This window comes from Taudactylus pleione, unplaced genomic scaffold (assembly GCF_031769625.1).
Source record: "Taudactylus pleione unplaced genomic scaffold, aTauple2 ptg000061l, whole genome shotgun sequence".
In the NCBI taxonomy this organism is placed as follows: domain Eukaryota; kingdom Metazoa; phylum Chordata; class Amphibia; order Anura; family Myobatrachidae; genus Taudactylus; species Taudactylus pleione.
In genome coordinates, this window is record NW_028284463.1 from 15,852,755 (window position 1) to 15,921,643 (window position 68,889).

Genomic DNA, 68,889 nt, shown 5'->3' on the forward strand with positions numbered 1-68,889 from the left:
GTTCCTGCTTGTTCTTGGGGCATTTTCCCTTCAGTTTTGTCTTCATCAAGTGAAATGCATGCTCAATTGGATTCAGGCCAGGGGATTGACTTGGCCATTGCATAAGATTCCACTTTTTAGCCTTAAAAAACTCTTTGGTTGCTTTTGCAGTATGCTTCGAGTCATTGTCCATCTGCACTGTGAGGCACCGTCCAATGAGTTCTGAAGCATTTGACTGAATATTAGCATATAATATTGCCCGAAACACTTCAGCATTCATTCTGCTGCTTTTGTCAGCAGTCACATCATCAATACATACAAGGGAACCAGTTCCATTGGCAGCCATACATGCTCACGCCATGACACTACCAACACCACCATGCTTCACTGATGAGGTGGTATGTTTTGGATCATGAGCAGTTCCTTTCCTTCTCCATACTCTACTCTTCCCATCACTCTGGTACAAGTTGATCTTTGTCTCATCTGTCCATAGGATGTTGTTCCAGAACTGTAATGGCTTTTTTAGATGTTGTTTGGCAAACTCTAATCTGGTCTTCCTGTTTTTGTGGCTCACCAATGATTTACATCTTGTGGTGAAGCCTCTTGTGAAGTCTCCTCTTGATTGTTGACTTTGACACATATACACCTACCTCCTGGAGAGTGTTCTTGATTTGGCCAACTGTTGTGAAGGGGTTTTTCTTCACCAGGGAAATAATTCTTCTGTCATCCACCACAGTTGTTTTCATTGGTCTTCCAGGTCTTTTGGTGTTGCTGAGCTCTCCGGTGCATTCTTTCTTTTTAAGAATGTTCCAAACAGTTGATTTGGCCACGCCTAATGTTTTTGCTCTCTCTCTGATGGGTTTGTTTTGAGTTTTCAGCCTAATGATGGCTTGCTTCACTGATAGTGACAGCTCTTTGGATCTCATATTGAGAGTCGACAGCAAATGATTCTAAATGCGAATGTCACACCCAGAAACCACTTTAGAACTTTTACCTGCTTAATTGATAATGAAATAATGAGGGACTAGCCCACACCTGTCCATGAAATAGCTTTTGAGTTGATAGTCCCATTACTTTTGGCCCCTTAAAAAGTGGGAGGCACATATAGAAACCATTGTAATTCCTACACCGTTCACCTGATTTGGATGTAATTACCCTCAAATGTAATCTGAAAGTCTGCAGTTAAAGCACATCTTGTTTGTTTCATTTCAGAGCCATTGTGGTGGTGAATAGAGGCCAAAATATGAAAATTATGTCAATGTCCCAATATTTATGCAACTGATTATATCTCATATCATCTATCTATCTCATATCTATCTATCTAATATCTATCTATCTCTCATATCATCTATCTCATATCATTTTTATTTATTTATTATTTATTTATTAACAGTTTCTTATATAGCGCAGCATATTCCGTTGCGCTTTACAATTGGAAACATTGATAGAACAAAACAGGGTAATAACAGACAGACATAGAGGTAAGAGGGCCCTGCTTGCAAGCTTACAATCTATCTATCTAATATCTATCTATCTATCTATCTATCTCTCATATCATCTACCTATCTCATATCATCTATCTCTCTGTCATATCATCTATATATCTATCTATCTCTCATATCATCTATATATCTATCTCATATCATGTATCCATCCCATGCTTAAGGGGTGTGGACAGCCACCAGAGGGGTGTGGTCAGCCACTCAGACACTTGACTAACCCATGTTGATCAGTGGTACTACTCCACCAGGTAACTGACCATCTAAAATAGTGACAATGTATGATTTGAGGTCTGGAACCTGACACATACAGGAGGGGCTGGGCCCTTAGGCAGTAGGACCCACCGGGGATTTCCCCTGTACCCCTGTGGGCCAGTCCAACCCTCTATCTATCTATCTCTCATATCATCTATCTCATATCTATCTTTCATATCTATCTATCTCTCATATCATCTATCTCATATCCATCTATCTCATATCGATCTCTCATATCATCTATCTCATAACTATCTATCTTTCATATCATCTATCTGTCTCATATCTATCTATCTCATATGAGAGATAGATAATCTATCTAATATCTATCTCATAACATCTATCTATCTCATATCTATCGATCTCTCATATCATCTATTTATCTCATATCATCTATCTCATATATATCTATCTAATATTCTATCTATCTATCTATCTATCATATCATCTATCTCATATCATCTATATATCTATCTATCTATCTATCTATCTCATATCATCTATATATCCATCCCATGCTTAAGGGGTGTGGCCAGCCACTCAGACACTTGGCTAACCCATGTTGATCAGTGGTACTACTCCACCAGGTAACTGACCATCTAAAATAGTGACAATGTATGATTTGAGGTCTGGAATCTGACACATAGAGGAGGGGCTGGGCCCTTAGGCAGTAGGGCCCACCGGGGATTTCCCCTGTACCCCTGTGGGCCAGTCCAACCCTCTATCTATCTATCTCATATCTATCTACAGTCAGGTGCATAAATATTGGGATATTGACAGAATTTTCATATTTTGGACTCTATTCACCACCACATTGGCTTTAAAATTAAACAAGATGTGCTTTAACTGCAGACTTTCAGATTTAATTTGAGGGTAATTACATCCAAATCAGGTGAACGGTGTAGGAATTACAACGGTTTCTATATGTGCCTCCCACTTTTTAAGGGGCCAAAAGTAATGGGACAAACTAAGCAATCCTAAATCTAACTTTCACTTTTTAATACTTTGTTGCAAATCCTTTGCAGGCAATTACAGCCTGAAGTCTGGAACGCATAGACATCACCAGACGCTGGGTTTCATCCCTGGTGATGCTCTGCCAGGCCTCTACTGCAAATGTCTTCAGTTCCTGCTTGTTCTTGGGGCATTTTCCCTTCAGTTTTGTCTTCATCAAGTGAAATGCATGCTCAATCGGATTCAGGTCAGGGGATTGACTTGGTCATTGCATAACATTCCACTTTTTAACCTTAAAAACCTCTTTGGTTGCTTTTACAGTATGCTTCGGGTCATTGTCCATCTGCACTGTGAAGCGCCGTCCAAACAGTTCTGAAGCATTTGACTGAATATGAGCATATAATATTGCCCGAAACACTTCAGAATTCATTCTGCTGCTTTTGTCAGCAGTCACATCATCAATAAATACAAGGTAACCAGTTCCATTGACAGCCATACATGCTCATTCCATGACACTACCATCACCATGCTTCACTGATAAGGTGGTATGTTTTGGATAATGAGCAGTTCCTTTCCTTCTCCATACTCTACTCTTCCCATCACTCTGGTACAAGTTGATCTTTGTCTCATCTGTCCATAGGATGTTGTTCCAGAACTGTAATGGCTTTTTTAGATGTTGTTTGGCAAACTCTAATCTGGTTTTACTGGTTTTGTGGCTCACCAATGGTTTACATCTTGTGGTGAACCCTCTATATTCACTCTTGTGGTCTTCTCTTGATTGTTGACTTTGACACATATACACCTACCTCCTGGAGAGTGTTCTTGATTTGGCCAACTGTTGTGAAGGGGTTTTTCTTCGCCAGGGAAATAATTCTTCTGTCATCCACCACAGTTGTTTTCCGTGGTCTTCCGGGTCTTTTGGTGTTGCTGAGCTCTCCGGTGCGTTCTTTGGTTTTTTTTTTTGGTTTTTTTTTACATTTTTCTTTATTAAAACACCATAAAATCACATCATACAAAATTGTCAGTTGTCATATAATGATTGAACATTAGATGAAATAAACATTTACGTCATTTTACTTATTTCGTCTGTGTCTAATTATATAACTGATTATTTTAAATGTAAATTCAAATATTACAATAAAACAGATCAATCTCTATTATATGCAAAATCATCTGAATATACAATTATAATATTTATTGCACTTATATTACATTTTTCCCTCTTGAGTCTCTAAGCTGTTCCATGAGCCCAAGCTATAAAGGAGTGCAACCACAGGGTTAAGAACCCAAAGAGGGGGAGGGGGGGGGGTGGCGAAGACAAAAATTAAAAACACACTGTGTTAGAGGAGGCTGTGGTCCTTGGGATTAAAATCAAATACTCTACTAATTCAACCTATTCGGAGGATCCCCTGAGGTCAATGGCAGGCAATACCAAGTGGTAAATTTCAATGAATCATGGATTCTATGCCTCTGCACGAAGGTCAGAGTATCAATATAGCTCTCCCAGGTTTGGAAAAGTTTTTTAGCTCGTTTCTCTTTCTCCAACATAGTCTCAATCCAGTCCATATTGAATACATGGAAAAGCTTTTCTTTAAAAAGTCGCAGTGTTGGTGGAGAAGTGTCAATCCATGTCTGAAGTATAGCCTTACGGGCCACCGCACTAATGATAAGGAGGAGTCGCCCACAACCCCTCGCTGACCCTCCGGAAGTATGCCAAATATAGCCCACACATCAGTAAATGGCACATAATTCACTAGGTGTTCAAGGGCATATTTTCTCACTTTCAACCAAAAGGTTCTCAGAAGGAGACAAGACCAGAAGTAGTGGTACAAATTAGCAGTATCAGACCGACAGCGAGGGCAGGAGTCCGAGGAAGACATACCCGCTAAATATTGCCTATGTGGGGAGAAATATACTTTATGAAAAATATTCATAAACATTTCCTGATATTGGATAGCTGGCAGTACATTACGTGATAAGAGAAGAGATTTTATCAGAATCTCACATGACACAGAGGGAAGCACCTGCGTCCACCTGCTCATCCCAGTGTGCACCACCTCATGTTGAATTGGTATTCGTAAAAAGGAATAGTGAATAGATATCGCCTTTTTAGTTGCCAGTTCCGAGAGGAGCAAAGTATTAAATACATTATCCCAATCTAAATCTGAGAAACATCTAATAACTGAAGTCACATAATGTTTAGCTTGCATAAAATTAAGAGGATGGTTACAAAAAGAGGGAAATTTTTCCAGTGCCTCCCGATATTTAAGTGTGCGTTTTAATGTCAGGTTGAGAAGGGAACCAATATTTTTCAATCCCTCTTTATTCAACCTGGTAAAGGGATATGATGCTCTACCCCCCTGAAATTCTGAATTTCCTATAAAAGGTAGAAATACCGACTTATAAGAGTTCATCTGACCACGGTGGCGCAGGATATGCCACACCTTACGAGTGGACCATAAGAGAGGGTTGTCCCGTATATGGTTTGGGATTTCTGCATCCTGCATATGCAAAAAACTTATCAAGTTACTATCTTCCAAAAATTGGCCTTCTATTGAGGTATTTGCATAAAGATCTTGGTCATGCATCCAATCTCGAAGACACCTTAAAATTGCTGCATGATTATAGTTTGCGTTCTTTCTTTTTAAGAATGTTCCAAACATCGATGGAGAGGCCCCTCAGATCGGAGTACCAAGGATGTCTGGGCCACGCCGGAGCCACCAGCACGAGCATGCCGCCGTCCTGCTTGAATTTCTGCAGGACCCGAGGCAGCAGGGATATCGGAGGAAAGAGATATGCCAGTTGAAATGTCAATTTCACCGACAGCGTGTCCACCAGACTTGCACCTGCGTCTCTTGTCCTTGACCCGTACACGGGCAACTTGTGATTGTGACGGGAGGCCATCAAGTCCAGCTCCGGCAGTCCCCATCTGTCCACGAGTAGTTGAAATACCTCTGGGTGAAGCGACCATTCCCCGGGATGCACGTCATGACGGCTGAGGAAGTCCGCCTCCCAATTGAGGACTCCGGGGATGAAGACCGCCGAGATTGCTGGAATGTGGCACTCCGCCCAAGCAAGGATGCAAGACACCTCCAACATCGCAGCCCGACTGCGAGTTCCTCCCTGGTGGTTGATGTATGCCACCGAGGTGGCGTTGTCTGATTGAACTTGAACCACCCTTCCTTGAAGAGCGGTGTGCCGGACGACTGCAGGGCTCTGTATACGGCCCGCAGTTCCAGAATGTTGATGGGGAGAAGTGCTTCTTCCGCAGTCCAACGTCCCTGAAGTGACAACAAGCCTGTCACTGCCCCCCAGCCCCGGAGACTGACATCTGTTGTGAGCAGCACCCAGATCGGGATCCAAAAGAGGCGCCCCTTGACTAGATGAGCTGTCTGAAGCCACCAAGCTAAAGACTGCCGAACCTCCGGGGACAACACCAGCATCTGAGACTGGATTCGGTGAGGTAACCCGTTCCATTCCGATAGAATTAGCCCCTGCAGGAGCCTGGAATGGAACTGGGCAAACTCAACCATGTTGAATGCCGACAACATGGACCCCAGAACTCTCATTGCCGAATGGACCGACAGTCGGCAACTGCTTAGGCAACTGTGTATCCGCAGCTGTAGGGAGGAGACCTGCTCCGGAGTCAGGAAGATCCTTTGCTGACGAGAATCTAGCAGGGCTCCCAAATGTACCATCTGCTGTGATGGAATCAGGGAGGACTTTCTCCAATTTATCAACCACCCTTGCGCTTGCAGACAAGCGATCGTCAGGTGGAGATGTTGAAGCAGTACCTCCGGAGAGCTCGCCAGCAAAAGGAGGTAGTCTAGATGCGGTAGCAGCCGTACATTCTGGCTTCGAAGATGGGCGGCTATGATTGCCATCACTTTGGTGAATACCCTTTGTGCCGTGGAGAGGCCAAAAGGTAGCGCCCGAAACTGGTAGTGATGTTGTAGGATAGCGAACCTCAGATACCGCTGGTGTGAAGGTGCTATCGGAACATGGAGGTAGGCGTCCTGGATATCCAGGGAGACCATGTAATCCCCAGGTTCCATCGCCAGAATGATGGAACATAACATTTCCATCCTGAACTTGGGAACTCTGAGGAATTTGTTCAGAGACTTCAAATTGAGGATAGGGCGATGAGAACCATTTGATTTCTGCACCAGAAACAGAGTAGAGTAGTACCCCGTCCCCCGTTGTGACTGAGGAACGGGAACAATGACCCTTGCTTTCAGCAAGGACTCTATAGCTTCCTGAATCTGCAAAGCTTTGGTTTTGTCCTGAGAAGGACTCGTGCAGAAAAACTGGTGGGGCGGTCTGTGCCGAAAAGACAGGGTGTACCCCTAGGAGACCACTTCTTGAACCCAGGCATCCGTGGTGGTATTGTGCCGGCACTGGGCAAATTGAAGAAGTCGGCCTCCCACTCTGGGGTCCCTCAGATGGAGGCCCGCCCCATCAGGCAGAAGGTTTATCTTCCTGCTTGGAAGAAGGGCGCCTAGCACTCCATGCCTGCTTCTTGGGCTTAGAAGCGGCCTTGGTCGCCGACTGCCTCGGGAAGGACTGACCTTTGACCTTACCCTGAACCCGAAAGGGCCGAAAGGCAGAGCTCCTCACCTTAGCAGGTGCTGAAGCCGAGGGGAGGAAGGCTGATTTGTATTTAGCCAGAGTATCCACTATTTTGTCCAAGTCTGGACCAAATAGCAACTCCCCAATAAAAGGTAAGGCCTCCAGGCCCTTTTTAGAGTCTGCATCTGCTCTCCAGGACCTCAGCCACAAAGACCGACGATTAGACACAGCTGCAGCCGAAACCCTAGAAGTCAGCAGTCTGGCATCTAATGACGCTTCCCCAATATAGGAAGTCACATTTCTCATCTGTCCTATTAATGCTCTCTGGATATCTGGAGCATCATCTGAAAAGGTATCCTCTAATGCGTTGGCCCAGCTCTCAACGGCTTTAGCCACCCAGGAGATGGCCATGGACGGCCGGGCCACTGCCCCTGAGAGAGTAGATAGACTTTAAACAAGTCTCCACCTTCCTGTCCGTGGGATCCTTCAGAGAGGAGATAAGACGGTAATGGCAGTGTAGCACTTTTAATTAAGCGGGTGACATGGGAATCCACCGCCGGTGGGGTTTCCCATTTCCTGCAATGAGCCTCAGGAAAAGGATAATTGGATGCCAACCGTTCGAAGTTACCTTAGCCTTTTTAAAATTGGGATACTTTGAACTAGGAGCCGGCGCATCATCCTCTATGTGAAGGATGGCCCGCACCGCCCTAACCAATGCTGGCACATAAATGGAGGACTTAGTCTCCACCTCCTGGGCCATGGCATATGCGTCAGTGTCCTCATGTACTTCTCCGTCATCTGAAGACACATCCGTGTCCATTAACTGCGCAGCCAGTGAAGCCATAACGGGGCGCTTGGACACCTTCGGGGGCATGTCACTTTGGAACATCAACTGAAAAGCCTACAGTGTGGGAATGGTGTCAACGTCTTCACTTCTACATGACAATGGATGATATGCTCTACTCAGCCCCTGAGAAACACTCTGAGCTTACTGCTCTTTGGTTCCATTGGATTGATTTTAAATTCTCTGCCTCATATGCAGCCCTCATTCCACATTCTTAATTTCTAGATATCTGTTTTGTTTTAGCTATCGGTGCACAGTGTCTATTTACATCTTATACATCCTATCTTTCCCCTTAACTTCCACTTTCTGTTATTTCTCTTTCTAAGGCTCCTAAAAGCTCCCTCCACAAACTTTTCACATGAAAACTTGTAATAAATAAAATAAACAATAACATTGCTGTGTAGTATCAAGAACATGTTCCCATCCAGGGCACAAATGGTCATCTATTTTTTTTCCCCCACTCTTGAGTTCCGTTAAATAGATTTCCTATTGGATGTTAAGCTAAGGTGCGACGTAGAGGAGGGGAGGAGTTTTGTACAAACCATTCCATTTTAAATACCTCACCCCAAGATAATCATGTCCTCCACCAGTGTTTATCAGGGCTGCATACAGCAACCCTCCCCAGGCATATATACCAAGTACTCTGGCTGGCTGTGACTGGGAGGAGAAGCACCATGGTCACTGTATCTTTGGCTTGGGGGAGAGGGATCTGCAGGAACGTCATGTAACCTCTTCTGCATAATACAGGGAGGTCAGAGTCAGTGCTGAAGCAGCTGTGCTCTAGTGAGTGGGGGTGGGTGTGTGATGTCCCACTCCCACCTCTCTTGGGCTCCACACTTAAAAGTAGTAAATTAGGACATATAGGTAATATAAGGGTCTTCTGGAAGAATATGATGGCACATAAAGGCATGTAGAGGAGTATGATGGCATATAAGGTGCATGTGGAGAGGTAGGATGGCATATAAGGTGCCTGTGGAGGGGTAGGGTGGCATACTGTGTAAGGGGCAAGTGAAAGGGTAGGATGGCATATAAGGTGCATGTGGAGGGGTAGGATGGCATATAAGGTGTATGTGGAGGGGTAAGGTGGCATACTGTATAAGGTGCCAGTTCGAGGGGTAGGATGGCATATAAGGTGCATGTCGAGGGGTAGGATGGCATATAAGGTGCATGTGGAAGGGTAGGGTGGCATACTGTATAAGGTGCATGTCGAGGGGAAGGATGGCATATAAGGTGCATGTGGAAGGGTAGGGTGGCATACTGTATAAGGTGCATGTCGAGGGGTAGGTTGGCATATAAGGTGCATGTGGAAGGGTAGGGTGGCATACTGTATAAGGTGCATGTGGAGGGGTAGGATGGTATATAAGGGGCATGCAGAGGGGCACATGCAACCATGTGGAGTATAGTAGACACAAGAGGAGTGCAGGCACTGCAAATTTGAAACTCATGTCCATAGCACCCCCTTCCCCCAGCAGACCTGCAGGTATCACTTTAGTTATTAGGGAACATTGCAAATAGAGAGCCAGATTCAGAGTTGGGAATAGAGTAAGATAGAGCCAGGAACTGTGAAGCTCATTCAGACCCCGACGCTAAGCTGCGCTCTCTTGCAGCAGTCAGGGGGCGGATATGCAAATTCCACGAACGCGCGGCCAGGCTAAAGGACGCCCTCTATGTCTTAGAGTGAGCGCACGCCAGTATAAAGACGCCCACCTTTCTTTCTTAGCTCACGTCATCTCCAGGAAGTGTGTGATTAAATCAGTAGCCATTGGAGCTGCTCACAGCACTTGAGGTAGACCCTACCCCGCCGCAAGCACTGCGATCACTGCAGGCTGAAATACAACCAGGTGACGTGTACAATGACGCTTCCATGCTAATTATGCACACTCAGAGAACGGCGTTTTGACGCTCTGACGCACCTGCGTTCGCACAACCACTCCTGTTTTCCTAGACCTTCCCCTGTTACCACCCACAAACGGCACCGTCTGTCACTCAAAGTAGTGCTGTCTGGGGGCTACGAGCATTAATTTTCTGATCACGCAGACTGGTTTGCGCAGGTGTATTTTGCAGCATACGCAGATGGGCGACAATCGCGGCTTAGTGAGCGGGTATGAATCAGGTCCTGTGTACTTGGACAATGTTGCAATGCAAAGGGTGCAAATAATTGATTTTTTTTTTGCATGTGGGGTAAACACTGGCTGCGTTTAGATGTAGCCCACAAATGCTGGACAGCTTTATTTTTACACTGCAATTTAAATTTCAGTTTGGACACACCCCTCCCAAATCTACATCTCTCGGCACATTTTACATCCCCCCCCTTGCAGTGCAGCATTGTTTTATCAAAATGCAGTTATTTTCTATTCAGTATGTTAAGCCAGGTACACCTGTGGATCTTTTAAAATGTGTCAGTGAGTAATGAGTACACCTGTGCAGCTGCTGGACGACCTGGAAATTGTAAACTGTGTGGGGGGAGGACTCACCCGGTGGGGGGAGGACTCACCCGGTGAGTGCGGCCGCACCAGTGATATCACGGGACACCATCATCCTCTTTCACCTCTGGATTGCCAGTGTCAGAGCACGGGGTTGATTGAAGACATCGACGGGTAAGCCTCACACGCGGGACGCCGCGGCTACACAGGCACACCCCCCATCAGCCTATTTCACAGCAATACCATTTAGGAACGTATGGGTTACATACGGAGAGGCACCTACTAATTAAGGTCTCCTCACATCCCTACCCACAGCGGGGTGACAATTATCGGGATTCATAGGAGGTGACAGATACAGAATATCCACAAGGGTACACCCCTGATCCCATTTTTTATCCTTATCATTTGATGATTATACATTACTACAGGGTGACGTAGTAAAATACGGAAGGTTACCCCCTCAAAGGGCACACCTATTACCCATATCTCATTGCCGGACTGTTTTGTTATAGAGGAGACGTAGTTTGTTCTTGAGGGACACTACGGGTAGAGACACCCTAAAGGAGTCTCTAATTTCCCCAATAACCATCTACATTCAGAACTTTTACAAGTACTATAGACAATATAACATTGTGTCTCCCAATAAGTTAGATTATAAATAAATATATACAGTTCTTTTTCTTTTTTCACTACTTTAACACATTCTATTCTCTATAGATAGGTGAGCGCATAATACAACACTTTTCTTATATATACTATTTTTGGAGATAGGACGTCTCCAGTATTAAGCTGCTCCCTTACTACCTATGTATACGTTCCTCTGAGCGCTGTTCACAAAATATATCTATATATGTAATGTATTAGGTGAAGAAGACAGAATGGACGTCATCACACGGGTATAAAAGTGAAGTGCAAATTTATTAAAATATATAAAGCTCATACAGTTAGTGCGGATCCCCTCCCACGGGTGCAGATGTATCTGCTTCCCTCCTGAACTGTTACAAGTGATCAGTGAGCAGCTGGTCCCCCGGTGAGTGTCTCTTGCTATAGTGCAGCACCATACAAGCAAGTTATGGAAAGAGCACCGTGCCTATAAATACCGGTCACCTGGCCAGATCCCATAGGTCACACAACTCTATGGTCTTCTCCTGGAAGCTCGGGGAAAATAAATGCTATGTGCTTCCACCAGCTGGACAGTCTACTGCTAGACACTCTCGTCTCCTTCAGGATAAGGAACCAATCTCTTTACCTCACTAACAGCTGTAGAATACCTCTCGGTCACTGTGGAATCACTTTGCCATCTTATATAGGGAACACGCTAGAAGTAAGGCCCAGTTGGATAACCGTTGATCAGGTGCTCCCACATGACAAGCACCTGTACCGCAGAAATCCCATGTTATGTTCTGCAATGTATCTACATCATGGGGTACAGACCTTACTACAGAATGTTTAGACACTAATTATCCTTTACTCTCATCACTTGCCATAATTAGACACTAAGGGCGACATTCAATTGTTTTTGCGGCCCGGATCTCCCTTCTAAAGTGACGGGAGATCACGGGGCGCTATTTTATTGTTACTGCTTTTCGCGCTGATCGCTCCCAAAGTGGTCAGGTTTAGCCACATAAATCGGCTTCCCACGACCACAGTGCTGGGCGCGATCGCGAAAAGTGCCGTTTGGGAGCCCAAACAGGTCACTTTTTTCGCCCCCCATTTCAGCTCGCACCCCTCCGGGGCTGCGAGCTGAAGTGGAGCACTGGCAGCTGATCGTGCCCGACAGGAACGACAATTGAATAGCTAAGTCGGGTGCGAAGGGGGCTGGAAACAATTGAATTGCGCCCTAAGCATGGGAAGAAAATCCCAGCTCCAAGACCACATAAGTGTGCTATACAAGCATGTTAATGAGTGTCTACTCCCTATCCACAGCACGGGCAGACAGTTTTAGGCATCAACCAATTTTACAGAGACTGCAGCCTCTAAAGTCACTAGGAACATCACTGAGACACCAACCTATCAAGTCACTAGGAAGTAGTGACATCACTGACAAGACAACCTATCTAGCTGATAGGAAGCAGTGACATTGTTGAGAAAGCCTCTATACCTGCACCTAGCAACCAGCGACATCATTACTTTAGTGAACTAATAGGCAGCAATCCAGCCTACTGGTTCTAATGCAGCCTCCTCTTCGGGAGCACAGGGGTGGGGAGTGGTGATGGTGCAGTGGAACCAGCTGGAGGTTACAGTTTAGGAAGTGTCACCTTTTTCTTGCTTCCCCCTTAAGTGTGCAACCCCCCCCCCCCCTTTCCTCTCAATATTAACCCTTAACACTGCAGAAACAGTGCAATAGAAGACACTAAGCGAGCAGGAGTGCAGTCACTGCGGCCGTCTCTCAATGTTGTACAGCAGATAAAATCTCGTCTGTTCGTCATGAAGAATTAAATATATTAACATCCTCTGTGTGAGCGCTACATCGCGCCTAAAGGGTAAGCAGCCAGCGTGCCCCGGGTACGAGATCTCGGAGGTGCGGGCCTAAGCCGGGGGCTTGCGGAAGGCTCCCCATCCGTGGAAGCAGCGGGTGAAGGCGTGGGGTTCATTCCCCTTCCGCACCAGGCGCAGTTTGCGCGGGTGCTGACTGTCCTTGGCTCTCATGTGCTGGATATAAACCTACAGAGAGAAGAACAATAAAATGTTATTTCTATACACACACCTACAGTCTCCCTAATCAGATTATGAAGCGCCAGCTTCTGTAGTACTAGAAGTTTCAGCATGCCCTCCCGGCCAATGCCTGCTCTAGCACTTATGCCCAAGCACTGAGTATTTAATAAGCTATAAAAAGTTTTTTATATTAAAAAAAAAATAAAAAAATAAACTTAATAGTTTTGGGTGGTAAGGTGGTATTCTCCTCTACAGGAGTACCAGCAAAAATGGAATCGGGCCGGGTGAGGGATACGACACAGCGGGCAGAGGGAGTCCCTGCTTACCTGGCATGCCTTCAAGCTCAGCTTAATCTCCACCTGGCTGGTCTGAGTCCCCACCCACATGTACACCTGGAAGGGAGGAGACGGTTAGAGCCCATCTTCTGTACCTGGCTCACAACCACTTACCCTCTATGGGCACTCACCTCCTGGCCGTTGTCTAGAAGCATAATATCGTCATCAGCGAGGTCGTCCTGGCAGAAGTCCGAGCACTTTTCCGACACAGAGAAGTAGCCCTTCTCATTGGAGCACCTAGAGGAACAGAAACAAATAAAAGCATAGGACATGATCCATTATCACAGATAAAGATATTACAGGGCCGGACCTGTCTGCCCGGCAAAGGGGAAACGATTTACACAATATTTGTTCCTCTAACCCCGACTACAGAACGATTCGCTATACTGAAGCACCTTCTGCCGCTGGTCGTGTCCATGTATACACTGAGGCTTGCATTTGGTAATGAACCTACTGCGCTTATATCAGCTGGTAACTTTCCTTTGCAAAAACGCCAGGTCCAGCGCAGTGAAACGCAGGACCAAGCGCCACTTCCTCTTTTGAATAAGCCCCGTGGATTTGTACTGGTCCTTTATTATCTGGAGGCCTCCTGCTCATTCCTGATACCAGACATGAAGAGTCCGGACAAGCTCTGGCCTACGCATGCCAACAGCTTCAGCAGCAGCTGTGAATATTAATGCCAACTGTATTGGCCAAATGCGGGTTCCCCTGCGGTGCCCCATATACAGCGCAGGTTAGTGGAGCCCAGAATGGCATTATATGGCACTGCCACCCAATGTAAACAGCTTGAGCGCGGTCTGAAGACCAGAATTGTCCTGGGAATTGTAGTTCCACAACCGTTAGATGCACAGACAGGCTAAGCTTGCGCCTAGCGCTCTTTATCACATATAAAGTTATCTAGTGTTGCTCCCCCGTCTCTAGTACAGATTATAGGACCTAGGTCACAGCAGGATTAATGCCCCGTGTTTTGCTGCCCCTCACCTGAACAGACGAGAATACTTCATATACTCTGCGTCCTCATCATAGGGCTTGTGGCCCCCGATGCCCACCCAGAAGAAGTTCTCCGGCTCCTCCCCTTCATTAATCACCTGATAATCAGAAAGCGTCAGGACGTGCAGAGACAGACAGAGCAAAGTGTAACTGATGTATCAATGTGATCAACAACCCCGACATTCCGACTGGCTTAGCAATGGTACCCCTGCAGTCACCAGAGATAGCCGCCCCCCCCCCCCCCCGCACCTGTTTACTGTAGGTGTCATCGAACATGTGGTTCATAATCTCTTCCGATAGTTTGGCCTCATCGGGGTCAGCCGCTCTTCCTACCCAGGTGTACACGATTCCCTGATTATCAATACTCTCAAACGGGACCTGGAAAGGGTCAAGGGGGAGCAGCTGATGAGAATGGGTAATAAACTATACTGTAATAATGATCCTGGGGTTTCGGCCGCAGCGCAGGCCATGGCCGCCGCTCACTACTCACCTTCAGGATGTAGCAGAACTCTGAATTCAACAAGCTGCAGTCTGTGTTGATCTGGATACACCTGTGAATGGGAGGAGAGAAGGTTTTCCCCAATCAGTAACGTCCCACTGGTGTGATAGAAAGTAGCTAATATCACACAGAGGGGTGGTCTCTGTACATAGCCCTGAATGTCCAGCTCAGGAAGACGGACTTGCTGATATCCCATCTATCTGCACAGTCTGTAGGTATCCCAGCCATAATACACCTGAATTACTAGACACACGGTACCCAGGTGCCACTGTAACACCTCCAATGTACCTGGTACATAGCTTTATCTGTATAAATACCACGTCAACCCTACTTGTACAAAGTTACCAGATACAAGGTCTCCCAATGCCTAGCAACAATGCTTGGCACAGTGGCCCTGATTCAGAGCCGGACGCTCTGACAGAGCGCTCGTTCTGAATCAGGGCCGGGCTATTTTTTTTTTTAAGAAAGGCCTCCTGGCCGCTCGCATAGCTGTGGGTGACCACCCACAGCTATAGCGAGCGGCCAGGAAGATGGTCGCCATGGTCAAGACCATGGCGACCATCGGGCTTGCGACGAGACCCTTGTGGTAGGGTCTCACTGCCGCAAGCCCCAGAGAGATTTCAGCTCTAACAGAGCCGAAATCTCTCCCACTGACATCACTCGTGATGTCAGTGGGGCCACCCCCAAAACGTAGGCGTTCACATGGGAACGCCTCCGTTTGGGCAGCCACTCCCCCGGCCCGCCCACCAAAGGGGGCGTGTTATCATTCAACAACGACAGCATGCCCCCTTTGGTACGAGACCCGGAGCGACGGATTGCCCGGCTCCATCGTGTGCATGCGCTCTGGGCCACCATCGACCGGGTCTGAATCAGGCCCAGAGCTCCTACTAGTATATATACACATCACATTGCCCACCTGGTGCACAGTGAACTTCCGTTGGTTCTCACGTGGTACAAGCTCGGCTGGAGCCCCACGTCCCTCATCTTCCTTTTCCCTTTGTGGATGATGAACTTTCTCTTAAAATGAGAGAGGAACTTGGCATTTTCCTGTTGTTGTGTCATCCTGACCACCTACAAGAGTGGAAGACACAGTGGTCTGAGATTTCGCAAAGCAGCATGGGAAATGTAGTCCTTTTGCCTGCCCAGCGCTGTGGATATCAAGACCCTGAGTGTACATATATAAAATAGCTCACCTCAAGCTTTCCCGGGAACAGGCTCTCAAACTTCTTCTGCAGACTGAAGGTGAAGGTGAGCCAGCCCATGTTGGAGGCTTCCCTGCCCTGCCAGAAATACACCACACACTGGAAGTCCTCTTCTGGCTGCTTCTCATCCTCCTCGTCTTCCTCTTCCTCCTCATCGTCTTCATTGACCTTCCTTTTCTTTCTATGCTGCTGCTCCTCCTCGTCATCATGTTCTATCGGCACCCAGTACCTGAAGGAACAACTCGATATTACTGCCCGTGCACTGGTGTAAGCCCCATCACCACCTGTGGTAGAAAGATGGACCTCCGAGTAGATACCATATGCCGATTTTAACTGTACTATTCAATTCGGTATGGAATGTACATGCAGAAGACAGAGGGTAGTAAAGATACATTGGATACTAGTTACCTGCACAGAAATACATAGCAATCCTCTGTGTGAAAGTGGCCAAACTCCTCTTCTGGAAGACGGGCAAACTTCTTCCCCTCCAGTACGAATCCCTCCATCCCATCCAGGTCTTCGTTCCACTCCTCGGTGAGCTGCTCAGCCTGCCGGTGAAACGTAAGCAACACAAGTTCACTAGACTGAGCCTTACTTACCGTAATACATATAAACCTGAATAGACACAACGAGGGATTAGAATCTCTCTTTAAACACAAGAAAATACCCCAAGATGTCAACAATAACTATTGTGCTGGCTGGGTCTACCTCGGAGGCCAGCATTGGTGGCTGTCGTGGGAGGAAGAGTGCGGTGAGGTCGGCTTTGATCTGGTCCTTCTTCTCTGCATCTTTCTTCACTTTGCCCACCAGCCCACCTGTCTGCACCACGCTCTCTGCGTTCCTAGTGTAGTCCACCTTCAGGACGTCATCCCAGTTCCTAAACTTGGACTTGAATACCTAGTAACATAAAGCCAGAGTTTTACAGACTGCTCAGACTAGCGCAATCTGGAATTACTGGCACCAGTCTGGAACAGTTGGCAATCATACCTGGCACTCTGTGCCCTCCAGGTTCCGGATGACCATGGCATGTTTCGGTCTGTGCAGCATTCCACACAGTTCCTGTCCCAGCTTCAGGGCCGCTGCTCGAACCAAGCGGGAGGACTTCCGTCCAATCCAGATGAAGACGTCGGTGTGGCAGTCCAGAATGTACACTGACTTCGTGTCCAGAAGACTTTGTAGCTGGAGAACATGATACAAGATGGTGTTTATAGAACGCTTCCTTTGCTACTGGGTCAACACTCCCATTCCACTGCCAAACAACATATATTATTATCACAGCACTGAGGTCATGAGCTCAATCACGGCCCAGCTCTGCGGTCAGGTCAGACTGCCTATCAAACGGCATTAAGTTCGTCCCACACGTCAATGACACTCTCGTCCGTGTACACAATCAAACAAGCTGTATCTTCTGTGTTCATTTTTTTTTTGCCTCAACAACGGACAAGAGAAAGTAAGATTGAAGAATCCCTGCAGCTGCTTAACACAAGAAATCGTATATTACTGCAACAATCCACAGGAGGTTCTCACCAGCCTCATCTCAGGCATAAGGTCTATCTTTGGTCTCTTCTTGTGTTCCACACAAATCTTGTAGTTAACCTGTGGTAGCTCCAGATAGCCCAGACCCAGCCCGACCTACAGGAGAAAAAAAAGAGATCAGGTGATTCCGATATGGGACAAACTGCTCAAATGGCAAAGCATAGCATGTCAGTTATTCATACTCTTTGATCCCTAGCCAATCACTGCAGATCATAACTGCTACCTAGAAGACTGCAAGCCAATCAGACAGATATGAATGTCTGCCTTGCCCATTCTGATGGAAGACAAGAGACTCTCCACCCATCTGAAGAGGTCTTTCCATGAATGGCACGATAGCTTACATACTGGACAGATTGGTTAAGTATAAATACAGCAGTTGTTTTCAATAGTGGCTTTTCTTGCTCTTAACATACTTTATATAATTTAGGGCGTGGTGGTTGGAAGTCATCAGGGACACACGGTTTGATCTCATCCGGCTGTCCTCCCAATACCTCCCAGAATTCGGGGGTCTCCTGCTCCTCTGTAAGCAATGTGATTTCAGCCTTCCCTTTCCTCTCATTCTTGTTAATCTTCTCAGCAAAGAGTCTGAAAAAGGGATCGGTGTGAGAAGGGGTCAAGCCCGGAACTGATGCTTTGTGTCTCGTTCACACTGTTCTCCAGTTATAAACATGAAATAACCCAGGACACACAAAGAACCTGACTGAGCAGCCTTTAGCCACAGCACAGCTGAGTGCACCATAGCTAAACTATCTTATTAAAAGGTATTGCTTAAAAGCAACACTACTAAAACATTTTTATTGTGGACAAAGCGCCTGATTCAGAGATGGACGCAGATCGCACAGCCGCGGCTTCCTTGTACGCAGAGGCTACGCTATTATATGCTTCTGGGACGCTGCCCGCCGCCGCCCCAAATGCCAGTAACATGTGGATGATGATGCAGCTTTTGGGGCTCTGGGAGCGTCATCGCAGCCCCAGGCCCGCGCAGTGCAGATCTAGAAACATCGGAGATGTACTTACATATCAGGGTTTATGTACATCTCTGAATCGGTCTTAAAGACTCACTTTATTACTGGTGCTATAGCGCCATCTTGTGGCAAGAACCAAACCTACAATCAATAAACATCAGATTACACTTTCCAGCACAATAAATTATGTGCACTGTTAACAGATTAAGGGAAAAGGGAACTTATCTATCAAGTAAATGAGCGTGAAGACCCCAATTCCTCTGGCACACCCTGGACAACCCCCTCTTTCCCATGAGTATGGTGGGAGCGGTTACCTGGCTTTGGTAGTGTTACTCAATGTGGCCCGCGATCCTCTCCAGATATAAATTTCCAGCCCATGGTCCAGGAGATACACGTACCTGAAACACACCATCACAACTCAATGAGATCCCATTTGCAACAGTGCAAAAGGTTCCCAAAATCAGAACGAGATAGAGGCACAAACCGAGGATCCAGAGAGGAGCCCTTCAGCGGCATAGGCTCCAGGCGGATATTCTTCTTGCCATAGATCCGGTACAGCCTGAGTGGAAGAAAGTACATACACGAGTTGATGACAGGTGCACAAGGGAACCACGCTGCCACCTGGTCAGCAGGTGGTTATAGCTGAAATTATTCTGTGTCATTAACCCCTCCCCCTTACATGCACCCGAGATGGACCAATACATCGATTTTAGCAACTACCATTCTAGGATGCTATGAGAGGCATGGATAGGATCAGTAGTTCGGAGGGAATGCTGATCCCTGTAGTGCCATATTGCAGGGATCCTGGGGTTTCTCCAGGTGAGTTGTCCCCCAATTGAGAATACATAAATGTATGAACCAAAGAGTGCTATCATCATGTAGTGTAGGACCATCGGAGCAAAGACGCCTTGCCGTGGCTGGCGGCTTATCATATATCTGCAAATGTGTGTAACGGAGATTACTATTTTTACATCTAGGATGTAGGTGTCTTTTGCTGGTCCTTTGTGGTGTGCTGGGGGAAAGAGGCTGTTTTTTCTAGCGCTGTGTCATGAAGCAGGGAAATAAGTCACACACACATATAAAAGCACAAATCGCGCTTTACATCACGGATATGCAGCGTGTAGTTTCCGTCCGTTTTACCACTAAATTTCTGGAAAACTTCTCTAACCAATCGACGTGAAAGACACAGAGCTGGGGAGAAGCCGTAAGCTCTCTACTGCCCTCACCTGGTGATGTACTGCGAATCCTCCACTGTATAAAACCCACTGGCAGAACCTCCTTCTATGTAGGAAATCTCATTGTCAAATACCTGAAGGAAGAGCACAATAGTCCTGGTAAGGTAATATAACATATATTACACTACTGAAAGGACAGGACATCCAATGTCTAATCCCGCCTCACCTGACTGAACTCCTCGCTCTCGTCTCCCATCTCCTCCCGGATGGAGCGGCACTCGGCGCCCAGGTAGTTTCGCAGATTGACGGCATGAATGGCCGAGCAAGCCTTCTTATCCAGTGTGGCCTCCTGCCCGATCCAGTAATAGATCTCCCAGTGTAGACCGCCGTTGTCGTCCATGGAGGTCTGCGGCGGAGATCCAGGATGATAAACAATTCTCATTCTATTTATCACCTCACTCTGCTGCTTTAACAAAGCTATTCCCACAGTGGGCTGAAGTGGCGTTGAGAACTTTTCTAAATTAAAACGACTGTAGCGCAGTGTCTCCAACACAATCTATAGGTAGTAATATATTGAAGACTGTAATAATATATAGCGCCATCTGCTGGCAGGACTCAGAATGATCGAAGGCAAGGCTCATCTATGCCCAGGGTCAGATATCGTCGGAGAATGGACAATGGCTAAGGCACCGGAGGGGCGTCACTAACGGTGGGAGTTCTAGATCCTTATCTCTATGCTAGTTTGGGGGGAGAGGCTGCAATTTACACCAACTAATTATCACATCTGATCAGAGTTTTGTTTTACAAAGGTTAATCTGGCAAAATCCCAATATTATCCAGCATCGTGTCTCACAGGACAGCTTAGTGCATAAGAAATGGTGATAACTAAATGATGAGTTGGGAGGGGCTTTTAATCCCTCAGGGCCACGATATTAGAAATGACTGCACAAATTACTGGTATATCTGTTCCTAAACTATCCTTTGTTATTGTAGTGTTCATTCTAGCACCCTGTACATGTCACTACCCGTGCAGTTCCTCTTTCCTGCCTGGGGTGTCACTCTCTGCTCTGTTGCTTCTAGCACACTCTGTTCTGTATCTCAGCAGTTTGTTGCATCAGCTGAGTGTGCTAGAAGCACCAGAGCAAAGAGTTGTGATCGATGCAGGGTGCTAGAATGAACACTATTAATTTTGTGGACAATTTGGTAAATTCATCAGACACAAATGTTAAAGAGTAGAAGACTGAAGCCTCCATGCCCTCTAAAAAGTCAGTACATAACCGGACCTGGTGATTTTTCATCAATAGAAGACCTTTCCAGGGAACTAACGCATTCCGCCGCTGCTTACCACAAATGCATGGAACCCCTGATTTCATTTCAACAATTCTCGTCTTAAATCTGTTATTTAAACTGATACGAATTAGGGATGTCCCATCGGTTATCCTCGGTCTCACCCCTATGCCCTTTTCCCAGTCCCACCACTTTGCCCTACATGTAAACAGTACAAAGCAGGGAAGTGTTACAGGTGTGAATCTCCCATGTGGCGGCTGAACAGCGCCCTCTTGTGGCCGACGAAGAATGGTTCTCATGCATCATTCGTCGTACATGTTGAACTAGCATAAAGTAATAAGTATACTGTTACTGCTATAATAATGATAGTACCCAGGTTACCGTATACAATCCCTTCCAAATAAAGAGGTCAGTCTGCAAATACAGGTACCGCTCATCAATAGTGTATATCTAACCAATAACTATATTATGCCTTTATTGGAAAGACAGTCCTTCTTTTAATCACAGGACTCGCACACAAGCCAGTCTACCTGGTGTGCAAGCAGTTAAGTAACATGACACTCTACCACCATTACCCTGGCACGAGCACTGAGAATGAGCCCCTCACCTTCAGCACAATGTAACAATCCGCCTCATAAAACTTCCCATGGAAAGCCTCGTCCGTCAAGATGGGGATAAAGTTCTCTATCTGCCAGACGGTGACTCCCGGGATCTGCCCCACGTCCTCCACAAAGAACTCGGAATAATCCAGATGAGGCTTCTCCAGTCCCTGGTCCCAGCGTCGGGTCTTCAGGTCGGTGTACTTCATTTCCCCGTTCTCCTGTGGGTAGAGGGGGGAAGGAACGCATTGATGGGGGGAGGGAGAAGCTGTGACCTCAGATGACGCAAGTTGTCCAGAGACTAACACATCAACGTTCCTGAACAACTCATTTATGACAGTAGCCACAAGGATCCTGGATGCTGACTCTGTATGATCTGGCCACTAATTGGGCTACAATAACAGTCTATAATCTACATAAATATATGAGTGTACATCTTTATAGGCACCGTGCAAGATACCATGTGATGTATCCAACACTGACAACACATTAACACGATCCCTCGGTTCCTCCCCTCCATATGTCGGAGCACTGGGGGTGGAGGGTATGCCAGACTGAACCATTAGGATTATTGCACTGTCCCCATACTTCTTGTCATTTAAGCCGATTTGCTGTATTTCCAGCCTCACCTGTATCTTCTTGTTCTTCTCCTCTGCCACATCCGACATTCCCTTCAGCACCTGCTTGGCCTGGTCGTCCTGCGCAGAGTCCTTCCGCCGCCGCAGACGCATCTTCCTGGCGGAGGAGTCCTTTGGGGTACTGCCTGGTGAGAGACAAGACAACCAGGTGACATGGCGCATTTTCACATGTAGCCCTGGCCCCTCCCATGACTCAGGTGTGCAGCTAACAAGCCACACCCACTTAGGTCACATGATATTTGGAATATGACCCTTGAAAGAATTTGTAATGGTCATTAAAGGTTGCGTCAAGGTATATGGAGGATCTGCTCTTACTGGCTTCTTTACCCCCTTTAAAAGGTGGATCTATAAGATGTCAAAAAGATCATGATTGGTATTTGTGTCCTCCCATAATTATATTATCTATATCCTCAGTCTTTTTTACTATCCCACCTTATTGCTGCTGCCCATAACACTGTACAACAAATGAAAACTTTAAATTTGTTTCCTTTCTAAAAATAGTCATACATTACTAATAGTCATACATTACTAATTTGAGGTCAAGAAAAACTAAAATGATTTCAGGATGTTATTACTAGCTCTTAATTTTCTGAGCTACACTACTTGCACTATACTGTATGTACATTAGTAATATAGTCATAGTGAAAAGCTATTTTCAAATAATCTGATATTTTCTTGATAGAAAATAAATAACAGTTGTTTTAATTCAATCAATCACAAATAAGAACACAAAACGAAACAAACATACAGCATAGGAAAGTACTATGTAATATAGTTGCCTATTCATGGGGGTGCTTTCTCTTTGCTTGTCGCTTGTACTCCTCTTCTGGGGCATCTCTTGTCACTGTCCAGCAGTAGTGATCACCTACCCTGATATCTTTGTTCCATTGCTGAAATGTCTTGGTGGAATCGCTCACTATGCTTGTCACTCAGTGCACCACAGTTATCTTCTGTGGGTAATCCCGTGAATCGCATATATTTGAATAGGGGAGGGGACAAAAAACTGATTCATTTAATTGGGTCATTAGGCCCCGCCCCCTCTGCGCGGAACGCAGATTGCTGGTAAGATTCTCTCCATTCTGCCCACTTCACTAGGAATACCCCTACATCGTCATAAATGGGCTGTATCCCGGAACTCAGAGCTAACAGAGTTTTAAATGTCAAAGTAACTATTTTCACATCAGAAACATTTTCATTGTTGTGCAGTGTAAGCAGAGCAGCAGACAGACTCAGCAGGCATTCTAATGGATTAAACAAATGAATCCTGTCACAGTAGGTTTGGGGAGACGAGCGAAAATCAAATATAAAAAGTTTATTACAATGTTATCACTTTGCTAACAGATCCTTTACCTACAACAAATCAACTGAGGGGGTTACACTGATTATATAACTTTGGCTTTTAGAGGACATTTAAATACTGATAGAAACTATAATTATGTATAATTATTTAAAATTGAATGTGAACAAATGAATATAAAATATTTGTTACATTTTTGAAAGAGAAAGCGCACCACGCGTTCCACCTACCCCCTGCGGCGGCTGCAGCAGCGACGGTGGCCGGAGATGCTCCCGCCAAACGTAACTGGTTCTGCAGGGAGAAATCGATGTTGTAGTACTCGGACGTGCGGTCGGCTGGTTTCGGGGGCATCACCAGGTTGGGGTTTTCTCTGACATCCAGGATCTGAAATGAAAACGATTTATTATAAAACAATGAAATCCACAAAGATTACATATCAGAGAAAGGATACAAGGTGCAAACATTTATATTTTACTTTCAGTTAAAAATCTGCAGTAACTGAGATCGTCCTCAAGGTGGCACTGCAGCCAAACTAATTAAGGAAGTTAACACAAAGTTCCTCAGTCTGGGGAATGGGGAGGAGGTATGTCATATGAGCAGGGAATAATCCAGTTACTGGTTGTACCTATGTATGTATTGCATGTCAGAGATATAATGAAGCATATTTTTTCCCAGTGTGTGAATGAGGTCACCCACCTCTAAATCCGGCAGGAAGTGGACAGCCTCAGGCACTGTAACCAGACGATTTTTATTTAGAACAAGTTTCCGTAATTTGATGGATCTGGAAATGAGAAACATTAGGATATTGGTGCCATTTGGGGAGCTGACCAAGAAAAACCCTCTATCCTCCGCATCTTTCTAGATGGGTATAGATCACCAGTGACGTGCGGAGAGGTCAGTGGCACACATGGAGATGGGTCTGAGCGCTGGGAGCCTGTCTCACCCCCTACTCACTGTAACTATCCCCTCACTACACTAAGCTTCAGTGTCCATTGTTTCTCCTACCTGCATCACAGTCTTCTCTTGCTGCTGCTGACTGAGCTCCGGTCTCTAAACACTGCAGTGCACTTCCTGGTCACTTGACATCCAAGTTGTCCATCAGTGCTCAAGGTACGCCCCCATACTCAGAGGCATGCCTCTATTAGCTCTCTTTCTGTGCAGTTTACTGCTCGTGGTGTGACCCCCGCCCCCAGCTCTGCAAGCAGTGTCTGACCATACAGAAGTGAGGCTGAGCTGTTGCTGCCTCATCTCTCGTCTCCCTGCAGTCCCAGGGAGCTCCACAAAGCTGGTGAGTGTTAACTATAAAAATGACTACAATAAACAAAGAAGATGTTTATAAGTTATAAATATCTTCTTTGAATTATTCTAATAATTTTTATATAAAATCTCAGGAGTATTGTCCCTGTAGATCACCTACCCAATGCCACCAAGATGGGCCCTGTCACTTAGCCATTGCCTCCTGGGCAGGCCCAGTCACCTGTCAATCTGCCGCCCCTGGATGGGTCCGGTCACCTACATACCCATCATGAGAGGAAAACTTCTATACCCTCCGAGATCCTCAGGCGTACCCGTCACGTGCCCACCCCTCCCGGCGGGCCCCATTACCTGCACAGACTCTCCGGGATCAGCTCCAGGTTATTGTTAGAAGCCATGAACTCCTCCAGGCTGCTGAGTTTGCCGATTCCTGACGGGATCCCATCAAAGTCCAGCTTGTTGGAGTTTAAATAGAGTTTCTTCAGCTTGGAGAGCTTGCAGATGGCAGACTGGGAGCACAGAGGCAGAGAATGAGCACACTGTATAGATCACCATACACCAGCAGGCGCTTCCTTCCCTATACGGTCTCTCTTTATTCAAAGCAGAAGAGACCTTAACTCAAACAGCTCTCCCCTTGCCCACAGATCCAATGCAAACTGGGTCTATTAGTAGCGATGACAATTAGATTAGGTCCAGGTCAGCAGGGATCTATTAGTAATGCCTTACATTGGATAGCCTATTTAAATTGGGCCTTCCCAATGGGATATGCAGCATCACAGGGATTTCCTGTGACAACGCAGAAACCCTCCCGTGCATTTCTTATTTGTATGTGTTCATATTTGTATCTGCCGCAGGGCCAGGGATCAGTAAGGATCCTAGATCCGTCGCCACGTGCTCGAAGTAAGAGGCCGTCATGGCGGAGCTTATACCGCGTAATCACCTCGATAACATTTAAAAATGTAAATTTGAAATATGCCAACTTCATATAGGACTACCCTAGATGCCATTTCACATGAAGGGGTTAAATTATGTCATCCTCCTCCTACTAAATTCTGGGCCTGATTCAGACCCGGTCGCAAGCGCTGTGCGCTCGCAACCAGGTCGATTGTGGGCCAGTGCGCATAAGCACGACGGAGCTGGCTCCTTCGTGCGCATGCACGAGACCCGGATAGCGACGGGCAATCCGTCGCTCCGGGTCTCGCACCAAAGGGGGCGTGCTGTCGATGTTGAGTGACAGCACGCCCCCTTTGGTGGGCAGGCCAGGGGGTTGGCTGCCCAGACGGAGGTGTTCCCATGAGAACGCCTACATATAGGGGCGGCCCCACTGACATCACAAGTGATGTCAGTGGGAGAGCTTTCGGCTCTGTTTAAGCCGAAAGCTCTTTGGGGCTTGCAGCCACGAGACCCTACCACAAGGGTCTCGTCACAAGCCCAATGGTCACCATCGCGACCATCATCATGGCCGCTCACAATAGCTGTGGGTGGAGGCCGCTCCATTAAAAAAAAAAAAAAAGAAGACGCCCTGATTCAGAGCGAGCGCTCTGTCAGAGCGTCCGGCTCTGAATCAGGGCCTCTGTGTATGTGTGTCCTCATATACTGTGGTTCTAGGCGCGCCAAATAACCCTTCTTGCGACTTAGCCGTGGCAAGCGTCCTCTTATTCGCACAGGTAAAAGCTACAAAACTAGATTGCTAGTGTCCCCGGAGCACTGGGACTCGTGGTACTTGTACATCTGTGTGCTTCTAAAGTCACACATCGGTGTAAAAAGGGTTCCGATATGACCAGCCACGGCTATTCCTTCCGCCACCATCCCTTATGCCGAATCTGCGGCTATGTACATGGGTAAACCAGTTCCTCTACGACAAAATTGACCACCTAGCGTTGCTGGAACCCTGTGAGCGGCTTTGTATGAAGATATGCTAAGACGGAGCATTTAGTGAAATGTTCGCTACGCTACCCGTGTCGGAGTGTCGCAGTCGCGCCAGGCATCTCGCGCCGTATGGCGTAAAGACACTCAGGATATGAGGACAGATTTGTACATCGATATTCACATAGGGTAGTAAGACATTGTCATTCTAAAGCAAATAATGATGCGAGTATAACTTCCAGTCATTATAAGGATCGGAGGTACTCAAAAGCCCTTCCTACTACTCCCACTAGCCACCCGAGAAATAGATTCCTCCATTAAAAGCCATTCAAATGATGATCTGTATTTTTTCGCACATAGGAGACACAATAAGTCACAGTACCAGCAGTATACAGTGTAACACACCGTCTATACACACCTACACACCAACACGCATTACACAAAGCATCATTCTGGAGAGGACATGAGGGTGGGTAATTACGTACGGGGAGAGACGTTAGCTGGTTGCGGGCCAGGTTGAGGGTCTCCAGCTGAATCCACTGGTCGATGCACAGGGAGAGCTCAGAGATTTGGTTGCTGCTGAGGTTTAGGCGTTTCAAGTTGGCGAGCGTGTACAGGCACTCCGGCACCCGAGTCAGGTCATTCATGGACAGGTCCACGTCTGTCGGAGAGGAGATACAAAGTCATGACAACTAGTCATAAGTGCGTGGGCGCGACTGTCAGACAAGCCTGCTGGGAATCGCGCCAAAACTGCTGCGCTCGTCTTTACGCATTCGCTCTAGAAGCGGCCTCTCTGCGAGCGGTTTCAGCTTCCCCGTACAAGTCTTGTTCTGCTGCATTACAATTATACGTCCCACCTGCATGGCTGCCGGGGGCTTACCTGCTAGATTGTTCAGGCCTTCCAGGGACGTGGGTAGATTGCTCTGCATGCGCTGCGTGTTTCTCAGGTGCAGGGTCTGCAGGGCTACCATGGCAGGAAGCTGCCTGTATAAGGGACAGACACAGCGGTCACAGGACGCTCCATCTAGGTCACTGGTCTAAGTTACCTTCCACCCCGGAGTCTGACCTGAGCTGGGCGTGCATCAGGGGGTTATTGTTCAGGATGAGGGTCTGCAGGTGCACCAGTCGCCGCATCTGTGGGGGGAGACTGTCCAGCTTGTTGTCACTCAGGTCCAGGTACAGCAGGTCTGTCAGGTTAATAAACAGCTGGTTCGGAATGTTGTCAATGCTGGGGAATAAAAACAAATGTACACACATTAGTACTCCCATTGCTTGGATGTCCCATCCTGTGTAAACCTTGTAAGGAACAGAAGCAAGAAGACCTCAGGTCCATCACATAATCACTAAAACCTATATAAATACAAGGAGTTACAGCCAATCAGGGGTAGGTACATTGTATTCTCTGCTACACCGCCCATGTAAGAGAAGACCAGTGAGAAGCCTAGCACACTAACACCGCAACGTCACTCTGCCCCATCACTAATTACACCCGCGGCACTCCGCCTCCAATCACACCCGCGGCACTCCGCCTCCAATCACACCCGCGGCACTCCGCCTCCAATCACACCCGCGGCACTCCGCCTCCAATCACACCCGCGGCACTCCGCCTCCAATCACACCCGCGGCACTCCGCCTCCAATCACACCCGCGGCACTCCGCCTCCAATCACACCCGCGGCACTCCGCCTCCAATCACACCCGCGGCACTCCGCCTCCAATCACACCCGCGGCACTCCGCCTCCAATCACACCCGCGGCACTCCGCCTCCAATCACACCCGCGGCACTCCGCCTCCAATCACACCCGCGGCACTCCGCCTCCGGCACTAATTACACCCACAGCACTCCCACACCCGTACAGCATCATTAGTGGAACCACCACGTGACCTCGTGAATTATACAACCGTTGAGGCCTCACCTGTTGTGGCTGAGATTGAGCACCAGCATGTTCTTCCCATTTTCCAGCTCCCGGGGGCACTCGCTCAGCTGGTTGTAGCTGAGGTCCTACAAGGGGAACACAACAGACTCATTTCATTCTTCTAATAAACTAAGGGGGATGTAACATCTCCCCCTAAATAAGTAAAGTGGATGATTTTATCCAAGCAGCTCTGTATATCAGACAGAGACAGTGGAAGGAAAGAGGGACAGGGTGATTTATATCTAAAATACTGTAGGCTTGTGGTTCCATGTGATTATTTTACACGGAACTCTTAACTACTGAGGCAGCTCTATCTCCCACTACGTCTGACGTACAATAGGGAGGACGTTACACGCAGTACAAAGGGAAAGAAGTTGTGGAACAGTATTTAGGAGGAGATAACAGAACAAAGATCCTTTGTACATACCCACCACCAAATTATAACTCAACTGCTAGCGGGAAAGCTGTGTGTATAGGATGTTTGTTGGTTATGTACTCCAGCTATAATATAACACATTATACACTGCTGACATCCTTTCTCCATATTTCATTGGGTAACTTTATAATGAGACCTATAAATGTCACGTTTATATAGGAGGCGTAGGTGCTGGCCGCTGCGCCGTAGCTCACACACCTCAGTCAGGGCCCCGCAGACATGCAGAGAGGCCTATTCAGCAGAGGGGATGGGGATGATATCCTGCCGGCTACTGACGCCGGAAGCCCGATCATGAGAGAACCCGACAGGGGCACGCAAGTACACTAACCCTACCCCTCCCCCAGTGGTGCCTAACCCCCCCCCCTCCCCGCAGACTAACCCTAACCCTCCCCGGGGAAGGAGGGGTCCCTAACCCTTAAGACCCCCAAGGGTGCCTAAACCTAACCCCCCCCCCCCCTCCTCCCCCAACCCCAGCCCCCAGGGATAAGACGGCCTGGCATATGTTTGTTTGGGAAGCAGTCTGTCGAGAATCCGGCGACGGGATCTAGACGGGCATCAGGATTCCGGCGCCTATCTTTAGTCCAGAGTCAGGATTTAGACGCCAGGATTTAGACAGACGGCCTCCCGGACGTCTGTATTTCAACTACATACCCAGCAGGGAGATATGCTTGGTAGGAATTGAGACTCAGAGAGCCATGCTGGAGCTGGAGCAGATGCAGAGTGAGGGGGAGACTAAAGCAGCCCGGAGACCGCGCAGCATATTGAGGTGATTGCAGGACCCCTAACGCACTGAGGGGATAATGTAGTCCGTGGGGGTTTTGTTGAGAGTCTGTGATGAAGGGATAAGACTGAGGGTGTAATGAGATTACTGTGTGGAAATGGTAGTGTTGCCCATAGCAACCAGACCATGCTGAGCTTCAGACAGGCACACGCCAATGTGCACACGGGTACAACGCTGGAGAAGGACCGCACACCAGTACATACCAGCACCGACAGGTCATCCAGCTGGAAGATGTCATCGGGTATCCCAGAATTCTTCAGACTGTTGGCCCGAGCTACTATAGCCTGGGAACAATGAGGGGACAGATCAGATGAACATCTGCATTATGGATAATATAGGGATAATCATACATGAGCCATGTATATAAGCAGCGTTGTGTAAATGTCATATCACTGCATTAGTCAGCACATGACAACCAGTGTTCTCCCAAGAAAATTTTTGCAACCGGGTGGCATCAAGAAGTAGCCGGGTGGGGGCCTTCACAATAATAAAATGTTTTGAGCCCTGACATTATAATGATTGACACTTGAAATAACATTTTATATATTAATTCTCCTCTTATTATTAGAGGACCAGACGCCGGATTATGAAAAAGCTGCAAAGTCTGTAGGATCTGGTCCTTTTTAAAACAGCCCCCAGATACTGTCCCCACTTGCAGGCTCCCAAGGTGCCGGGTGGTGCACCCACAAAAAACAGCCTGGGGAGAACACCGAGAACAGTGTTGGTGTAAATGTTTGTGATTATGGAGAAGGGGAGAATATATATATATATATAAATAATGCACCTTGTAAGCCAGGACGGGCATCCGGCTGCATTATACCCAGGGACTAACTGTCACCATCATGGTCTGTGATTTACTGTCAGGTTCTGACTTTATACAGATTTTCCAGTTTAGAATAATCACCCAAGCCTAAATAGTCCCCCACTCCTTCCCCCTCCCGTAGTTTGATTGGGTGCCAGGATCACGACACACTTCCCAAAAATAGATTTGAGACTCTCCTGCTCTAAAGGCCTTTGGTGGAGGAATTTACATCCTCCAGGATTATTATCTGTAAGAACACTTATTTATGTAGTGACAGTGTACTTGCTCTTGATTTGATTCTTCAAACTCCATTAAATCAGGTAACATTACCTTTTCAGCTTTGGTTTTTGGTTTTCTGTACTTTGGTTTGTTAGCTGCCATGTACGGTATTGTACCACAGCATTTCAGGACTTTACGGTAAATTTTGACCAGGGAAAACAGGCACTCTGAAAACACCGGTCCACAGAGAGGCCACTATATAGGGCATTGGGAATAGTAACCTCAACTAAGCTCTACACGTTAGGGACTCTGCTCATAAAAATAAAAAAATAGGGTTAATGAAATTATTGGTGATCGCTGCACCACTATTATTACTATACACTGCAGCCCACGGGTAAGGACGTCACCCGCCATGTTGTTTTGCCAAAAGGCCAGGGTGCATTCTGCCCTTTTGAAAACTGGCTGGGCGCTGTGCGCCTGCTAAAACAGCCTAGCGGGAATGCTAAGAATATGCCTCTTTGTTCAAGTATCAACATGTAGGGAAGATTGTGCTGCGCCTATAGGATACTTTTACTTACTCCCATAAGAAAGGTTTCCAAATGTCCATACTTTAAAGAGTCATAAAGGCCTACAGTACATTATGCTTGACGCCAACCATTAAGATACTAGCAGCTCATTCATCCTCTGTGACAGCATGCAGCGTACAGCCCGACCAAAGCATCTTTCTATAAAATCCCATAAGCCATGAAATAACAGGCATTAGGGTGTCTCTGGCTTTGCTGCTTCCGCAGTGTGTGACACTGTATAACAGGGGTATTCATGGGTACATTTCGGATTAGACCGAACTTTGATGGGTTCAACGGCTTTATTCTCACAGAGACCAAAATCGGGACGTGCGGCAGACTTTTTATCCTGATTTTCTAGTCTGCCATTAAGCTGAACCAAGTCGGTACCGACCAACTGTCCCGCTTATGTCTCCGTGGGAGAGCGAGGCTTAATACATTGAGTTGATACCTAAACCAGTTTACCTCCATTCCTCCTCTTAATACGGAAGTCTAGGACCCCTTTCAGACTGATGATTCGGGAAATACACGGGTCTATTAACCCATGAATATCCCGGGACTCAGCCCCCTAGCCTGGTACAGAGCAGGATCGTAGACCTAGGACATCGACCCGGGTCGTTCGCGTTCACACATAACGAAAACCTGAGTCGATGCGCATTCACGTGCGCAAAAACACTGTGTGAAAGGGGTATAAGCAGGTCTATATAAGATTAACAACACTGCAAAAGTCTAAATAAGGAGAAGGATTGTCTGTAACAGTCCCCTTTGTATACGGGTTGGTTTCCAGGTTCCTACACATATTCTGGGAGTAGGTGACTTTATTGCAGGACAGATAGGTATCATTGGGATGCGGTCACTACCCCGACCGGAGGTAAGTACTGGGATTAGGCACTAGGGGGAGGGATAGGGTTAGGCACTAAAGGGGGGAAAGTTAGGCTTAGGGTGCGGGGAGGTTAGGTTTCGGTACTAGGGAGGGAAGTTAGGATTTGGGTAGGGGGAGGGTCAGAATACCTGACGAGTGTCGGTATTCTTCAATCCCTGTCGGCATTCCGTATCATTCTATCATTTCTAGGATTGTTAAAATTTTGGATAAAGAGATAAATTTGCCCGGCTTTCTGATTTATGAAAGACACTCAGGGTTTCCATAAACCAGCCCGTAAGCTAGTCCAAATTGACATCACTCACAGGGCTCATTTCACTCCAGTAAAACTATATAAAACAAAAACGATCAATTCCGCCAGCTGTCCTAAATATGCCTGACGAGAAGCTACTTTGTTACACATGATATAGTAGTGTATGACGTGACAGGGATTTTAGGCACACAGTCCTAGGTGAGATGCATTTTATATCGCTCATTAGAACTGGTCCACAATAGTTACCAGGTTACAGGGGAATAAGCATAGTATAACATCTGTACGAAAGTTATTTATTACTGCAAGAAACTCAATGACAACGTAAATGGCCATCAGTCGCTGCGCCCTCCTATCAGGACTGGATTACAGCGGAATCTCCCAACAATCAACTTGAAAAGTTATATGAATGTAGGAGGGGTCTCATGAAGCTCCATAATATTTGGGGGATGCAAAAAAAAAAAAAAAACGAAAAAAAAAAAAAACTTAGTAATGTCTCTTTCAAAAAGTTATAAGAATATCCTATGATCACATTATGTTGTAGCCCGCATAATCCAACATTACAGAAGTGTCAATAAATGGTTTTTGTACATCTAATATTCGGTATGTAGGGGACGGGTCAGAAAACTACTGCACAAGAAAACGGTGGTGTTGTCCAAACCAACCAACCAGACTGCAGCTGTCATTTTTGTAGTGCAGATGGAAAATAGGAGCAAATATCAGATTGGCTGTTACGCACATCACTATGGCTTTCCTGCCAGACACTTTTACATCTTCCCATGCGCAAAAAAAAAAACAGAAAACTCTTACTGCGCAGGCACGAACCAATGTGTGTGATGGCGTATTCATTTTCGTACGACATGGCTATGACTTGAGATGGAACCTGCGATCCATGGACGTTTCAGGGTGACTGGGAGCTGACCTGAAGTGACCGTAAAAACAGGAGGCGGCATGGGTGTGTTATGGGAGGGGCATGGGCGTGTTATGGGAGGGGCATGGGCGTGTTATGGGAGGGGCATGGGCGTGTTTCAGCATGCAGCTTCGTTCTCTTTCGCAGAACCGCAGTCACAGTGGCCATATTTTGAGAAAGTTACAAGGGAGGCCGTGCGCCAGGCAGGGGCTGCTCGGGGAGTCGATGGTGGAGAGATCTGATCCACCAGCGCAGCTGAGCATTGGTCAGATATGCAAAGTGGGCGTGGCAGGGTTTGCTCAGTCCGTCACAAGAGGAATGGTCAAGCTGAAATTTGCATATTTTGGCACTTGCGAATCCGTGGTAAATCGCAGTCACGCAGGAACTGCCTGCACCTCTGGATCAGGCACAATGGCTCTAGGTGATAGGTAGACTTTGTGCAAACAGCACAGCTACAACAGACATATATTTCAGCTTTCGGTGACAACAGAATAGGTACAGAAATAAAAATCTGCGGTTGTGTTGTGATTCACCCATCTCTGCGAGCAGCCTCTAATCACAACGCTTGTACTGTGTGTTATGGACAATGGGAGTAACCAAAGATGCTTCATTTAACCACAAAGGAACAGGTTTAGTGACTTCCCGAGTGTCAGAGAGGTTCCGAGACTGCCGACATCTCAGAGGCAACGGGACTAAGCCAAAGCCTCAGCAACCTTCTGACATCTATGGACAGTTACATGCCTTTATTATACTGCAGCCAATACATTTTATATTCCCAAGAAAACGGTACAGATACTATTAGGATCATGTGCTAAAGGCAGTTATAGCCGAGATACACACTGTACCATCCCAAACAGATAATGAGTATAGATATATACCCTCGGCGTGCCCCAATATATACAACCTATCAACCCACTTCAGGTCCTGCTGGTGTCATTAGTTCCCAGTAATTTGATAGGCTGCAACCTGATGAAACATGGTTTCCCTACATAATGTAGACGCTCCCCTATTTCCACAACAAAAAATATGCGCCCTTAGAATACCTGCAGTCCTCACTGAATATTATTTTGAGCACCTGTTTTCAATGGAACATGTACTTCATTAACAAAAGAGAATTACAACAACATTATATTATAAGAATGAGACAAACATGAACAGAGTGACAACAGGGTAACCCTGTGTAGGTCAGCAGGACCGTCACCCCAATAGGGCGGTATGTACTTACCCGCAGGCAGGGGAGCGATGACAGCTCGCCATGTAATGTCGTCAGATTGTTGTGGCTGACCGACAGGTGCTCCTGCAATAAGGGAATACAGATCAGCCCTAAATACATAGATAAATGGATGACATCGCCCCCCCACAGGTGACGTTAGTATAGACGCACCGGACAGGTCATCCCATACTATTGCAGTCAGAGCAAAGCATCCGCACTGTGACCCCGTACTTATTAGTCATCATCAATGACAGCCGCCATGAAAAGCGCGGGGGGGGGGAAATAGTTTTAGCATTTTAAGTAAAGATAATATTAAATGAATAAGGAAATTTAGTAAAACACAGATTTCTTTATTATAAAATATTTTTGTTCTGGGTGCAGCATAAGGATACACTGAACACACAATGTAACGCGTGACTTCATGGGCTTGTAGAAAATGTAAATGTGCCGACCCTATCAGACCAATGCTGTCCGGTGCAAGGGTCTTCTAAGCCAACAATGATCATTGGATCCGGCATGGCTTGTTAATGTGAAGCCATGACTGCTAGACGGTATCTCTCAGTGAAGTGAACTGAGCAAGGTCATGGCTCTGAGAACATAGCTGTCCGCTGTGGCTAATACACCTTACCAGCTTGTGCAGTGAGGCCAGCTCCTCGGGCAAGTAACACAGCCCTGTCCTGTTCAGTTTCAGCCATCGCAGGCTGGACATAGACCTCACATGCTCAGGAAAGTATCCACCCTATAGGAACAGACATAGACATTACAGCACAGGAGGCAGCAAGCAGTCACTGATACACAGGCTGCCTACCCTGTGCTTCACCGCTACAAAGAAATAAAAAACATAAGCAAAGGCAGCCAACTGTTGGCAGGGCAGGCTGTGACTTATAGTTCCACAGGTGAAGAGAGAGTTTTATACAGCCCTAGTGAGCAGATGCAGTCTACAAAGTGACAAGTAGGAGGCGTATTTGTGTTGGGGGAAGACTTTCTCTCCTGCACTCTCAGGAACAGGTCTGCCTATGTGACTGCACTGTTTAATGCTGCTTAGACTGCAAGCTCTTGTGAACAGGTCCCAGCACACCATTATATCAACATAATAACTCTACATACATGAAATAATAATGGAGACTCCGCAGAACAGCTATCAACCAGCAGTAGTACCAGTTAGGAACCGATGCCATGATCATATAGACAGCATAGAGACTGGCAAGCAATGCACACACGAGCTGTCAGCACAAGATGGGCACTTGTTGAAACCTATATGGGCAGAACATTTGTTGGTCCTATAGCTACGCAGGTCCAGGTATTCAGGTCAGAAGACAATCCCTCCCTGGTGCCTATGTCGGGTGGGGCATGCAGGGAACTGTACTCCATATGAACTGGCAAGCCGGAGGGTGTCTATCTCTGGTGTGAATGGTCCGGTGTCGTCAACACATCAAATATTCATGTGCTTTATGAAACAGGGGCTGGGACAGGCGCACATTATCCTGCAGGTCACCTAGGTAGGCCTTGGGCCGGCCAGTCACTGCATGGAAGTGGTGAACAAGTGCAGGAATGCAGGGCAATATAAGGGGAACAAACACAAAACATGATCACATTAATAAAACTTGGGTACTATAAATCATTTTTGCTGTTGGTTATGTCAAGCTGCTCGTTTTATGGTCGCCGAGACACCCGCCATCCTGCTTCATTGTGTAATACAAAGCACTAATCTACTAGTGACTTTCTGGAACATCCTGGGAGAAGGAGGTAGCTCCATTTGTAACCAGGAAAGTGCAGCTCTGCCAAACTTAAATGCAGGTTTGCTTCAAACTTGGTAGACGGGCACCATAATCCGGGCCTAGTAGTGAGCAGCCAATCGCCTGCCCCAAATCACTCTTCATGTCACTCTCATGTGTTATACACTCTGTCACCGAGAGACCAGACGTCCTAATGCCACGGGCGACGGGACAATCATGCCACGGTGTTCTCAGAAAGGTTTCTTTGGAAAAGGATCACTGTATTGTGGGAATTTTAAAGAGAACACTTAAGACTATTCTAAATGACCTTCTCGTATACTGTGTGGGTAAATGTAATCCTAAAGGATGCACTTAACAAATAATTATTCCTTGTTACTACGGAAGGTATTAATACGACCTTAGGGCTTCATTCAGAGCTGCTCGTAAGCGGCCGCTCATTCGTTCCGAGCGATGTTCGCACATCTGCACATGCGTACTGATTGTAATACGCATGCGTGAACCAGTCAGTGTGGCCGAAAATCGTGTGCTCGCTAAATAGCGAATGCCTGCTATTTTGAGTGACAGGAGGAGGCGTATGTGGGTGGTAACAGGGGAAGGTGCTTGAAAACGGGGAGTGGAATTCCGAATGCAGGCGTGCTTAAAGGTCAAAACGGGCTTTTTATGGGTGTGCATAATTAATACAGGAGCTTCATTGACCACGTCACTGGGTTATTTTATAGTCAGAACTGCTCGCAAGATTGCGGTAGGAAAAACCAACCACAAGAATAGCGAGCAGTTCATACGCCGTTCGATGTACTCGATTAATCTAATAAATAGTGGACATGACGTATGATGCGAGCGGCCAGGGGGCGTTTTTTTCAAAATTACGACCGCAAGTTTCGTTCGCTCGTTCAGACATAGAGGCGCCAACAGACCGCAAAGAGCAAACGGTTAATTTGAATAGCCACCCCCTTTTTCTGAACGAGCGAGCGCAAATAGCGTCCGGCTCTTAAACAGACCCTTAGTTCTAAGGAACAGATGCTTATCACTAACATTTACGCTCTGCCATGTGGACGTAATGTGGGGGGAGTAGATGAACACCGGTCTTTTCTTTTAATATTATCGTTTATTTATATGGCACCACAAGTTTTCTGCAGCACCTTACAAAGTGACCAGTGACTTACAGTACAATACAATGCAGGACAAAAACATGGATAATATACATTGCCACATTAACAACCATAACACCCAAATAAGCAACAGGACGTAAGCAGCCAAGTGTTTGGTTCCCTAGTGGGGACTTCGGAGAAGATGAAAGTAAAGAGAAGCACCTGAAGGAAGAGGGCCCTGCTCGTAAGAACTTACATTCTTAAGTGGAGGGGCAGACAAAACAGGTGTGACACAGGGGTGTGGTAAGTATTACCGCCGGACGCGTGGCCGGCGGTTCAAATCCCGACAGCGGCTGCCCGGCAAGGGTGAAAATCCCGATTGTCCTAAGGTAAGTATCACTAACCTAATTCCCTACCCTAACCCTAACTCTCCCTTAGGGGTGAGTAACCCTAACCTCCCCCCCCAAGTGCCTAACCCTAATCCCCCCTCTAAGTGCCTAAACCTTCACCGCTGCGTAAACCTAAGTATCCCGGGGGGTGCCTAACCCTAACCCTCCCTTCCCCTAGCCTAACCCTAACCTTCCCGGGGGGTGCCTAACCCCAAGTCCCCCCGGGAGCCCTAAACCTACCCCCCCCCCCCCGTGGCTGCCCGCACCCGCTAACCTTCGTTCGGTATGCCGGGCGTCGCTCTGCCAGCATCTGGTTAATGACAGGCGTTGAGTTTTCGACGTCTGTCATTAGTACCACGCCGGGATTACAGTGTCTGGAAGCCGGCGGTCGGGATTTAGACCGTCGGCTTCCGGACTGCATCCCTGACACAGATGGGATAGACAGGGAGGAAGGAACATGTAGCAGCAGTTTAGGATTAGAGCTGGAAGGCTTTGATGAAGTAGCGGGTCTTGAGAGCCTGTTTGAAGGATTGTAGAGAGTCTGATGGGCAGAGGGAGCGAGTTCCAAAGGTAAGGAGCAGCACGGGCAAAATCTTGGGAGGCGGGAGTGGGAGGAAGTAATCAGTTGGCATGAGAGGCAGCGTGCATTTGTTGAACGAAGAAGGCGGGCAGGAGAGTGAAGTGAGATGAGATCAGAGATGTAAATGGGAGAGAATTGGGTTAGGGCTTTGTAAGCGAGTGTAAAGGCGCACATCCACTAGGCGATGGGGTAACGACAGAACGATTACTACATTGTAATCGTACCGTTGTGTCCCATCCCCTGCAGTGCCTACACTGAACGATTAGTCGCTCAGTGTAGTCACCCTCTCTCATCCCCGAACATGGTCAATCTGTCGTTATCAACAGACTGACCGGCATGTTCAGGCGACGACTTGATGTTGGAAACGACGAGTGGGAGCGCGCATCGCTGGTCATTTCCAACATTATAGTGCACGATTAATGAGTGATTGCACGATTACCATGTCTTAATCGTGCAATCGCTCATTAATATCGCCTAGTGGATGTGCGCCTTAAGAACCTTGAATTGGGTTCGGAAGGGAAAGGGGAGCCAGTGTCGGGCTTGTAGGAGATATATGTAGAGCGTTTGGAGAGGAAGATGAGCCCGGGCAGCAGCATTGAGGACAGACTGGAGAGGAGAGAGATGGGAGTTGGGGAGGCCAGATAGGAGGAGGTTACAGTAGTCCAATCTGGAGATGACCAGAGAGTGGATGAGGGTTTAGTGGCATCCTGGGTGAGAAAGGGTCTGATCCTGGAAATATTTTTGAGATGGAAACAGCAGGGCTGTGAGAGGTGCTGGATATGTGGTTTGAAGGAGAGGGAGGAGTCCAGGATAGCTCCAAGACAGAGCACTTTGGACATGTTATATAATAATTGGACTAGTTATAACTATAAGGGTTATGTGGCCCCTGAAGTATATCAGGCCTTCCATCACTGAAGTCCTTCCTTATCAATATGATATACTTATTTCTCTCTGTCTAATAACCCTGTTTAGTATTAGAACTATCGGTTACTCTTCTATGATCAATTCATCTATACCTACTGTGGTTTATTGTAATAGTAACTTTTGATCATTCAACAGTTTAAAAGTCTGAAAGTGACTTCTAATTTCCAATACTGTGAGACAGCCAGGCTGGATGGGACACTCCTAGATCTCCTGAAGACCATTATTATTATTCACATTCTGGAGCTTAGTAAATCTGACCATTTATCAGCCCCCATAGAAACCGATTGTGAGCTGCTTTTGCAGTTGGAAGGGAGGGACTGTGGCAGATATCTGTACCTCCCTGTTACATCCTGGGGATACTAAGGTTTTGCGGGATCCCCCCATAAAGTCTACTTTTGGTATTTTCCCCACAAAATAACTTTAATAAATATCCCACTTACAATACTCATCACATATAGTGTATGATTCACAGCCAGCTAATTAGCTGAGAAAACAAATATACATTTTGGTACACAACCAGTCTTTTATACTGTTCCAGGCCTTTATTACAGAACCCTAACTTTGAAAGCAGTGGGTTAGTATTACATTATACCTGCTTTATGCAGTACCAGCAACAACTGCACTATACTCTGCAATCAGTAATAAGAGGCTTCACAAACGTGCGAGATAATAATAATAATAATATGTTATTAAATAAGAAGTAACGCAAGTTCCTTCCTGCTAGTATAACACAAGCTGAGACAGGGACAGGACGCTGTGTATGGAATTAGACAGGTGATATTAGACTGGTATAAATGTTCTTGTATTAAGTTTTAGAACTGTGACGTTATTTCAAAAAGTATTTTTGCTCCGTAACCTGTCACCGCCCCCCCCCTGCTTGTCATGTTATTATTACAGACACAGTTATGTGTAAGAGAGAGGCTGTATGTAATGTGTATAATCAGTGTGCCAGTTCCGGGTGTTGTAGGAACCCCCTTCCTGCCATATAACATGTCCCAGCCGGACTCACCAGCTGCTGCCCTCTGTCTCCCTGGGGAGCATATGTGCTAAATATATGGAGGTGACAGACAGCAAAATGGGATCACTGCACAATTCAGATTATGGGGGAGATTCGGAGTCACGCAGAACATTGCGCACAGACACAAATGGCGAGTGTTTGCATGCACAGAAGCAGATGTACGCATTTCGGCCTATGGCCGTCCTAGTTCTGTGATATAGAGCATTTCAGGACGGGAACTGGGTCGCAGTGGTAAAGCGATCGCACATAACCGCACTGACTTGCGGGAGTGCGGTGGGTGCATATTAAAAGCTCTGTGCGTTTCTAAGTCGCACGGGGAGGGGAAGCCTGTTTCTGAGGGGCTGGTGCACGTACCAATACTAATGATGGTGCGATTCGACTTCTCGCCAGCAGACGCACTGACCCTGCATTAGTAGTACGGATATATATATATCAGTGGCGTAACTAGGGTATTTGGAGCCCAGGGCAAGTTTGAAAAAGGAGCCCCCCCCCCATGTGCGCGGCAAAAAAAATGGGGGTGGTCACTTAAAAATGGGGCGTGTCAACATGACACACCCCTTTATTTTCAAACCGAACATTCCTATCCATATGCACCTTAACCCCAGTAGTACCCCTTATACAGTACATGCAGGCCCATAGTAGTGCCCCTTATACAGTATCCCCAGTAGTGGTCCCTCTTATACAGCCCCCAATTAGTTCCCCTTACTCAGTACCCCCAGTAGTGGCCCCCCCAAATGCAATGCCCCACGTAGTGTTCCCCCTTATGCAGTGCCCCCAGTAGCAGTCCCCACAATGCAGTGCGCCCAGTAGCGGTATCCCCTTATGCAGTGCCCTTTTATATAGTGCCCCCAGCAGTAGTCCCCCCCATGCAGTTTTCCCAGTAGTGGTCCCCTTATGCAGGCACCCTGTAGTGATCCCCCCTATCTAGTGCCCCCTGTAGTGGTCCCCACAGTGCCCCTAGCAGTAAGCCCCTTATATAGTGCCCCCAGCAGTAGTGTCCCGCCCCCTCCCATGCAGTGCCCCCAGTAGTGGTCCCCCTGATGCAGGCCCCCAGTAGTGACCCCCCCCCCTATCCAGTGGTCCCTGTAGTGGTCCCCCGAGTGCAGTGCCTCTAGTAATACTAGGCCCCTTTTAGAATGCCCCCAGTTGTAGCCCCCCCCAAGTAGTAGTCCCCAGTAGAGTAACCCCCCCCCAGTAGAGGTCCTCCCAATGGCACCCCCAGTAGATGTCCCCCCCAGTAGTAGCCAACCCCTCCCCCGTTATGCATAGGTTTAAAAATAAATAAATATATATAAAAATATACTTACCTGATTCCACGCTGCTCCTGTCCGCGATGCCGCTCCCACCCTCCAGTCCGCCCGGGCTGGCGCGCTCAGCATTATGGGACTGACGTCATGACGTCAGTCCCATTACCCACTGCAGGAGCCGGACGGAAGTCCGGCTCTTGCAGTGGGTGCTGCAGCAGTCAATGAGAGTCTATCTGACTCTCATTGGCTGCTGTTTAACACACGCATCGCCGCCAACGCTGGCGGCGATGCGTGTGTTATGCACAGCCTGAGCCCGCCTCCTGGCGCTATTGGGCAAGCGCTCAGGGGGAGGGAACGGGCTCAGGCGTGCAGCACAGGACCGGCGCTGGAAGCCTAGCGCCGGTCCTGAGCAAATGTGTAGCGCTGACCGCACTCATTGCGGTCGGCGCTACACTGGCTATCTAGGGCGGGCGGGCCGGTACCGTGGCCGGCGGCGCCCCCCCGCGCCGCCGGTCCAACGGCGCCCAGGGCACGAACCCCGCTCACCCTGCCCTAGTTACGCCACTGATATATATATATATATATATATTACACACACACACACACAACAGAGTGCACGATGAGGAGTATGTGTATTATACTTGTTACGCGCAGAGTATAATATATAAGCGAACAAGGAGCTGGGGAGGGGGATTATTATTATTAGCAGTTATTTATATAGCGCATACGTATGCTGCAGCGCTGTACAGAGAATATCCCAGTCACTCACATCAGTCCCTGCCCCAGATGAGCTCACCCTCTATATTCCCTATTACAAGTACACACTTACACATTAATGATAGTTTTTGTCAGGAGACAATTACCCTACCAGTATATTTTCGGATTGTGGGTGGAAAACGGAGCCCCGAGGGGGGAAACCCCAGGAAAAAAAAACAGAAGAAAGTACAAACTCCACACAGTTGAGGCCGTGATGAGAATATAACCCAATACCTCGGTGCAATGCTAACTACTACGCCAACCGTGCTGTCTGATAACTGCCCCCCCATCCCCTACACCTTGCTGCCCCTCACCTTGAAGTCGTTGCCGCTCAGGTCCACCCCCCGGATGAAGGGCAGCACCCCGGTGGCCGCCATGTCCCGCCGGTATCAGGGACTCAGGGAGGGTCTCTCTCAGGAGTCAGCAGCGGCAGGAAGCGGCTAGGCCACGCCCCCTCCGCTCACACAAGCCTGCACAGCCGCCGCGTCCTGTCACTGGCCGGACACACCCTAACCCGGCAGGACGCTGGCCCCGCCCACTGCACCCTCCAGCTACTGGCCGGCTGTCACTCACTGCCAGCGTGACGTCAGCAATCCCAGGGGCGGAGCCTGATACCTGGGGAGCGAGCAGCAGTGTAGCCCTGACACCATGTCTGCCATCCCCACACAGCCGCCTGCGGCAGCCAGTGCCACAGAAGGGTTAATCTGGGTAGCCCCGCCCAGATATTGCAAGGCGATGACGTCGTATGCAGGGATCGCCCTGATTGGCTCTTGGAAGTTCTATTTTAAGACGCTCTACGCATGTTTCTTTCGCCTTCATCTATTTTTAAGAGTTGGGGGCGTATGATTGGCTGTTCCTCCCATGCCCTCACTGTGATTGTCCCTCCTCCCTTCCCTTGTGACTGGCTGCCCTCCCCCACTTCTTCCCTGATTCGCCGGGGGCTCACTGTGAGAGCGGCGATTGGTTGACAGGGTTTATGGAGGCGTGTGATTGGCCAGCGAGTACTGCTGCGTGCGGGCACCCGGACATTGCTCGCAGGGCGGACCGCTCAGGCCGCGGGCGCAGCAGTCGGTGAGAGCCGGGGCCCTCAGGGACGGGGGGGATGCCGGGGTGCGGGAGCCGCGCACGTCGTGGGGGGTATCGCAAATACCCTCGGGTCATGCAGCCAGGGAACGACAAGTCCCGCCATGCCCTGAGACTCCCTTGCTGTGACTTGTGGTCCCACAGTGGCTGGAGAGTCCCCTCCAAAGTCATGTGTGTGTGTGTGTATGTATGTATGTATGTATGTGTGTGTATGTGTATATATATATATATATATATATATATATATATATATATATATATTTTAGATTGCTAGCTCTCGGGGCAAGGTGTGTTTTCTCCTCCAGTGTAGTATTGTTATAATTCTTATGCGATGTCTTGTGTTTGGTGTCCAGGAGAAGCCTTTTTGACCCATGACTGTATTATTACCAGCAGTGCTCGTAATTGTCTGTTATTTAGGGTTCCATTGTTTGAGCTTATGGTGTCCTTTAAAGCACTGTTATTATGTAGATCGCTCATAGAAGCGTATACTGAAAGGGGGGTCATTATTGTTGTTATTTCTATGTATATGCTGAGAAGCCTCGGTGTGTGTATATATCCATCAACGCCCCACTCTCCTTATGGCTCACCCTTCATGTCTATCTGGCTATTTTTTTTTACACACATATACACGCTCTACCTTATAATTACACTAATCGAGACCACTGGTAATGCACATATCTCTGTTACATGTCACAGTGATGTATAACGTGTTCCTGTATATATGTTCGTGCAGCCCCACTGGTCTATCTGGGCTTTGTAGCATTGGGGTCACTGGGATATGTAGCAGCTAACGTGCATTCCCGACTTGGCTTCCCTATGATACATTGGGGGTTACTTTCGTTTCTCCTAAAGGGATGTAGTCCGGAAGCGGACGGTCTAAATGCCGACCACCGGCTTCCATACACTAATCCCGACTAGGGACGAATGACAGGCGTCTAAATCTAGACGCCTGTAATTTGACCGACGTTGGGAGACCGGCGCCCGGTATCCCGACCGAGCGGATGCCGGGGGCCGCAGCGGACAGCCGTGGTGGAGGGGAGGGTTAGGTTTAGGGTTCCCAGGGGTGGACTTAGGGTTAGGCACCCCCCCGGGAGGTTAGGGCTTGGGGGAGGGAGGGTTAGGCACCCCCGGGGGGAGGTTAGGGTTAGGCACCCACCCGGGGGACTTAGGTTTAGGGAGCGGGGAATGGGGGTTAGGTTTAGGCACAGGGGGGGGAGGTTAGGGTTTGGCACCCTAAAGGAGGGTTAGCGGGTAGAATTAGATTAGTTAATACTTACCTTTAGGACGATCGGGATTTCCTCCTTTGTCGGGCAGCCGCTGTCGGGATTTGAACCGGCGGCCTGCGGTAATACATATCACACCCCTCCTAAAACAGTGTAATCCACAGCACTGTACAGTATATAAGTGTGGGATGGAGTTCATTGGCCAGTGTCATAGGGAAGAGACATTCATTAGCTTTCTGTGTAGTGTAAATAGATTCATGTAGACTAAGAATATTAATAAACAATTGATAAAACCCTTTAATATTTGGACTTGGGCAGCTATTGATGTGTAGAAACATATAACATCTTAATTATGTAATTACATAAATAATAGTTAACAGCTATTGATGTGTAGATACATGATTAACATCTTAACCTTGCTACATAGTTGTTTTGTTTTGTTTTTACATGTGTATTTTGTTGCTACATAAAACACAGAATAAATACTTGCAGAAGGGAAGTGTTTCTGTGTGTATGTATGTGTGTATGTATGTATATATATATATATATATTATATTATATTAGCTCTGAGCAGTAACCCTGATCATCTTCTTCTTTTTTTTTTTTTCTCCCATCCTGTGCAGTGTGATGGCGGAAATGCAGCTTCAGAAGAAGGGCAAGAAGAACGAGGATGGGATTGGTAGCATGGTGGATTTCTTGTTGGCTAATGCCAGGCTGGTACTTGGCGTGGGAGGAGCTGCCATGTTGGGCATTGCTACTTTGGCTGTGAAACGGGTGAGAGTCGGCCTGGTTGTACTTTTGCAGTGTTTTCAGTCCTCGCCAGCAATGTAGATCACATCAGGGGTAGATAAAACTTTGCTCTCTTCCTTCGCAGCACTGTTCCGAGTCCTGTAACTGTGCTTCCTTGGCACCTGCATGTATTACTGTCTTGGATTCTCCTGGAATTCTGAATCTCTTAGCTGGTTTGGCAGCCCTATTGGTCTGCTGTCCGCTATTGTTCAGTTACATCCTTAGGGAATAAGCCCACAGAACGGTGTACATTTACGACCGACATATAGAACTCTAAGTTACATAGTGAATTTATACCCTTAGTAGTATATTTACTAAAGTGAGAGTTTTTAGAAATGGAGATGTTGCCCATAGCAAGCAATCAGATTCTACTTAACATTTAACTAGCACCTACTAGAAGATAATGGCTAGAATCTGATTGGTTGCTATGGGCAACAACTCCACTTCTAAAAACTCACTTTAGTAAATATACCCCTTAGTGCAGAGGTTCCCAAATGCGGTCCTCCAGGCTCCCCAACAGTTCAGGTTTTAGAGCGATCTATGGATGAGCTCAGGTGGTTAAATCAAATTGACTGAGGTACTAATTAAGCCACCTATTCTCAACCGTGTATGTCTCTAAAACCTGAACTATTGGGGAGCCTTGAGGACCGCATTTGGGAACCTCTGCCTTAAGGTGCATACACATACAACGATTTTGTTACCAACGATTTTCTGAACGATTTTCTGTCAGATTATCTGTCAGATTTTTTAAAATTGTAATGAACGATTTTTTTGAACTACAAACGATTTTTGCATATTCCCTTAATGAAAATCGTTGAGTTGACAAGTCTGACTAAACTACAAACGTGAACGCGCATGAACGATAATCATTCATCGTTTGACTCAAAGTGAACGATTTCGATGATCGTTAAACTATATCGTTTAACGATAATCGTTCAAAAAATCTTGTGTGTATGCAGCGTTAGTGTTCATTATAGCACCTCACCTGACACAACCCGTGCAGTTCCTCTTTCCTTCCTGGTGTGTCGCTTTCTGCTCTGGTGCTTCTAGCACACTCAGCTGATGATGGGGAAAAAAAGCTGAGATACAGACCAGTGTGTGCTAGACGCACCAGAGCAGTGAGCGACACTCCGGGCAGAAAAGGGGAACTGCACGGGTTGTGTCAGGTGCAGGGTGCTGGAATGAACACTAGAGGTATCCATGGGCAACCTTGAACATTATGGCCATTCATGCCATATCAGAGGAGTCTGATAATGCAGAATACTGGGATAAAGTGCCCTCTGGTGGAGCTGTACATTGTAGGCATTGATGCTGAGTGTCACAGCTTGTTCTGTAGGACCCACGTGTCATCCTGTTTTCTATTGTCTGCAGCTTATTGACCGGGCAGCAACCCCTCCTGATGAGAAAGATGTAGAGGAGAAGGAAGAGCAGAAGTCCATAGAAGAAAGCTGGAAGGAGGCAGTCCTGATGAAGGCCTCCCCATTATTAGTGCGGAAAGCCAACCGTGCTGATCTCAGTGCCGCGTTACCAGCCCCAGAGCCCAGCTGGCCAGCAACAGGTCCGCATTGTACCTTAAGTTAATGGGAATGCACTAAATGCATGGTTTTTTTAGACCGTGGGATACGGTCTTGTATTTGAATAGAATTAACCAGGAGGGGCTTAAATCTAAATTATTATAATAGCTGATGTAATTTTCCCTGGAGCAAAGCTTTTCTGAATCCTATTTCTAACGGTTTGCAACATTTCTGCTTACAGAGGAGGTTCCGACTGAGCCAGTCACGCCACCCATTGATGTGAAGACCCCTATGTGCTTCACCTTACAGGAGATACTTCTGGACTATTACACAAAGGATGCCACAATGCCGGAACCAAGGACACAATTGGTGAAACAACTGGTGCTGGACATCCTGACTGAACTGCAGGGTTTTCTGAAGACTAAGCATCCAGAGATGCCTTTCTCTGCCATGCAGTTAGGGAGTTCCCTGGGCAATAGTCTCCCCGTTGCCTCTTTGGACCATGCTTGTTTGTTGCTCCCACTGGTCCTGGAACCAGATTTGTGGACATTTGTACCAGGACAAGATACTATACTTAATGACCCCCAGTTTTGGATGATTAAACGAGTTAATTTGGAGTTCACAGCCCGGGGGAGCAGTCCATGGGACAGGTTCATGCTGGGAGGTTACCTCTCCACTAGGACAGTTTTGGAGACTCTACACAAGACAATCGTAGGTTCCATCAACTGGCCAGCCATAGGAACCGTGCTAGAGTGCACCATACGACCAGTAGTTGCTACTGATGACCTTAAACTGGAGGTGGTTCACCAGGATTTCCAACTGACCATCAGCATTCTCCCAATGGCTGCCACGAAAGATGTAGTCCTTCTGGCCTTCTCCCACTCAATGGCTCCTGCCGAAAATCTCTGGCAGCAAAGCTTCTACCGTGAGGAGATCGGCCGGCTGCAGGAACTGGACAGTGCCGATGCTGGAGTCAGGCTGAAGTGCCTCCAAATTATTAAGAGTATTTGCCTAAAGCGCCCCGGTCTTGGCCGACTATCTCCCACTCAATTGAGACACGTCTTCCTACACGTCAGTAATGAGTCATCTGATTGGACAGAGGCTGCTATTGCTGATCGATTCCTGCAAGTTATAGAGGTGCTCATTGGATTCTTGGGTACAGGAGTCCTCCCCTGTTATTTTAACAACAAACTCAACTTATTTTCTTGTCTGACTGAGGAGGAAGTTGATGAGCTGGGTTATGGCCTGTACCAGATCTTTTCTGATCCCAACTCGTCGTTAAAATATGACTAATGTTTCCTCTTCAGCTGCTTTTTGGACCTATTAACTGCTGCTCTGATCAGAGGTACACGAACTAATCGGCACCTGTAGTGCACAAGCTGGATTCAGTATGAAGATGGCTCAGCCAAGTGTTCGTGGCAGAATCACACTCTCTGATTTAATTTCTGTTGCTTTGTCCTAAGAAGATCCCTTAAGATACCTGTGTCACACTCTCCCCATGGTGACAGCCACCTTCGTATAGCTCACATATTCAACACTTAGGGTAGTGCTTTGCAGAGCACCCCCATTAGTTCATTGGTAGTTGGCACATTTGTTAACCTGGAAGCAATGGCCTGTTCTGTGTACTATTGGCAATACGTTGAGTTCATTTTTGTTAAGGGCAATGCCCTTACTACCCTTCTGGCAGAGTGCTAGTAGCCATGCATGCTGGGAATAGTAGTTCAAGAACAGCTGGATTCCATCAATTGCAGATATCCCTTGATTAAATGTTTGCAGATCATCCCATTCTGCCACTGTTTTACTAAAACTGGAAGAGAAATGAGAACTACTGGTACATTATTTCTTACTCGCCTTTTGTTTGTGTTTTAAGCTTTTAACATGTAATACACTGAAACTGTTATTTCCTTTTTTACAAAGTTTTGGGGTGGTCTTGCACAAAAAGAATGGCTTTTCTTTGCTTTTGTTATATCTTAATTGCATTGGTGTTGGAAAAAAAATGAAATGTCTTGTTTGAGTACCTGGAAGGTTATATACTGTCCAGAATTTCTTGATCTCCCTGTTTGGCCACTCTTAGTACTGAGTTGTGAGCAGTCCTTGAACAAGGCTGGGCCATGTTCATCTCAGACATCAGCCTTTGATCAAATAGACGATTAAGCCATATAATCTGAACATGTTTGGCACATTATCCTGATCGAAGTGTTTTCTTATGTGATTGGATTTCTACTAATTTTTACTTTGATATGTTCGTCTGTGCAGGAGTTTATGAAAACATGCCCTGCTGAGGGTATCGCAGAAACCTGCATTACAATACCTGGCATGCTCTGCAATCTATCTGCAGAGCCAGGTGATATTGTATTGTCTCGTCTCTCTCAGAAGCTGGCTCACCCTTTCCCATCTATAGAAAGCACATACCTTTACACACACTATTACATGTGATTGGGCTATTGGATTTGCACATGGCAGCACTTTATTTAGGACAGCACTTTTATTTTTATTTGATTCCCCCATAGTACTTCAAACTTCTGTTGACACTCAGAACTGCATTAGATGTAATGTTGAATTCTATGGGCTAAATTGCCGGAATTGATAGTTTCTGTGACTTGGGGGCAGGAATGGAAGGGGTTTCGTGAACAAGTTGAGTCAAAAGTAAAAATTGTTTTATTATCCTCGATTTCCTTTTTAGATGTGGAAATTACAGCTACCAATTGCTATTCCTCATACAACTTGCAAACTGTGTGCCAAACTTTTATACTATATACATACTTGAATGTATGATTTGTATATTGTGATTGTAGCACTTGTGTGTGATCAGGAGGATAATGACCTTATCTCCAGAGGCACATAACAGAGTAAGGACATGGGGTAGGAGAGTGTGTGTATAACACTTCTTTTGCTCTTCTTTAGGAGTAAGCTCTGAGTGCTGCTTCTGATTGTGGATTTTGCTGCTTCAAAAAAAAATATATATATTTTTTAAAATAAAACTAAATTGTCATAATAAAGATTTCATTTGACTATTTGTGTTTAGTGTTGTTATCCATAATTTTGTATTATTTCTTCAGGGTCCATAGGGATCCACAAGGATGCCAAGAGGGATATTATGGTTGGAGATATCCAGGCGCCAAACAGTTAAAGCTTCAGCTCCCAGGATGCCTTGGGTCCTCCTCCATATATAACCCGCCCCTAGTCATAGGCTTTCAGTTTGTTTGGTGCAGCAGGATCAAGACACACCTTTGTAACGGGACTGCTCAGGCAGTCCTAAGCTTTTAGTTTGTTTTTGGGGTTGGCAGTACTAAGTGTCAGTCGCAGTACATGCGTCTTAATTCAATCTACCTCCGCCGGGCCGCAACACCTTTAACTGGGCTGGTGATTTCGGCGGGCCACGGCTGAGCTTGCTGCAACCCGGATGCGCGGAGATGTCAGGTAAGGCGATTCCTCACTTACAGGGAATTGCACGCGGCAGTCCTTGAATCTGGTGTACAAGACACCACTAGCCGCTGCGGTCAGGGCCCAGGATTGTCCACGTCCTCGCACCACCAGGGCCTTATCTGACGCCGAGGATCGGCAGCAGATGCTTCTGCTGCCACGAGGCCAGCGTATCTGGCTGGTTAACACAGCTTAGGGGAGGTAGGTGCTCCCCCCGGCCCAGACACAGTCCCTACCTCTGGGTTGTTCCGCCTGCCCTCCACGTGTATATGAGACGCTCACGGTCCACTATCAGTGCGCCTTGGTATACAGGGCTCTACAGTGCATCCGGAAAGTATTCACAGCACTTCACAGGAACTGGGAGACTAGTCGGGATAGAGGGAAAGATGAATGCTGCAATGTACAGATTCATCCTGGATGAAAACCTGCTCTTGACCTCAGACTGGGGCGACTGTTTGTCTTTCCGCAGGACAACGACCCTAAGCACACAGCCAAGATATCAAAGGAGTGGCTTCAGGACAACTCTGTGAATGTCCTTGAGTGGCCCAGCCAGAGCCCAGACTTGAATCAGATTGAACATCTCTGGAGAGATCTGAAAATGGCTGTGCACCGACACTTCCCATCTAACCCGATGGAGCTTGAGAGGTGCTGCAAAGAGGAATGGGCGAAACTGCCCAAAGATAGGTGTGCCAAGCTTGTGGCATCATATTCCAAAAGACTTGAGGCTGTAATTGCTATCAAAGGTGCATCAACAAAGTATTGAGCAAAGGTTGTGAATACTTATGTACATGTGATTTCTTAGGGTTTTTTTTTTAAATTAAATTTGCAATAATCTCAAAAAGTGTTTTACACGTTGTCATTATGGGGTATTGTATGTAGAATTTTGAGGACAAAAATTAATTTATTCCATTTTGGAATAAGGCTGTATATCCTACCATTCCTGGTGTTTGTGTATTTGATTTATATTACATATGCATTGTATTTGACTGTTTGCTAGCTGCTGTTGGCACACTTTTATTTCTGTTTGTCAATTATAACTATCACTATTTTTTTTTCCCCCATCCTTTGGGGTGGAGGTTTTTCTTTGAGTACTTCATTCATTGGAGATTTTGTGAAGTCTGTCACATAGCATTTATTACCTTTTATTAACATGCCTAAAGATAAAGGGAAACAGGAGCGTGAGCCCCCTGTGCTGGTTGCATGTAAATCATGTATGGTATGTGTGTCCCCTCACGGCATTAAGGATGGTTTGTGTGTTGTCTGTTTATAAAGAGCCACCTCAAAAGTCCAGTTTACCTGTCCCTGAACAAGAGCCATCTTGGGTAACCTCTTTGTCCCAGGTAATGAAGCAGCTTGTGGATCGTATGGCTGCTCCCACAATGCCTCCTTGGATGGGGTGTACACAGTATGCTATGTTTGCATCTCCTATGCATCCTTCCTGGAAAGATGTTTATGGCCATTCTAGTCAGAGTATGGCTCCATCTAATGTTGAAAGCAGACCGGTAGTTACTAAGGCGCCTAAGCGCAAGTTATCTTTTTATTAGTCTGCTCAAAATATGAATTCAGACACATTACCAGAGAAATCAGATGATGCCCAGGGTCTAGTTCGGGGGGAGGAGGACCATAGGTCCACAGTGGATGTTCCTTCTTTGGTAAGGGCGGTTAAATCAATCCTAGATATTCAGAATGATGAACCAGCTCATAGTAAGAAGGCTCCAATGTTTAATCACCACCGGAAGGTGGTCAAGATGGAGTTTCCTGTATCTGAACAGCTCACTGAGCTTATGGAAGAGGCATGGGGTAACCTGGATAAACATTTTTATGGGAATAAAAGAAAAACATTGTTGTACCCTTTCCCAGCTTCTGTATGTACTAAGCGGGAGGTACTTCCTACTGTGGATACTCATGTAACTCATTTAATCAGGAATGCTACATTGCCTATTCCGTCAGCATCTTCTCTGAAGGATTCCACAGATAAAAAAATTGTAGCGTGTCTTAAGGCAATATTTTCATTATCTGGAGCTGTTACCCATCCAGCTATGGCTGGAGCCTGGGTAGCCAAAGCTGTTGAAGAATGGATGGGGACATTGGAAGACTCTATACCAAATGCTACCAGAGAACAGATGATGTATATCTCCCACATATGGGAAGTGGCTTCCTATCTGGGAGGAGCTGCAGTAGATGCTGGAATTTTAGCTTCTAAAGCATCAGCAGCTTCAATAGTGGCACGCTGGGCCCTTTGGTTAAGATCCTGGAAAGCTGATACAGGATCAAAGATGGCGCCGGAAGTCTCACCTGTCTATGGAAAGGTACTTTTTGGAGCAGAGTTAGATAAAATTATAGCTACTCTGGCGGCTTCAAAATCAGCAGGTCTGCCTTCTACGGCGACTATAAAGGCTAGGCAGTTTTCTTTTCGGTCCTCAGGGACGAGCTAGGGAACAGTCTTCCTCAAGGTCGACTAGTTTTCGCAAGACAACAAGGCGACAAACTAAGGTCTGGCCCGGCAAGATGTCAAGTTTCTAAACTGGACGACAAACCTTCGACCTGATGGGGTAGGCCTCCTCCTGGGGGCTCCCAGGGTGGGAGGCCGACTTCAGTTTGCGGGTTATTGCCATCAATCAACAACAGATGCCTGGGTCCGAGAAGTGATCTCTCAGGGGTATGCCCTCGCTTTCAGGAGGCATCCTCCCCAGAAGTTCTTTTGCACAGATCCTCCAGCACATGCGGTCAAGGCCTTTGGCCTTTCAGGAAGCCATTCATTCCCTGCTGCAGGCGGGGGTAATAATCCCGGTTCCTGTGTCTCAACAGGGAAGGGATTATTATTCCAATCTGTTTCTGGTTCAGAAACCGAATGGGTCTTATCGCCCTATACTAAATCTAAAATCCCTCAACAGGCTTATCCATGTACCCAAGTTTCGTATGGAAACTGGTCAATTATTTTGGCAATGGAGCCAGGGGATTACATGGTTTCTCTGAACATTCAGGATGCATATCTGCATGTTCCTATTATATCATCCCACCAACATTTTTTTTATGGTTTGCTGTCCAGCAGCATTACCAAGTCAGGCTCCTTTTGGCCTAGCTACGGCTCCCCGGGTATTTACCAAAATTATGGCAGTCATTACTGCCTATCTCAGGAGTCAGATTTCTGCCATATCTGGACAAACTTCTGATATTGGCACAGACTCTGGTTGTTTTACAAAGCCATCTTCAACTGACCATAGCCTACCTCCAAAGGCATGGCTGGATAATCAATTGGAAGAAATCATCACTTTCTCCAACACAGCAGATGGTACATCTGGTAGCGTTGCTGGATTCTCTGGCACAAATGGTGTTTTTGCCAGAGGACAAGATTGTGGCGCTGTCATTACGAATACGCAAGCGAAGGGTATCCATTCTATTAGCAATGCAGGTCCTGGGATCAATGGTGTCCACCTTCGACATGGTAGGGTATGCTCAGTTCCATTCCAGGCCTCTGCAAAGTTGATTCTCTCCAAGTGGAACGGCCCGTATCATCTAATAAAGTCTCAGAGGATCATTCTCACTCAAGAAGTTCGTCACTCTCTCCTGTGGTGGCTGAGAGGATCATCTGAACAAAAAGGGCCTGATTCAGACCCGCTCGCTAAGATGCATACTCTCGCTGCTGCCGATTGGTATGCAGTGTGTATGCATTGTGCGCATGCGCATACCTTAGCAAAAGTTGAAAATGCATGCACTCGCTGCACATAGACAGCCCAGCAGAGTGAGTGATAGGGGAAGCCGTTTGTAGGTGGTAACGGGCTGGCCATTAAAAACGGGGGAGTGGAGGTGCAAACTCAGGCGTGTCTGAGCATCTCAACAGCGTTTTAGAGGTGTGTAAAATTATAAGACAGCATCATAGTACATGTTACCTGGCTTGTTTTTACACTGAAGTGCTCGCAGTGCTTGCGGCAGGGTATGGTCAACCTCAAGCGCTGCGATAGCATCCGATGTGCCGATGGTTGCATACACTTCCTGGACATGACGTGCACAAGTGGGCGTCTTTAAATAGGCTGGTGGGTGTCTGCATACACTATGTGATCGCTCTCTAAGAAATACTGGGCGTCCTAATGCATTGCAGTGTGATAGCACTGCCTACACAATTTGCATACACCGTGTGAACGATCGCATCTAGCGAACGGCTCTGAATCAGGCCCAAAGGGCGCCCATTCTGGATTCCAAATTGGGTGCGTTTCACCAGAGAGGCCAGTCTTCGTGAATGGGGGGGCAGTGACAGGTCATCACACCTTTCAGGGAAGATGGACAAATCAGGAAAGTCTTCTGCCAATAAACATTCTGGAACTGCGAGCAGTGTACAAGGCACTTATCATGGCACAGGACCTGCTCCAGGGCAGGCCGGTCCAGATTCAGTCCGACAATGCGACTACATTGGCCTACCTCAATCATCAGGGAGGAACAAAAAGTTACGCAGCCATGAAAGACGTGACAAAGGTTCTGATTTGGGCAGAACGTCATCTTCCTGCCCTCTCTGCAATATTTATACCGGGAGTACTCAATTGGAAAGCAGACTTACTAAGTCGCCAGGGCATACACGCCAGATGAGTGGTTTCTCCATCTGGGAGGGATTCAGCTCCTGGTAAACAAATAGGGTCTCCCAGAGATAGATCTCATGGCATCATGTCACAACCACAAGGTCCCCAGGTAAGGGTCCACGTCCAGAGACCCATTAGCAGCCTTTGTGGACTGGCAGCAAGATGGGACTTCAAGCTTGCGAATCCCTTTCCTCCGATTTCTCTCCTTCCAAGAGTTCTCAGGAAATTCAAGAAGGAAGGCGGAACAGTAATACTGGCAGCTCCGGCTTGGCCCAGACGTCACTGGTTCACGACATACAGAATCTGTCCATAGGCAGTCCGTATCCTCTTCCTCTATGGCAGGATCTGATAACGCAGGGTCCCTGCCGACATCCGGTCTTACCTCGTCTGGCTTTGACGGCGTGGCTCTTGAATCTTCCATCCTAAGAGCAAAAGGTTTTTCTAGTTCTGTAATTCAGCCGATGCTTAGGGCATCTATTACAGAGTTTGGCATTGTTTTGGACAATGGTGTTCCCATAGGAAGTATGATCCTAAGGTGTTCAGGATTTCCAGGGTAGTGGCTTTTCTTCAGGCAGGGTTAGACAGCGGTCTCCGCCTGGCCACTTTGAGAGTGTTCCTGCACTGTAGGTCTGGTTCCAGAGGAAGATTGCCTCATTACCAGATGTTAGAATTTTTTCCAAGGAGTTCTGCGAGTTCAGCCTCCTTTTTGTTCCACCGGTAGCACTGTGGGATTTGTCTTTTGGTTTTTAAGGCGTTACAAATTCCCCATTTGAACTTCCTAGACTCTGTAGATTTGAACTGGTTGACAGCGAAGACACTTTCTCTTCTCGCTATCTCTTCTGCTCGCAGTCTCTCTGATTTGGCAGCTCTCCATTTTTTATTTTTCACCAGGATAAAGCTGTTCTTTGTACAAAGGAGTTTACCTTCCTGTTAGTGTCCTGTTTTCATGTAAGCAAAGAATTTGTTGTTCCAGCTTTTCAGGCTCTAGATCTTTCTGTAGTTGAAGCCTCCCTGGATGTAGTTCATGCTCTCCTTATCTAGGTGGAGTGCACAAACTCTGTTAGAAAATCAGATGTTCTTTTTGTATTCTATGGTTTTCACAAACGAGGATGGCCAGCTAATAAGCAGACTCTGGCGAGATGGCTACGCATGACTATCTCTCAGGTGTACAATCAGGCTGCTCTCCCTGCCCCAAGCACGGTGATAGCACATTCTACTCGATTTTTAGGGCCATCGTGGGCATTTAGTCGTGGTGCCTCTGCTGAACAATTGTGTAAGGCAGCCACGTGGTCTTCTGTCCACACTTTTCTTAGGTTTTATCATTTTGATACTTTTTGCCTCTCAGGATGCTTCCTTTGGGCGACGAGTTCTCCTTTCTGCTCGGGAGCGTCCCCTACCCTAGGGGAACTGCTTCAGGACATTCCCATGGTATTCCTGTGGATCCCTATGGACCCTGAAGAAGAAAATCAGAGTTATGGTAAACTTGCCTAGATAACTCCTTTTCTTCGAGGTCCACAGGACCCCCCCTGATGCACCTGGCTGCATGCGTAGTTTTTTCTTTGTCACAGATTCCCTCATTTTGTGTACGAGTGTTTCTGGTGTACGATTGCTTTTCCTTCTCCTTCCTTGAGGCTTGTTAACTAAACTGAAGGCCTATGGCTAGGGGCGAGGTATATATGGAGGAGGACCCAAGGCATCCTGGGAGCGGAAGTTTTAGCTGTTTGGTGCCTGGATCTCTCCAACCATAATATCCCCATGGTATCCCTATGGACCTCGAAGAAAAGGAGTTATCTAGGGAAGTCTACCATAACTCTAATTTTCTAGTAATGTTTTTAAATAGCAATGTTTCAGAAGGCCTCGTGTGCTTGCATCACCCGTGTTATTATGGCAGGTGGAGCTAGACTATACCCTGGAGTTAAGGATTCTGTCCTAGAGGTACAACTCTTGGTGCTATTATTGCTGGACCCTGTACATAAGTATTTTACCTGTTCTAAATGGCCCAAATTTACAGACATTGCAATGATGGGGGAACAGAATGTTTTCTAAAAGAGGATAATCCAAAAAGACTTTGCGCATTCCCGAAGCGCAGGTTATTCGCCCTCAATTCATGGTCGGGCATCCTAACCTATTTTCTAAGCACCCTGTGAGTGGTGTGCTGTTATGGATGTTGTGCATTGTTAAAATGAACCATACGATACAAAATGCCTGGAGTGTTGTTTGATTCTTGAATGCGCAGAAAGTGAGACTTGCCGAAAGTTATCCTCAATTAAAGCAGGTGTAGGGCGATGTGGGAAAGTGGTGTGACATGTTCAATAATGGATGAACAAATGTGCCAGACGAAGATCAACCGGGATGCAAAACACTTGTCACATTTTTGGGCAGGAGGCTTTTTGGTACGAATAGCTGCGGTTGCACATATTTCTGCTCGCACCCTCCTGAGGTGGCAAGCAGAAATGTGCGATAAATCCTGGATTTGGGCAATCTAACCAGGACTCTAGATGGGTTTAGCCATTTTACGTAGCTAAGCTTGGCCTAATCGAGTGCAACAAGTGCGATAATTAATGGGCGCCTAAAACAATTGAATTGCTACATTGGGCACCCAATAATTAGCGCGCTTAAAAAGGAGATTTATATTCTTACCTGGTTAAATCCTTTTGAGATCCATAGGGGACACAGGAACAGCGCTAGGGTATAGGCTGTGTAGAATGACTGGGCACCAAACAGTTAAAAGTCTTTGACTTCCCAGGCAGCCAAATATCCTTCTCCCCTTTACCCTGCCCCCAGCATGCCAGTTAAGTTAGCAAGCCTAAGGAAGGAAGGAGAAGACTGGCACACACATCCAAATACACCAAAGAGATGGGCAGGTGAACCAGAAATAGAAAACAAAACCGCAATGCAGGTGTGTAAGGGTGGGTGCCCTGTGTCCCCTATGGATCTCGTAGGAAAGGTTTTAGCCAGGTAAGAACATAAATCTCTTTCTTCCTCGAGGCTGGGACGTCCCAAAGCAATTCCCCTAAGGGAGGGTATGCTCCTGAGCCAAATTGAGAACAAAGGTATCAAAGCAATAGAAACGGATAAACGTGGACCAAAGACCATGTAGCCGCCCTGCAAAGCTGCTCCGGCGAGCTGCCTAAGAAGTACCAAGAGCTGTTGCCACGGCCATTGCAGGGAGGTCTGTCGCCGCGTACACGTGGCAGATGGTCAAGCTGAACCAGTGGGCCAAGGTCTGCTTCGTAACTGGCCAGCACCGCTTGTGAAAGCCGTAGAGCACAAAAAGGGAATTGGACTTTCGGATACCCCTAGTGCAGTCTACATTGATCCGGAGGGCCCTCAATACATCCAAAGAGGCCTCCTCCGGAGAAGAATCAGATGAATGAAAAGCCGGAACCACAATTCACAATTGAAGAGGAACGGAGAACTACATTCGGAAGGTAGCCTAACCATGTCCGAAGAATGGCCCGGTCTGAGTGAAAGACCAGAAACTGAGAGCGAAATGACAGCACGCTTAAGTCTGACACACTCCGGGCTAATGTGATGGCCAGAAGGAATACAGTCTGCCATGTGAGCCAGGGAATGACCACCGACTCTAAGGAAAAAGATTGAAGAGCCCTGAGCACTAAAGACAAATGCCACAGAGCCACCGGAGGAACAAATGGGGGCTGCACGTAGAGGACTCCCTGAAAGAATGTATTTGACATTAGGCAACAAAGCAATGTATCTCTGACAGAGTATTGAGAGGGCTGAAACCTGAACCTTCAGGGACAAAAGTCGAAGACCTAAATCCAGACCTTCTTGCAGGAAGGAGAGAATCTGGGAGAGACAAAAGAGCCTAGTATTAAGGCCCCTTACCGAACACCAAGTGAAGTAAATTCTCCAAACCTGGTGATAAATCTTAGCTGAAGCGGGTTTGCTGGCACTGAGCATGGTACGAATGACTGATCTGGAAAAGCCCTTGGCCCTCAGAACGGATTTCTCAAGAGCCACCCCGTCAAAGCGAGACGGGCCAGATCCGGATGTATGCACAGGCCCTAAGACAGATTCAGTCACAGGGGAGTGTCGATGGAGAGGCCTTGAAGATCAGCATACCAAGCTCGCTGCGGCCACTTGGTAGCCACTAGGATTACGGTGCCGCCTTCCAGGTTCAATTTGTGGAGAGCCCGCAGAATAAGTGAGATTGGAGGGAATATGTACATGAGACAAAAGACCCACTAAGGCATCCACCAGAAGAGCTCTCATATCCCTGGTGTGTGAATAGTACCTCGGCAGCATGTGGTTGTGTGAAAACTCCATCAAGATTATGTCCAGTAAGCACCAGCAGTGAACCAGAAGCCAAAAGACTTATGGATGAAGAACCCACTCGTCTGGGTGGCCTAAGAAGTTTGTTTACCAATTCTGGACCCCTGGAATGAAGACCGCCAACAGAGCCTGTAGATGACACTCTGCCCAGCTGAGAATGCGACTTCCCTCCATCATGGCGCAGCACCTGCGAGTGCTGCCCTGATGGTTGATGTAGGTGACTGCAGTCGCAATGTTGGACTGAACCTGGATGATGCTGGAGGAGCGTTTGCACTAGACCAGGGGTCTTCAAACTTGGCCCTCCAGCTGCTGTGGAGCTACACATCCCAGCATGCACTGCCACCTTTTTGATATAACAGCATGCTAAAACTATGTGCAGTGCATGCTGGGATGTGTAGTTCCACAGCATCTGGAGGGCCAAGACCCCTGCACTAGACAAAGAGCCCGGGAGACTGATCAGAGTTCCTGAATGTTGATAGGAAGGCAGTTCTCCTGAACCTTCCACCACTCCTGAAAGGACTGCTGGCAGGTTACTGCCCCGACCCCCCCCCCCCACCCCCCACCCGCAAAGACTGGTGTCGGAGGTGAGCAGAACCCAATCCTGATTCCAAAAAGGGGTGACCCTTGCCCAGGCAGACCCCTGGAGCCACCACAAGAGGGAGAGCCAGACCTCCCAAGAGGGGATGTTGGTCTGCTGCTTGAATTGGAGATTGGATTTGTTCCATCGGGTCAGAACTTCCCTCTGAAGTGAGCCCAGGATCCGCATGCAGGAGTGAAAGGACACTCAGCGGGGATACAAGAACCTGTGCATCATCTCCTGAAGCTTGTCCACCTGAAGGAAGACTCTCTGAACAGAGAAGTCTAGTGAGGCCCCCATGTGGAGCATCTGCTGAAACTGAGTTAAAGAAGATTTTCTCCTTTTGATGATCCACCCGTGAGATTGGAGCAGATCTATCGCCAATCGAATAATGTTCTCTAAGGGCATCCGGTAACTGGGCCAGTATATGACGATTGTCCAGGTAAGGGAGAATCCAGACACCCCTACACCATAAATGAGCTGCCATGACCGCCATGATTTTTGTGTAAACACGAAAAGCCATGGAAAGAAACATGTAAGTAGGCATCCTGGATGTCAAGAAGGCCATGAAATTCCCCGGTTCCAGTGCCAGAATGATGGAATGCAGAGATTCCATGTGGAACCTGGGGACCCGCAAGGAGCAGTCTAGGGACTTTAGGTTGAGTATTGCCCGAAAGGACCTGTTTGGCTTTTGAACCAAGAAGAGTTTGGCATGGAAGCCAGTGCCTCTCGGAGCCAGGGGTACTGACATAATTACCTTGCAGACCATAAGGGAGTGAATGCACTCCAGCAGGGCTGTTGCTTTTCCAGTATCCACTGGAAGCCCTGTGGAAAAGAACTGGGTTGGAGGACACTTTCGGGAGGTTAGAGCGTAGCCTTGAGAAACTATCCCGCGTACCCAGGTGTCCGACGAGGTCGCCAGCCAGGTCTCAGAGAAAGGCAGAAGCCAGCCTCCCATGTTGGGGTTCCACAGGTGGAGGCTTGACCCGTCAAGCTTGTTGGCAGGCTTGGTGGGGTGTCTGGTAGCCAGAGTTGTTTGCTTCGAGGCTTAGAGCCCTTGGAGAAAGACACTTGTGACCTTGGGGCCTCCGCAGAAGGGAGAAACACTGTTCTGGATGCTGCCACCGTGGCAATAATCTTCATAAATTCTGGACAAAAGTGAATGCCTCCAGAATAAGGAAGAGCCGCCTTAGAATCTGAGTCTGCGTGCCAGGAACAAAGCCAGGGGGCTTTACGAGCCGTGACAGAGGAAACTGACACCTTGGGGGTTAGGATACTAGTGTCCAGGAACAACTCGCCTGGGAGTATCAGAGGAGAGGACCTTTTCCACGACGTCCGGCCAACTGCCTATGGCCTTAGCCACCCAAGCAGAAGCCAAAGCCGGACGTGCGATAGCACTTGTATGGGAATAAATAACCTTAGGGAAGGTTTCCAACTTCCTCTCCATCAGATACTTAAGGGAAGTTAGGGATAGGAAGTGTAGAGTTCCTAACTAGGTGGGCAATATGCACGTCAACCGGGGGAACAGACTCCCGTTTGTGACGCTGCTCGGCAGTAAGAGGATACAAGGCCGCAATACACTTGGAGACCTGAAAGTGGCAGGCGCCAGGAATGGTTCAAGCCTCCGGTAAGAGGTCCTCAAGCTGTTCTGACTTAGGGAATTCTACTGAAACCCACTTCTGCCGCTTGAAAACTGGAACCTTGGACCTAGGAGCCAGTTCCTCGTCCTCAATTTGCAGAACCAATTTAATCCCCTTAATCAAGGCCACCACATCTACTTGAAATTAGTTTTCCTTATGGAAAAGGGAGGTCTTAACATCTGAAGTACTGGACTATCTTCTGAAGGTCTTAAGGGGCCTATCCATTAGCAGATGTATTTCTGAGCGATGAAAGACAAAAGATATATCTCCCTTGAAATTTCCGGTGGCTGTGCTGAATGATATCTGTCATGTACATGACAGATTTTGGCAAAAGATGAACGATATCACATGACATCCTTCAGGGAGTGGATTTTTTTTCTCTGCAGCGCTCTGTAGCTGCTGCTAATATCTTTCACCGCATATAAACTGCCAGATACCTCTAATATCTGGCAGCGATATGCGATAATTGACCAACATGTTGGAGAGATGAAAGATTCAATTTATCGGCCGCGGGAGTGCGCATTCGTCATCGTTTGGGGCCTATCCATAGCAGATGAATTGAACGATATATCGTTCAATTTATCTTCTAATGGATAGGCCCCTTTAGGAATCCTCAGAGTCTGAGGCATTAGCAGACTTGAGGGGTAGTTGTTTCTCTCCTGGATGGTCCATGATTGAAAGCACGATCCATATCCAGTAGGGATGGATATCATTTGGTACAGATGTTCAACCCTGCAATGTATAGGGTCCAATGTTTCATCACCATCGCAAGATTTCTCCCCCCGATGTTTTTCCCTGCTTTTCCAATGTTTTTTTTTTTTTGTGTGTGTGACACTGTGTGGTGCTGTCACTGCTTTGAGCTGCCAGCTGGCTCTCTCCTTGTTTTATATTCAATTACAACTTAAGAGAGTACAAAACACTGAACGGGCTACTACTGCTGCGTGCCTACTGCTGCTGAGGGTGGTGGCTGACAGAGTGAAAGACACTCTGGACAGCCAATCGGCTGCAGCACATAGGACAGTCCCACCCCTGGCTCACTGGTTCTGCTCTCAGTGAACACTGGTTGGCTGCTGGGGTGTCTGGCTGCTGCAGCTATTGGTAACTGAGCAGTCAGTCTCACAGTGTCACTGTCAGGCACTCACTGCATGTGCACTGTATGACAGACCCAGCGGTGCCTAAGTGTCTGGAGTGACAGCATTGGTGAGGAGCTGAGAGAGAGAGAGTGTGTGTGTGTGTGATGATATAGACAGGTTGGGTATGATATCCTGGCTGTCGGCATAGGCAAACGCAGGGGGGGGGTTTCCGGTTGCCTGGAAACCCCCCTCCCCAGCCCACACCATGACCACAATAGAAATGGTAATATATAATTTTACTAGTGCTGCATGTGCTTCTCAGTATCACAAATTAAATACTTAACACCAGCCTGTGGATCTTTTAACATACATCTGTGCACCAACTAGGAGATCTGGAAAACATGCACTGTTAGGGGTGCACTGCTATAGACCATCATTATGGTTAATTATTAATACCATATAATAATACACTATCCAGTGCATGACGAGACCAATATGTACATATATCCCCAGGGTAGTGCTGGGTTCTTCTGCTGCTCCCCCAGACTCCCGGACTTGCTCCAATGCTCTGGAATGGAGCCCACATCTGAAATAAAAACATTCAGCTCATATACAATGGCTTACTGTGATCACTGGTCCTGTATATGCTGGAATTATCTTGACACGCTATACACTATGTATGACACATATTAAAGCTGGTTAAGTGCTAATTATGCCCACTTCATGGACTGGGCACACTCGCTCTAAAGTCAAGCATTTGGAAACCCTCCTCTAGAAATCCTGCGTTTGCCACTGGTCGGGATGCTGCTAGTCAGAATACCGACAGCGGCATCCAGACACCCAGGATACCGACATCCATAGGACTCAATGGTGAGTAGTTTTCTAACTCCTACCCTAACCCATCCATCCCGGTGCCTAAACCTAATCTCCCCCCTCCTCCTCCCCTAAACCTAACATCCCTCCCCGCGCCCTCCCCCTACACCCTGATACTTCCCTTCGGGATGCCGACGGTCAGGATACTGGTGCTGGTATTAAGACCGTCGGCACGCCGACTACCTACCGATATAGACAGAGACTTAAGCTGAGAGTGGAGAAGAGACAGAGAGAAAAAAATGAAAGAGGAGGCTCAGGCTGAAAGAGTTACTAAGTCTGGAAGAATGGACAAGAGATTTAAATTGAGAAAGAGAAGAGTGAGACTGTAAAGGTGCGTATCCACTAGCAGATGAGGTAACGACAGTACGATTACAACATTGTAATTGTACAGTCGTTCCTCTTCCCCTGCAGTGCCTACACTGAACGATCAGTCATTCAGTGTAGGCACCCTCCCTCATCCCTGAACATAGTCAATATGTCGTTATCGGCAGAGTAACTAGCATGTTCAGACGATGATTGATGTCGGAAACTACCAGCGGAGCGCGCATCGCTGGTCATTTCCGACATTTTCATGCCCAATTTGTGCACGATTGAATGATAACTATATCGTTATATCGCTCATTTTATTCGCCTAGTGGATACCCGCCTGTAGACACCTTCAATAACAAGTTTGATTTACCACAAAGCATGTTACTTTGTCTAAAACTGCAGCTTTGAAATTTTTGCACCGTTTGAGTGTGTGTGTGTGTATACTGTTTGCCTCCATGAAGATAGATATATTTTGAAAGGGTATTAGTCTATTATATTTTCAATATAGTTTGCTTAAAAAAAAAAAGTAAAACATCGGTTCCAGAGAACCAATGTTTATATCTAAATAATGTTTTGTATGCATTTTTAAAAACATCGATACTTCCAATGTTTTCTTTCGATGTCCCATCCCTAATATCCAGCATCTGCTGGGAGGAGGTGGACACCTGCACCAAACCCTAAACTGACTGGCAGAAGGAACTCATCCATGGCGGTTCCAAAGTGGATGACTGCAGAAACGTGGCAGGGTGGGCCCTTGCAGGAGGGAGGGGAGGAGCGAGAGTTGATAAACCGTCAACCAGCTGTAAAATTATCTGCAGCAGGGATGCAGCCCAAGCTGGCTTCTGGTTGCAGGCTGTGAATGGGACCTCTTGCTGCGCATCTGTGCAGCACCAGATACAGAGACCAGCCTGGATTGGTTCCTGCGACCAACAGACATGTGCGTAATACAGGAGCTCCTACCTCCTTGGCCACCTCCACAGGTGCATTGCTCTTGGAGGAAATGGTAGAATCCAAGGCAATTCCCACACACGAAGCTGGGGGGACTTAGGGTTAGGCACTCCCCCAGGAGGGTTAGGCTGGGGAAGGGGGGATTAGGGATAGGCACCCCCCTTCCCAAGAAACTTAGGTTTAGGCTGCGGGAACGAGGGGGTTAGGGGAGGGGGTAGGGTTAGTTATACTTACCTAAATCCCGTCGGGATCTTCACCACTGCCGGTCTTCCGGCCAGGGGCGTATCTATAATGGGTGCAGGGTGTGCGGGGAACACGGGCCCCTGGGTCCAGGGGGGCCCCGCACCACACACCCTGCACCCATAATATTACTTACCTCTCCGGAGTCCCACGTCGGTGCGGGGGCCCAGCGCTGTAAAATGGCCGCGGTGGCCATTTTCCTGTCATTTGCGCATGCGCAGTACAGGGAAAATGGCCACCGCGGCCATTTTACCATTGACCTGTGCATACACTATAGACTGTGGGCACACTCTAGTGCCCAGGGTCTATATCTCCGGCGCTGGCCGCACACAGCTCAGTGCGCTGCCAGCCGCCGGGCGGAGAGGAGGGGGCCCATGTCGGAGACTGCACACGGGTCCCCTCCTTTGCTTCCGGCGTCGAGATATGAACTGCCTTAGGGCCGGTGGTCATTCATACGGATTCCCCTGGGAGTGAGGTATACAGGGAGACAAGAGCCCAGCTCGCTGGAGACTAGCTGCAGCCGGCTGCAACTACATGGCCATTCAGCGTATCTGCGGGAGGGAGAGTAGAAACCCAATGTCGGGAAGCCTCCATAAGGAAACACACCAGGGGCTGGGTGAGAAGCTAATCTGGAGAGCCCACCTCCCGCTTCTGACATGGAGCCCCTGGGCAAAGGCCGTTGTTAGTCTCCTTACCATGGCGTCTGTGGCCTTATGTGCTGTCACTGTCCAGGCCGAGGTCGATGACCCCGGGGTTGGTGAAGCGGCAGTGCTGAGCGCTGCTCAATCCAAATTAAAATTTAAAGAAAATAAATAAAAATTAAGTCTGCATAAGCAGCTCGCTGTAAAAGTGTGCCCGACTCCTGCTGGCACCAAACGACAACTGGCCTGACTGGATGCTCCCTGTGAAGTCAAAGACTGTTTGGTGTCCTGTCCTTCACAGCCTATTCCCCAGCATAGTTCCTGTGCCCCCAATGGAGAGGAAAAATACAATTGAATCGACCCTAAAAACTTACTGGACGCAAAATGTTTTGGAAGCCATGATGAGTTGAAGCGTGCAGTCAGCAACTGTTGAATGGACTGCAGGCAGCCGAATACAACAAGGGGATTCTAAAGCTTATAGACAGATATGATAAATGCCTAAATGAAACAAAGGTTCTATGTATTTAAAAAAACACTTTTTTTTTGTTATTAGTCAAACTGTCTTTACTTTCTGGATAACCCTTGTATCATTCTGTACCCTGACTGGCTGCAGCCCCCTTTTTGTTTGGCCTCAGTAGTCCTGCTTTTAAAATTAATTATATTGATTTTAACATGTATAATGAATTATGAGCCCCACCTGCAGTGTTATTCTGAATAGAGCGAACTTGGCTCATACTCCACAAAGTCTGCATTTTGTCAAGTTGCCCAGACTTTGCTCAGATTAGTTATTAACACTTAATATATCGCACCCACATATTAGGCAGCAGTTTATACCGACCACTGCCGCAGTGGGGCTTATAGCCTAAATTCTCTACCACATTAATCTGACCGTGTGGTTTTGGGGAGGAAACCCAATCACCCAGGGGAGAACCACACCAACATGGACAGAACATACAAACTCCACACAGATAGGGCCCTGGTCGTGATAAAGCCCATGACCCCAGCATTGTGAGGTAGCAATGCTAACCACTGAGCTACCCTAGGATAACAAGAGCAAATGCAATGATCAGTACATGGCCTTTGCTGAGGAGTCAGAAGCACCTTGCTGACAGGGTCTTAGCCCTATGTACAAAGAGGGACGGCTTTCTTGCATTTTCTAATTTTAGGATAAATATTTACTTAGGTGAAACCACCTGGTCAAAGGGTTGTTGTGTTTTGATCATAAGCCAGTTCCCCTTAGTGCAGTGGTTCCCAAACTTTTTTGAATCACGGCGCCCTAAAGTATCAGCTTTGTTTTCACGGCACCCCTAAATCAAATGTGTGTTATTGAGAAATTCAGAATAAATGTAGTAAAGTGAAGTAAATCATGCTTTTCTACTTCAGGGTCCATAGGGGTCCACAGGGTGACCTTGGGGTATAGCTGGATCCTGGATCCTCGGGCACCACGGAGTTAAAGCTTTCAGCTGCTCCCAGGATGCACTTGGGTCCAACCTCCCCTATACCCCGCCCCCGAGCCACAGGCACCTCAGTTTTAGATGGTGCCCGGCCGGAGTCGGGTCACCCTGCGGGGTGGGCTGCAGGAGCAGCCCCCTAAAGCTTTTAATTTTTTATTTAACTTAGTTAAATTTATTTATTTTTTACTATAAGTTTTTTCTCTAGAGCAGCAGCGCTGGGCTGTCTGTACAGACGCCCACGCTGCCGCTCCTTCTCCCTGCTGGCGCCGCGACGCCAGCACTGAACTGGGGATCGCGGCGGGGGAAGCCAGAGTCTGTACTAGCCGGACTCTGGTTTCCCCCGGGACTGCTGCCGGAAGACGCCGGGGAGATCAGGTAAGCCGCGCACCGCTGATTAGCGGCGGTGCGCGGGTTCCTTTCAAATGCAGTCCCATGCCCCCGGTCTAGGGGACAGACCGGGGGCGCTAGCGGTGGCGGCGGGCCCCCCCTCCAGCGGAGGCATACCCCGCCAGACCACTAGACCACCAGGGTTAATATCGCGGCAAGCGGGATGCCGGCAACCCGGGGGTTAATATGCTAGCCAGGGGAGGAAGCCTTCCCTGTCTAGCGGCTCCTCCCCTCAGCTCAGCGCGCCTTTCAGCTCGGAGTCTGGCATCGCTGAGCTGCAGATACTCGGCCACTCCTCCTCTGAGGTCTCCAGCGGCCATTTTCTCTGTGGCAGCGTGGATACTCTCAGGGAGCACGCGGACCGGTCCCCCTGTGTACCTCTCCCCCGACAAGGACAGTGTACACAGCGCTATAGCCCTCCCAGACACTGAATCTGGGAGGTTGATTGTAGTGGAAAGGTGCAGTGAGTATATCTTCCTGCATGGTATGTGACTTTTGCTAGTGCTGCCTGTCTGTGTCTTTTTTCTACTTACTGTCAGCCTGTACCTATCCCTTTCCTTCTCCTACAAGCCATACAGGTGTGCGGGGGAAGGGTGTTTCTACTGACCTCACCTATATAGATCACGTATTTGTGAGGTCCGTCACATACAGTTGTGTGCTACACGGTGCCATATTGTGGGCTGTTGTTCAGCACACTGGTGAGTGCGCACGTTTTCTTCCTAAGTCATGTCTGAGGAGGAGATTGAGCACTCCGGGGCTCCAGCATTGTTCTCCTGCAGGCGCTGTTCTGCAGGAGTGGATAGGGATGATTTGTCACAGGACGGCCTGTGCGGACGGTGCCAGGCGGTCCCTGGTACGTCTAAACCTCCCATTTCGCAGGAGCCACCATGGGCGATGTTTTCCCAGGTGCTGGTGTCCATCGCGGACCGTCTGTCGGTCCCGACTGCAGCCCCTACTAGGGCGTTGCCCCAGCCTGCCATCCCCCATTCCCCGGGTGTCCCACAATTATTGCAAACTCCCCCGGGGTCTCAGCCTGTTGGTCCCTAAGCGGGGTTGCCAATGTATATTCAGTCCACCCCTGTGGCACAGCCGGCTGTGGTGCCATTTCAGGCTCCGGTGACAGCTCCTCCACCCTGGGTGGATGCGCTTTCCCACACTGTCCAAGATTTGGCGGCAGCATCTTCGGCTTTTCAGTCGATGTTGCGCAGTGACGTGCCCTCCAGGGCGTCTAAACGCTCAGTCATGGCACAGGCTGCGCATCTTTCGGATTCTGAGGGGTTCTCGGATGATGGTGAGGTACAGGATGACTCAGCCTCAGATGCC

At 47.5% G+C, this 68,889-nt stretch overlaps 2 protein-coding genes across 2 annotated transcripts; one reads left to right on the forward strand and one right to left on the reverse strand.

Annotated features, from left to right (window-relative positions):
* Positions 1-11,419: 11,419 nt before the first annotated feature.
* FLII (FLII actin remodeling protein) lies at positions 11,420-43,046 on the reverse strand. The gene is made up of 30 exons (XM_088464798.1): positions 42,840-43,046; positions 35,416-35,526; positions 34,800-34,871; positions 30,154-30,234; positions 28,734-28,819; positions 27,885-28,046; positions 27,699-27,802; positions 27,304-27,479; positions 25,304-25,461; positions 24,395-24,479; positions 23,929-24,082; positions 22,393-22,526; positions 21,772-21,984; positions 20,104-20,283; positions 19,929-20,011; positions 19,187-19,261; positions 19,017-19,100; positions 18,151-18,322; positions 17,729-17,833; positions 17,189-17,380; positions 16,910-17,098; positions 16,610-16,749; positions 16,193-16,430; positions 15,916-16,070; positions 14,991-15,051; positions 14,750-14,878; positions 14,492-14,598; positions 13,642-13,747; positions 13,502-13,567; positions 11,420-13,184 (listed from the first exon to the last, which is right to left on the reverse strand). The coding sequence occupies exons 1-30, from the start codon at positions 42,900-42,902 to the stop codon at positions 13,050-13,052; spliced, it is 3,816 nt and encodes a 1,271-aa protein (XP_088320924.1). The 5' UTR covers positions 42,903-43,046; the 3' UTR covers positions 11,420-13,049.
* Positions 43,047-43,406: 360 nt separating this feature from the next.
* MIEF2 (mitochondrial elongation factor 2) lies at positions 43,407-50,162 on the forward strand. Its single transcript, XM_088464799.1, has 4 exons — positions 43,407-43,596; positions 45,455-45,605; positions 46,992-47,178; positions 47,376-50,162. The coding sequence occupies exons 1-4, from the start codon at positions 43,502-43,504 to the stop codon at positions 48,425-48,427; spliced, it is 1,485 nt and encodes a 494-aa protein (XP_088320925.1). The 5' UTR covers positions 43,407-43,501; the 3' UTR covers positions 48,428-50,162.
* The last annotated feature ends 18,727 nt before the right edge of the window (positions 50,163-68,889 follow it).

Excerpts from the sequence above, each read along its gene's own strand:
- FLII (XM_088464798.1), bottom strand. The coding sequence starts at position 42,902 with ATGGCGGCCACCGGGGTGCTGCCCTTCATCCGGGGGGTGGACCTGAGC. Across the intron at positions 15,052-15,915 it reads GGAAGTTCACTGTGCACCAG|GTGTATCCAGATCAACACAG; the intron begins GTGGGCAATGTG and ends TCCCATTCACAG. Across the intron at positions 13,748-14,491 it reads AAGTATTCTCGTCTGTTCAG|GTGCTCCAATGAGAAGGGCT; the intron begins GTGAGGGGCAGC and ends CTGTTCCTCTAG.
- MIEF2 (XM_088464799.1), top strand. The coding sequence starts at position 43,502 with ATGGAGGCGTGTGATTGGCCAGCGAGTACTGCTGCGTGCGGGCACCCG. Across the intron at positions 45,606-46,991 it reads CTACTTTGGCTGTGAAACGG|CTTATTGACCGGGCAGCAAC; the intron begins GTGAGAGTCGGC and ends TATTGTCTGCAG. Across the intron at positions 47,179-47,375 it reads GCCCAGCTGGCCAGCAACAG|AGGAGGTTCCGACTGAGCCA; the intron begins GTCCGCATTGTA and ends TTCTGCTTACAG.